The sequence below is a fragment of the Rhinichthys klamathensis genome, unplaced genomic scaffold (genome assembly GCF_029890125.1).
Source record: "Rhinichthys klamathensis goyatoka isolate OS25496 unplaced genomic scaffold, OSU_Roscu_1.1 h1tg000599l_1, whole genome shotgun sequence".
NCBI classification, from domain to species: domain Eukaryota; kingdom Metazoa; phylum Chordata; class Actinopteri; order Cypriniformes; family Leuciscidae; genus Rhinichthys; species Rhinichthys klamathensis.
In genome coordinates this window covers 1,092,116-1,160,000 of record NW_026607054.1, presented here as the reverse complement: position 1 = coordinate 1,160,000, position 67,885 = coordinate 1,092,116, and the positions used below count along the sequence as shown (strand labels likewise).

Genomic DNA, 67,885 nt, shown 5'->3' with positions numbered 1-67,885 from the left:
ATTACTATAGGAGAAGAAGAATTGTCTAAACTAGTTAAATCATCTAAATCAACAACATGCATATTAGACCCTACAGACTAAACTATTGAAAGAGATGCTTCCAGAGGTCATAGACCCTCTTCTTAATATCATTAATTCATCTTTGTCTCTTGGATATATACCAAATATAATATATATAATATATATATATATATAACCAAATATAATATATACCAAAAATATATATTCCTCTTAGGCTAGCTATGATTAAACCGCTTGTTAAAAAAGACAACTTGAGTTGATCCTACAGAATTAGTCAATTAGAGGCCGATCTCGAATCTGCCTGTTCTGTCAAAGATACTAGAAAAGGCAGTATCTTCACAACTGTGTTCCTTTCTAGAAAGAAATGATATCTGTGAGGATTTTCAGTCCGGATTTAGACTGTACCATAGTACCGAGACCGCTCTCATCAGAGTCACACATGATCTGCTCTTATCATCCGATCGTGGTTGTATCTCTCTATTAGTGTTACTTGATCTTAGTGCTGCATTTGACACCATTGACCACAACATTCTTTTGAATAGACTCAAATGATGTTGGCATTAGTGGAATTGCATTAGCATGGTTTAAATCACACTTATCTGACCGTTATCAGTTTGTAGCAGTAAATGAAGAGATGTCTTATCGATCACAAGTTCAGTATGGCGTACCACAAGGCTCAGTACTAGGACCGTTACTGTTCACTCTGTACATGCTACACACACACACACACACTCACACACACACACACACACACTCTGTACATGCTACCCTTAGGAGATATCATTAGGAAGCATGGCATTAGTTTTCACTGTTATGCTGATGATACTCAGCTGTATATTTCTTCACGCCCCGACGAAACGCATCAATTCACAAAATGAACGGAATGCATAGCCGATATAAAAAACTGGATGATTTCCTGTGACTTAATTCTGAAAAAACAGATTCTAATTATTGGACAAAAAACTTCCTCACGTAATAACCTAGAATAATGTCTAACACTTGATGGCTGCTCTGTCAAGTCTTCGTCATCAGTTAGGAACCTGTGTGTGTGTTCTTTGATAATGATAATGGTAAACCACTAAATGGTTTAGCTCTGCGGTACTTTGAGATCGCAATAGACGTGAAGGACTATAATGCGTTAAGCATTATAGTCCTTCACGTCTATTGCGATCTCAATACTCCGGCCAGTTGATAATACCTAGAATATCCAAATCGACTGCTGGCGGGAGATCCTTTTCCTATTTAGCACCAAAACTCTGGAACAGTCTTCCTACCATTGTCCGGGAAGCAGACACACTCTGTCAGTTTTTACTCCGAGTTTAAATCTAGACTAAAAACACATCTCTTTAACTTGGCATACACACAGAAAATTATACATTCCTGTTATTCAAATCAGTAAAATGATTATTAGGCTGCATAAACTAGATCAACCGGAACCGAGAACACTTCCTATAACACCTGATGTACTCGTTACATCATAAGAAGAATGGCATCTACGCTAATGTTAGTCTTTCTGCTTATTCCGAGGTTTACTGTAATCAGCCGGATCCGAGCCGGATCCAGATCAGATGGTAGACCTGCACCTAGACACGACCACAACACATGATGTAGTCAGCCGGATCCGGGCCGTATCCAGATCAGATGGAGGACCTGCGCCTAGACACGACCACAACACATGATGTAGTCAGCCGGATCCGGGCCGTATCCAGATCAGATGGAGGACCTGCGTCTAGACACGACCACAACGCATAAAGAAGTCAGCCGGATCCGGGCCGTATCCAGATCAGATGGAGGACCTGCGCCTAGATACGACCACAACGCATGATGAAGTCAGCCGGATCCGGGCCGTATCCAGATCAGATGGTGGACCTGCGCCTAGACACGACCACAACGCATAATGAAGTCAGCCGGATCCGGGCCGTATCCAGATCAGATGGAGGACCTGCGTCTAGACACGACCACAACGCATGATGAAGTCAGCCGGATCCGCCCGTATCCAGATCAGATGGAGGACCTGCGCCTAGATACGACCACAACACATGATGAAGTCAGCCGGATCCGGCCCGTATCCAGATCAGATGGAGGACCTGCGCCTAGATACGACCACAACGCATGATGAAGTCAGCCGGATCCGGGCCGTATCCAGATCAGATGGAGGACCTGCGCCTAGACACGACCACAACGCATGATGAAGTCAGCCGGATCCGGGCCGTATCCAGATCAGATGGTGGACCTGCACCTAGACACGACCACAACACATGATGTAGTCAGCCGGATCCGGGCCGTATCCAGATCAGATGGAGGACCTGCGCCTAGACACGACCACAACACATGATGAAGTCAGCCGGATCCGGCCCGTAACCAGATCAGATGGTGGACCTGCGTCTAGACACGACCACAACACATGATGTAGTCAGCCGGATCCGGGCCGCATTCAGATCAGATGGAGGACCTGCGCCTAGACACGACCACAACGCATGATGAAGTCAGCCGGATCCGGCCCGTATCCAGATCAGATGGTGGACCTGCGCCTAGACACGACCACAACGCATAAAGAAGTCAGCCGGATCCGGGCCGTATCCAGATCAGATGGAGGACCTGCGTCTAGACACGACCACAACGCATGATGAAGTCAGCCGGATCCGCCCGTATCCAGATCAGATGGTGGACCTGCGCCTAGACACGACCACAACGCATGATGAAGTCAGCCGGATCCGGCCCGTATCCAGATCAGATGGAGGACCTGCGTCTAGACACGACCACAACGCATGATGAAGTCAGCCGGATCCGCCCGTATCCAGATCAGATGGTGGACCTGCGCCTAGACACGACCACAACGCATGATGAAGTCAGCCGGATCCGCCCGTATCCAGATCAGATGGAGGACCTGCGCCTAGACACGACCACAACGCATGATGAAGTCAGCCGGATCCGGCCCGTATCCAGATCAGATGGTGGACCTGCGCCTAGACACGACCACAACGCATAAAGAAGTCAGCCGGATCCGGGCCGTATCCAGATCAGATGGAGGACCTGCGCCTAGATACGACCACAACGCATGATGAAGTCAGCCGGATCCGGGCCGTATCCAGATCAGATGGTGGACCTGCGCCTAGACACGACCACAACGCATAATGAAGTCAGCCGGATCCGGGCCGTATCCAGATCAGATGGAGGACCTGCGTCTAGACACGACCACAACGCATGATGAAGTCAGCCGGATCCGCCCGTATCCAGATCAGATGGAGGACCTGCGCCTAGATACGACCACAACACATGATGAAGTCAGCCGGATCCGGCCCGTATCCAGATCAGATGGAGGACCTGCGCCTAGATACGACCACAACGCATGATGAAGTCAGCCGGATCCGGGCCGTATCCAGATCAGATGGAGGACCTGCGCCTAGACACGACCACAACGCATGATGAAGTCAGCCGGATCCGGGCCGTATCCAGATCAGATGGTGGACCTGCACCTAGACACGACCACAACACATGATGTAGTCAGCCGGATCCGGGCCGTATCCAGATCAGATGGAGGACCTGCGCCTAGACACGACCACAACACATGATGAAGTCAGCCGGATCCGGCCCGTAACCAGATCAGATGGAGGACCTGCACCTAGACACGACCACAACACATGATGAAGTCAGCCGGATCCGGCCCGTATCCAGATCAGATGGAGGACCTGCGCCTAGATACGACCACAACGCATGATGAAGTCAGCCGGATCCGGGCCGTATCCAGATCAGATGGTGGACCTGCGCCTAGATACGACCACAACGCATGATGAAGTCAGCCGGATCCGGGCCGTATCCAGATCAGATGGTGGACCTGTGCCTAGATACGACCACAACGCATGATGAAGTCAGCCGGATCCGGGCCGTATCCAGATCAGATGGTGGACCTGCGCCTAGACACGACCACAACGCATGATGAAGTCAGCCGGATCCGGGCCGTATCCAGATCAGATGGAGGACCTGCGCCTAGACACGACCACAACACATGATGAAGTCAGCCGGATCCGGGCCGGATCCAGATCAGATGGTGGACCTGCACCTAGACACGACCACAACACATGATGAAGTCAGCCGGATCCGGCCCGTATCCAGATCAGATGGAGGACCTGCGCCTAGACACGACCACAACGCATGATGTAGTCAGCCGGATCCGGGCCGGATCCAGATCAGATGGTGGACCTGCACCTAGACACGACCACAACACATGATGTAGTCAGCCGGATCCGGGCCGTATCCAGATCAGATGGAGGACCTGCGCCTAGACACGACCACAACACATGATGAAGTCAGCCGGATCCGGCCCGTATCCAGATCAGATGGAGGACCTGCACCTAGACACGACCACAACACATGATGAAGTCAGCCGGATCCGGCCCGTATCCAGATCAGATGGAGGACCTGCACCTAGACACGACCACAACACATGATGAAGTCAGCCGGATCCGGGCCGTATCCAGATCAGATGGAGGACCTGCGCCTAGACACGACCACAACACATGATGAAGTCAGCCGGATCCGGCCCGTAACCAGATCAGATGGAGGACCTGCACCTAGACACGACCACAACACATGATGAAGTCAGCCGGATCCGGCCCGTATCCAGATCAGATGGAGGACCTGCGCCTAGACACGACCACAACACATGATGAAGTCAGCCGGATCCGGCCCGTATCCAGATCAGATGGAGGACCTGCGCCTAGACACGACCACAACGAATGATGAAGTCAGCCGGATCCGGGCCGTATCCAGATCAGATGGTGGACCTGCGCCTAGATACGACCACAACGCATGATGAAGTCAGCCGGATCCGGGCCGTATCCAGATCAGATGGAGGACCTGCGCCTAGACACGGCCACAACACATGATGAAGTCAGCCGGATCCGGGCCGGATCCAGATCAGATGGTGGACCTGCACCTAGACACGACCACAACACATGATGAAGTCAGCCGGATCCGGCCCGTATCCAGATCAGATGGAGGACCTGCGCCTAGACACGACCACAACGCATGATGTAGTCAGCCGGATCCGGGCCGGATCCAGATCAGATGGTGGACCTGCACCTAGACACGACCACAACACATGATGTAGTCAGCCGGATCCGGGCCGTATCCAGATCAGATGGAGGACCTGCGCCTAGACACGACCACAACACATGATGAAGTCAGCCGGATCCGGCCCGTATCCAGATCAGATGGAGGACCTGCACCTAGACACGACCACAACACATGATGAAGTCAGCCGGATCCGGCCCGTATCCAGATCAGATGGAGGACCTGCACCTAGACACGACCACAACACACGATGTAGTCAGCCAGATCCGGGCCGTATCCAGATCAGATGGTGGACCTGCACCTAGACACGACCACAACGCATCCCTGAAGTGTCAGCAGAGATTGTGTCCACTAGACTCTCCCCTGTGAAGGCCTCATCGACACGACAGCCATCGGCACTGATCCTCAAACTCGTCTCCATACCGCCGTGACTCCGATCTACAACCAGAGGGAACTGGATAATATTCTGATTGTTCCAAACTCTGACCTCTGACCTGTAATGCCTGAATCATAATCATACACTGTTCGTTTGTTGGCCAGAGGAGAACTGAGCGACTGAGTCTGGGTTCTCACAAGGTTTTCTTCTCTATTCTGTCACTGATGGAGTTTGGGTTTTTTGCTGTTGCCTTTTTCCACCTTTGATGCCATTGGCTTGGCTTGCTTAGTTGGGGACATTAAATTTAACATTTAATTTAATAATCAACAATAATATTGATCTGCCTGCACTGACACTATTATACAAGAACTGAACTGAGCTGGACGATGACATCACGTTTTACTCCAGAGCGGCTATATACTGTATTTAAATGAACTAAATTAATAACTTTTTTTAAACAAAAATGAAACATCATTGAACTTACTTAAGCTGGACTGTGACGCTATTCTCTTCTAGAATCAAACTTTGTTGTATTATTTCCCTGTTATCTCTGTAAAGCTGCTTTGAAACACTCTGTATTGTAAAAAGCGCTATATAAATAAATGTGACTTGATACACACACACACACACCGCTTGAGTTCATGAGGAACTGTGTGTGTTAGTGAATCTGCAGGGCTGATAGCACCACCTGCCGGAGAACACACACACACACACACACACACACACACACACACACACACACACACACACACACAGGTCTGTTTTTAGGACTGTTCAGATTTTTTGCACATTATTTCCAAGAGAATGAGGCACATTTTCGTCATATATTCCCATCATCAAGCTCTAATATAAGTCTTGTCATTTCATTTAAAATATGATCAGATATAGGCCATAGATTTAGTTTGTTTTTCATCATTTTTGAAATGTAAGAAAAGTAAGAAACTTTAAAATGAATTATGAAGTTTCTGCACACTAAAGGGTTTATTATCGTTAACTAAACCTATATGGGCCCTCGACGCTAGGGGGCCCCTTTGTATGTTTTGTGTGTGTGTGTGTGTGGTGGGTGCGTGTGTGTGTGTGAGTGTGTGGTGGGTGCGTGTGTGTGTGTGAGTGTGTGGTGGGTGCGTGTGTGTGTGTGTGTGTGTGTGTGTGTGTGTGATTTTTTTAAATACACGAACACGTTAACTAATAATATTGTAGTAAAATAAATTTAAAAACTGTGAATTATAGAAAGTAAGAAGTGAACGTGAGCACGCATCAAAATATAGCGCATTACGAGTTAACTGCACAAAAAAAGAACACGAAATGGAAAGAAGCACATGTCAGGAGTACATGTGAAAACGTAAAAAAAGAGGAAAGAAAGAGATGAAGAGGTTAAGGATGGAACTTTCCCTTAGGTCAATAATTACAAATCAGAATAAACAAAATATTGGAAATGATTGTTGATCGCAGATGTGTCGAAAGACCTATTGATGAAGTCTGCAGTGCAAGCGTTTTTTTTTTTTTTGTGGGTGCAAAACCGCAATTGAAAAACTTACAGTAACTTTTTTCTTTAGAGAGACCTTGAATCATTATTCCAGAATTTGGTTCTATGGGCAGGGTATCTATATGCTGTATATTCTATGGGCTGTATATTCTACAGGTGCTGTATATTCTACAGGGGCTGTATATTCTATAGGTGCTGTATATTCTATAGGGGCTGTATATTCTACAGGGGCTGTATATTCTATAGGTGCTATATATATTCTATAGGGGCTGTATATTCTATAGGTGCTATATATATTCTATAGGGGCTGTATATTCTACAGGTGCTGTATATTCTATAGGTGCTGTATATTCTACAGGGGCTGTATATTCTATAGGTGCTATATATATTCTATAGGGGCTGTATATTCTACAGGGGCTGTATATTCTATAGGTGCTATATATATTCTACAGGTGCTGTATATTCTATAGGTGCTGTATATTCTACAGGGGCTGTATATTCTATAGGTGCTATATATATTCTACAGGGGCTGTATATTCTATAGGTGCTGTATATTCTACAGGGGCTGTATATTCTATAGGTGCTATATATATTCTATAGGGGCTGTATATTCTACAGGGGCTGTATATTCTACAGGTGCTGTATATTCTATAGGTGCTGTATATTCTACAGGGGCTGTATATTCTATAGGGGCTAGTCACTCACCACACATCTTCGAAGGACCATGGCGGCGAAGCCAATAGACGGGCTTGGTGGTCGGAAACGACGAGATGATTTATGGACATACTTTCAGTTTCAGTATAATCCAGCGGTTCTTAAAGTGTGGGGCGCGCCCCACTGGCGGGACAGGTCTCCTCCAAAACGGGAGGAAATTTTCCGTTTTGTGCCTTTTTATCTTTATTCGTTCATGGCGTCCGCATCGTCAAATTCATCTTTGCAGCGACACCGAAAACACCAGTTTATTAATAAACAGTTAAATGTCTCCTTGCTATTTTTTTTACACATTCATAATCATAATCGTTCTTTGTGGCAAGCTTCATGCGTGCGGTCGTGCGCTTGAGTGCGGCTATAACGCTCAATATCCCGTATAGCCTATTTAAGTAGGCTAAATAAATTAATATAAAGGGGCGATTTGTCCACTAATGGCTTAATGAACAACTACTAGTCGACTAGAATAAAAACTTTAGTCGGAGGCAGCTCTTATTCCACATATTCTCGAACCAGCAGGCCATTCTGGGTTGAGCGCGTGACCCTGAGCTGAATGAGCGAGCCGAGGGATATTCAGAAATGCGCTCTCCGCTCACATGCTCTGATCGGAACAAAGGAATATTAAAGTAATTATCATTAGTTTATATCTTATACACTGCCCATACACTACCCATCATTTTAATCCCATATCAAACACAGTATGTTATGTCTATTTTATCTATTTAAAAAATATATATATATCACGTTTTTAAGTAGGCGAAAGGCAGAGAGCTGTGTGTATTCTTCTTCCCTTTGCCACATCATATCTCTGTGAGATGGGCTTTTCAGCTGTTTCAGTTTCACTGAAAACAAAGTTCAGATCTCAGCTGAACATTGAGCTTGACTTTTGAGAAATTGTGCAATTCAAAACAGGCTCATTGCAGCCACTAATGCAGGGATAAATAGACCTGTCTTGCCAAATGGATTTCTATTCTTTTCTATTTTTAACAGATTGCAAAGTGGCACTTTTATTTCTTTTCTATTTTTGAACTTGATACCAATACCTCCCCTTACCCTAGATTTCTGCCCTAACCCTTGTTTTTGCGCGTTCTCGTGTAGGGGTAGGGTGTCCCAATACTCCAAAGAGCAAGGGGGAGTGCTATTCTCCCCTTAAAATCAACCCTCAAAACATAGTGCGGTCCGATGCAGGCTTAAAACGAAGTGGAAGATGAAATTACCCAGGATACCTTGCGAACTCAGCGAGCCGGTCAAATTTTTCAACTAAGATGGCGGACACCGCTGGAAAGGAACAATTTTATTTTAAGTATATTTTCGCAAATACGCATGTTAAAATGTCGAAATATGTTGGAATATGTTAGTTTGATGCACATCCAATGGACTGTTGAGTTTGATCTGGGTAAGTTAGTTAATCTAATTTTATTTTCGATTTTGGCTTCCAAGGATTATAAAAAGAAGATATGTGAGGTAAAATTATTAAAAACTAGGCGCGTTCGTCTAGCGCATCATCTTCCCTTCACAGCGCGCTGTCATTTCTCTCTAAACCCAAACCTAACGTCAGAATCAGCACTGAGCACAATCGGTGATTGTTGTAAAGTGCAGTGTCTGCGGTTTCTAAATTGCGGGACGTTGGTGGTAAAAACAGCTACTAAAAGCACAATGATCCGCGCAAGAGACGTTGCCCCGGTTCCCATGGCGGCGCGCGCGCGTTCGGAAATGGATTGCAAGTAACGTTAGACAAGCAAACTTTGGGTTTTGTGTGGGCTTCTAAACGATCAGATACAAACAAATATATGGCAAAATTACCGGAAATGCGTCTTCTATATTCCACGTCTTCTCTGTTGATTCATCAGACGTAGATAAACGAAAACAGCCCACACAACAGGCAACACAACAACTGGAACCGGCAATTTTATGAATGAAAATAGTAGTAGAAGTAGTAGACACTTTGACGCTGCGCGTGACGTATTGAGGATTGCCGCGCTAATTTGCATATAGTGGTGTCCCATTTCATAGGGAAAGATCTTCAACTCCACTTCACTCGTTGAGGGGACTTTACTTTCGAGGGCACTCAAAACCAAGTGGAAGTTTTAAGGGGGGAGAAATGGGACAGGGCCTAAGACTAAGACTAAAACTAAAAGGGCTGCCAAAAACAACACTGTTCTATAGGTGCTGTCTATTTTATGGGCTGTATATTCTATAGGTGCTGTATATTTTATGGGCTGTATATTCTACAGGTGCTGTATATTCTGTAGGGGCTGTATATTCTGTAGGGGCTGTATATTCTATAGGGGCTGTATATTATATAGGGGCTGTATATTCTACAGGGGCTGTATATTCTGTAGGGGCTGTATATTCTACAGGGGCTGTATATTCTGTAGGGGCTGTATATTCTACAGGGGCTGTATATTCTGTAGGGGCTGTATATTCTATATGGGCTGTATATTCTATATGGGCTGTATATTCTATAGGGGCTCTATATTCTGTAGGGGCTGTATATTCTATAGGGGCTGTATATTATATAGGGGCTGTATATTCTGTAGGTGCTGTATATTCTATAGGGGCTGTATATTCTATAGGTGCTGTATATTCTGTAGGGGCTGTATATTCTATAGGGGCTGTATATTATATAGGGGCTGTATATTCTATAGGTGCTGTATATTCTATAGGGGCTGTATATTCTATAGGTGATGTATATTCTGTAGGGGCTGTATATTCTATAGGGGCTGTATATTCTATAGGTGCTGTATATTCTGTAGGGGCTGTATATTCTATAGGTGCTGTATATTCTATAGGTGCTGTATATTCTGTAGGGGCTGTATATTCTATAGGGGCTGTATATTCTATATGGGCTGTATATTCTATATGGGCTGTATATTCTATAGGTGCTGTATATTCTATAGGGGCTGTATATTCTATAGGTGATGTATATTCTGTAGGGGCTGTATATTCTATAGGGGCTGTATATTCTATAGGTGCTGTATATTCTGTAGGGGCTGTATATTCTATAGGTGCTGTATATTCTATAGGTGCTGTATATTCTGTAGGGGCTGTATATTCTATAGGGGCTGTATATTCTATATGGGCTGTATATTCTATATGGGCTGTATATTCTATAGGGGCTGTATATTCTGTAGGGGCTGTATATTCTGTAGGGGCTGTATATTCTGTAGGGGCTGTATATTCTATAGGGGCTGTATATTATATAGGGGCTGTATATTCTGTAGGTGCTGTATATTCTGCAGGGGCTGTATATTCGGTAGGTGCTGTATATTCTACAGGGGTTGTATATTCTATAGGGGTTGTATATTCTATAGGTGCTGTATATTCTACAGGGGCTGTATATTCTATAGGGCTTGTATATTCTGTAGGGGACGCATTAACTCAATTAAAATGATCTCCCTTCCCAAATTTTTATACTTATGTCAAAATCTCCCCATTTATCTCACTGCAGCCTTTTTTAAAGACCTGGACTCAATTATCTGTCCTATATTTGGAATGGCAAAAGTGCCAGAATTTCGAAGGCACACTTACAGAAGTCTAGATCAGATGGAGGGTTGAACCTCCCTGTATTTAAACACTATTACTGGGCTGCCAATATTAGTGCATTAAAGTCGGCATGAAATCAAATTTGACAAATCTTATTTTTATATGTAATATTGTAGTGTTTATTATAAATGATTTATCTGTGCACTTCATTATTTTTTAAAAATTCATGTACCCTTATAATCTTTAATCAAATACATTACCCTTCCCTCCCCCCTCGAAACGACCTCTCTTCTCTTTCGGTCACGTGCCATGGCGAAAGGGTGCGGCCAGAGCCGATGAGGGTGCGGCTATCGGTGCACCGCCTCTCAGAGAAGATACATTCAAATCTGCCTCCATTTTGTTTGCAACGCCCAACCTCCAACGATCCAATCAATTCCCGAAGGACGAAATCAAGCCCCGCCCTACATTTTTTTTTTTTTTTTAAAGCCGTTTCACTCGGATATACGTCACAACAAGGAAAAAATGACAATCTCAACCTATGTTTCATGCCGACTTTAATGTTCTGGCAGCAGGGATCCCTGGATAATCAGACGCTTACAACCCCTTTGTGGCTTAAGATGGAGGCCAACTCTGTGAATAATTCTTCATTGCCAGCTATGTTATTTTCCAAGTTTGAAAAGCCAGAGACCTATAAGAATTTATGCTTTGTGGTAAAACAGTCAGTAAGAATTTTAAACCAGGTTAGGTGCTTTCTAAAACTACCAAGTACATCAGTACAAACACCTATATGTTTTAACCATTGTTTTCTGCCTCCCTGGAATAACATATCGTACCATGACTGGAGAAAGAAGGGCTTGGTTTCAGTTAATAATCTGTACATTGACGGTAAATTTGCATCATTCAACCAACTGAAAGAAAAATATAATCTCCCTAATTCCCATTTCTTTCGGGAATTTGCAGGTTAGGCATTACAGAATTGTACGTCTATTTGATGACTGTATTGTTGCGCACACTGTGAAAACTAGGGATACTTGGAAGGAAGAGTTAGGTGTGGAACTATCTGAATCCACGTGGAACACGTGTTTGTCTAATATTCATTCCTGCTCTATAAACAGCAGACACCAATTAATTCAATTTAAGATTGTCCATCGCTTACATTATTCCAAAGCCAGATTAGATAGAATATATCCATCAGTTTCCCCAGTGTGTGACAGGTGTAGTAATATGTCAGAAGGTACACTGTCCCATGCTTTTAGGGCCTGCTCTTCATTGGCAAACGTTTGGTCTAGAATATTTGACAGGTACTCCAAAAGCAGGGGCGTAGAATTTAGTAGGGACGCTAGGGACCCTACCAATATCCAGTGACACTGATATATCCCTAGCAATAATTTCGATCAAAACTTAAAATATAGTTATATAATATATTGATGTCCCCGTCCCCACCAATTTCAAAATCAAACCTACGCCACTGCTCCAAAGCATATCAGAGACCCCTTCAGCCCGAGGCTGGACTTGCTATTTTTGGCTGCTCACAAATAACAAGGGCAATTCCAACTATAATGCGGCAACCATTGGAACTGGGATCGATAGTTGCCAAGAGACTGATATTGAAGTAATGGAAGTCTCCCACTCCTCCTTCTTTTCAGGTATGGGTCATTGATATGCTATCCATAATACAAATGGAAAAACTCCGCACTAGTCAAATGGACACATTTTTTCGTTCTTGGAACGCATTCTTAACTCATTTTGAAAAAGCTAAATTACAGTAAACTAATTGTGTTCCTGTATTAACAACCTTTCCTCCTGTACTAAATATGACTGTAAACAACTGGCAATAGCTGCATCTGAGCCCTGTTTGTTTGTTTGTTTGTTTGTTTGTTTAATTTGAAAATGTAAATATATATATATATAAAAAAGGATTAACAGGTTCATGGATACAGTATGACAGAGTTTTAATCGCAGTGTATTTTATTTCCTTTACTGGCATTATTGAAATGAAGACGAAGCAAAGCTCTTCGGTGTTGTGCAAATTATTCCATGCAAGGGTTAATCATTCAAATCAATACTCAGGAGACATATAATTTAATCATTTTATTATTTTTGATTTAAAAGACCATTTATTGTAGTGCTTTTACATGCATTTTCAATCTTTTAAACAGTGTTTTATTATATTATTTTTCTTATTCTATTTTAATCTAATAAGTGTTTCAAACCAATGATAAAAACCCAAGTGTAAAAGTCTCTTATTTGCACAGATGCTCGATTCCTGTCATTAGTGTTTAATTCACTCGTCATAATCCTGTCATGATAATGATGATGTGGAAATACATGATTTTCATTAAGATCAAGATCACATCTGGTCATAATTCACCTCAAAATCAAAAGAATGAACAGCTACTGATCAATAAACCCATTTCAGGACCATTAAGGTACTGAGCTGCACTGAAATATTAAAAAAATATTATATACCATCAAATATTTATTGTACAGGCTTTAGTTAACATTAGTGTTGTTCGTTGATATCAGATGAAACATTATTGTAAACCGTTACCCTATGTGCTTTAATCTTTTACAGTAACGAGAAGCTAATAAGACTCAACTTTGAGAATAATGAGAACTCAATAATAAGACTTTGAGAGTAAAACATCAAATCTGTATGATCCTAAAACAAGCTTCATATTCTTATTCTGAGGAGAAAAAACAATATGAAGCCAATTCAGCAACGATCCGTCTTAAAGGGATAGTTCACTTAAAAATGAAACATCTGTCATCATTTACTCGCCCTCAAGTTGTTTCAAACCTGAAAGAATTTCTTTCTTCTGCTGAACACAATTTATAATAGTCTGTAAGCAGTTGATGGACCCCATTGAGTTCTATAGCAGGAAAACAAATACCATGAATACCATGTTCAGCAGAAGAAAGAAATTCTTACAGGTTTGAAACAACTTGATGTCATGATGTCATCTCTGTGTGTGGATGTTATTGGTCTGATGATGTCATCTCTGCGCGTGGATGTTATTGGTCTGATGATGTCATCTCTGTGTGTGGATGTTATGGGTCTGATGATGTCATCTCTGCGCGTGGATGTTATTGGTCTGATGATGTCATCTCTGCGTGTGGATGTTATTGGTCTGATGATGTCATCTCTGTGTGTGGATGTTATGGGTCTGATGATGTCATCTCTGTGTGTGGATGTTATGGGTCTGATGATGTCATCTCTGCGCGTGGATGTTATGGGTCTGATGATGTCATCTCTGCGTGTGGATGTTATTGGTCTGATGATGTCATCTCTGCGCGTGGATGTTATTGGTCTGATGATGTCATCTCTGTGTGTGGATGTTATGGGTCTGATGATGTCATCTCTGCGTGTGGATGTTATTGGTCTGATGATGTCATCTCTGCGTGTGGATGTTATGGGTCTGATGATGTCATCTCTGCGTGTGGATGTTATGGGTCTGATGATGTCATCTCTGTGTGTGGATGTTATGGGTCTGATGATGTCATCTCTGCGTGTGGATGTTATGGGTCTGATGATGTCATCTCTGCGTGTGGACAAATTTCTGATGATGTCTGATATATTGATGGTCTGATGATGTCATCTCTGCGTGTGGATGTTATTGGTCTGATGATGTCATCTCTGCGTGTGGATGTTATGGGTCTGATGATGTCATCTCTGCGTGTGGACAAATTTCTGATGATGTCTGATATATTGATGGTCTGATGATGTCATCTCTGCGTGTGGATGTTATTGGTCTGATGATGTCATCTCTGCGTGTGGATGTTATGGGTCTGATGATGTCATCTCTGCGTGTGGACAAATTTCTGATGATGTCTGATATATTGATGGTCTGATGATGTCATCTCTGCGCGTGGATGTTATTGGTCTGATGATGTCATCTCTGCGCGTGGATGTTATGGGTCTGATGATGTCATCTCTGTGTGTGGATGTTATTGGTCTGATGATGTCATCTCTGTGTGTGGATGTTATGGGTCTGATGATGTCATCTCTGTGTGTGGATGTTATTGGTCTGATGATGTCATCTCTGTGTGTGGATGTTATGGGTCTGATGATGTCATCTCTGCGTGTGGATGTTATGGGTCTGATGATGTCATCTCTGTGTGTGGATGTTATGGGTCTGATGATGTCATCTCTGTGTGTGGATGTTATGGGTCTGATGATGTCATCTCTGCGCGTGGATGTTATGGGTCTGATGATGTCATCTCTGTGTGTGGATGTTATGGGTCTGATGATGTCATCTCTGCGTGTGGATGTTATTGGTCTGATGATGTCATCTCTGCGCGTGGATGTTATGGGTCTGATGATGTCATCTCTGCGCGTGGATGTTATTGGTCTGATGATGTCATCTCTGCGTGTGGATGTTATGGGTCTGATGATGTCATCTCTGCGTGTGGATGTTATGGGTCTGATGATGTCATCTCTGCGTGTGGATCTTATTGGTCTGATGATGTCATCTCTGCGTGTGGATGTTATGGGTCTGATGATGTCATCTCTGCGCGTGGATGTTATTGGTCTGATGATGTCATCTCTGCGTGTGGATGTTATTGGTCTGATGATGTCATCTCTGCGTGTGGATGTTATTGGTCTGATGATGTCATCTCTGCGCGTGGATGTTATTGGTCTGATGATGTCATCTCTGCGTGTGGATCTTATTGGTCTGATGATGTCATCTCTGCGTGTGGATGTTATTGGTCTGATGATGTCATCTCTGCGCGTGGATGTTATTGGTCTGATGATGTCATCTCTGCGTGTGGATGTTATTCGTCTGATGATGTCATCTCTGCGTGTGGATGTTATTGGTCTGATGATGTCATCTCTGCGTGTGGATGTTATTGGTCTGATGATGTCATCTCTGTGTGTGGATGTTATTGGTCTGATGATGTCATCTCTGCGCGTGGATGTTATTGGTCTGATGATGTCATCTCTGCGTGTGGATGTTATTGGTCTGATGATGTCATCTCTGCGTGTGGATGTTATGGGTCTGATGATGTCATCTCTGCGCGTGGATGTTATTGGTCTGATGATGTCATCTCTGCGTGTGGATGTTATTGGTCTGATGATGTCATCTCTGCGTGTGGATGTTATTGGTCTGATGATGTCATCTCTGCCTGTGGATGTTATGGGTCTGATGATGTCATCTCTGCGCGTGGATGTTATTGGTCTGATGATGTCATCTCTGCGTGTGGAGACTGGCGGGCCGGTACACGGGAACCCCCGGGTCGTGAAGCGAGGGAAGGCCTTTGATGGCGTCCGCCGCCTTCTCCGCGATCATGATGGTGGGGGCGTTGAGGTTCCCGCTGAGCATGCTGGGCATGACGGAGGCGTCCACCACCCGAAGGCCCTGGAGCCCGTGCACCCGCAGGTCCGGCCCCACCACCGCCCCCCCGTCCCCCGGGGCGCCCATCTTACAGGTGCAGGACGGGTGGTAGGCGCTGTCCGCTTTACGCCGCACGAACGCGTCGATCTCAGCGTCGGACTGGACCCCGGGGCCCGGCAGAACCTCAGGGCCCCGGAACGCATCGAAGGCTTTCTGAGCGAAGATTTCCCTCGTCAGCTTAACGCTTTCTCTGAACTCCCACACGTCAGCGTCTGTGGGACGGACAACCTCTATTAGTATTTGGTGATTTGTAGGAGTGTCACAATATATCGCAATACAAAAATGCAACTATATGTATTGTGGATAGTTCACCCAAAATAAAAATTACTGTGTGAGAAAATATTCAAGTTTTCAGAGTTTTAGTGTCAGTACTACATTAAACTATAATGTTGAATATAATGTATAATAATGCAATGGGGGATATGTGTGTGTCCTGATAATGCCAGATGTCTGATGTTACCAGTAAAAGTGGCCGACATTATTTTAAATATATCTAGTCAGTGGAAGAGTTCAAGCATATTCGTCTAAAATAATCCAGTATTTTCAGCTTCAGAATCATGAATATTGTTATTCTGGCGTCTCTATTGTCCTGCTTTGGTTTTCAGCAGCATGTCAAAGCCTATTCATTTACACACACAATGTAATATCAAATTTAACATTTTAATCAATAGTACACTTTTTAATAACCTTTTATTGTGTCTTGGAGTATCGCAATAATCTCGTATCGTGACATGAGGGTATCATTACGCTGCTAGTTATCTGCGTAACTTGGGAATGATCAACATTTCAGAAGCTTTTTCTCCACTAGGGGATGAAGAATGATGAGATTCCCTACTGTGTGAATCAACTCTAACCGTAGGAGGTTTAGATGAGAGCCCAGACAGCAACAGTGTTGGCCCAGATCCGGCCCACATCTGGAACACATGGATTCACACGGCCCGGATATGGGCCGGATCTGGGCCGACACTGTTGCTGTCCGGGAGTAAACGCACCGGTGGAGAGGTAGTTCGGCTGGATGATCGGGTGAGCCTTCGGGTCTTTACTCTTCAGCTTGATCCACCCGACACTCGTGCTCCTCATGGGTCCAACGTGAACCTATACACACACACACACACACACACACACACACACACACACACACACACATCAGATCACCTCTGCAGGCAACGACTGAAGCATTATAATGATCTGTCAGGAGACGACATCACTTCCTCAGCTGCGGGTGTTCACACACTACTGTTTATTTCCTTAACGAAATCTAGGACGGAAAATGTTTGTTGATGACCTAAGACGAGGCGATAAGGTCATTAAACCATAACTGTGACTATATCAACATGCAATATCGTTGACAAAAAAATAGTTAAAAAGTTAAATCCCCCAATCAGAGCTTTTCTGTTAAAAGATCATGTTTTCTACAGTGTTTTACTTATATATCTGTAATCTGGCAGCCCTGTCTCTCTCTATTTGATTAAGTTTTCATTGACTAAACAAAAACAGGACAAGGTTGACTAAATATGCTAAAAACTAAAAAGTACATTTTACATAGGACTAAGGGTCACACTTTAGATTATGGTTTAACTCTCACTAACTATTAACTACGACTTTTCCTAATAACTGCTTATCAATAGTTAGTAAGGAAGTTGTAAAGTTTAGGATTAAGGGATGTATAATATTGTCGTACTGAACAAGGCATTAATATGTGCTTTATAAGTACTAATAAACAGCCAATATCCTAGTAATATGCATGATGATAAGAAACTAGTTCATAGTGAGATTTGGACCTTAAACTAAAGTGTTAACCAGACTAAGACTAAATTAAAAAGTAGCTGAAAAAATGAACACTGTCACACATGGTCAAACCTCATTGCAAGGTGATCAAGTTCATGTTACTGCGAATCATTTATATGATTGCTCTCTGCTCTCCACCTTTGGCTTGTTTAGTCTGGGGTTAAAAGAGCCTTAATATTCAGTAATATTAGTGATTTGAGCCGAATAATGGCACTATAGTCTTCTGTAGAGCGGTATTCATAGCTGATCAGGTTTGCATCATTGGCTTTCCTGTTTATCACTGTAAAGCAGCTTTGAACGCATCTGTACTGTAGAAATAAAGCTGGCTTGACTGGAAATCCCCAGCATTGTGAGTGAGTGACTCACTAATAATACTGCTGTTGATATGATTCATAACACATTATGTACACACAGTCTGTTCTCCAGATTGTGAATGTTGGGTACACACCCATCTTCAGGCGTGAGTATCACAAACACACACACACACGGCAGAGCTGTATGAAGCTGACCTGGAAGGCCTCGACCTGGGAAGGGACGCGTCCGTGATCGATGACCTGAGAGGGGAGGAAATGGAACTGGATGTCAGGATGAGGAACGCCGGGACGACTGCGGATGAACCCGCCGCTCTCCAGATGAGCCGTCGCTCCGTAACCTGCAGCAAAACACAAGCCGTTACAGCAAGAGTTCGGCCACAGGGAAACACGTAACCTACAGCGAAACACAAGCCATTACAGCAAGAGTTCGGCCACAGGGAAACACTTAATCTACAGCGAAACACAAGCCGTTACAGCAAGAGTTCGGCCACAGGGAAACACGTAACCTACAGCGAAACACAAGCCATTATAGCAAGAGTTCGGCCACAGGGAAACACTTAATCTACAGCGAAACACAAGCCGTTACAGCAAGAGTTCGGCCACAGGGAAACACGTAACCTACAGCGAAACACAAGCCGTTACAGCAAGAGTTCGGCCACAGGGAAACACTTAATCTACAGCGAACCACAAGCCATTACAGCAAGAGTTCGGCCACAGGGAAACACGTAACCTACAGCGAAACACAAGCCATTATAGCAAGAGTTCGGCCACAGGGAAACACTTAATCTACAGCAAAACACAAGCCGTTACAGCAAGAGTTCGGCCACAGGGAAACACGTAACCTACAGCGAAACACAAGCCGTTACAGCAAGAGTTCGGCCACAGGGAAACACTTAATCTACAGCCAAACACAAGCCGTTACAGCAAGAGTTCGGCCACAGGGAAACACGTAATCTACAGCGAAACACAAGCCATTACAGCAAGAGTTCGGCCACAGGGAAACACTTAATCTACAGCGAAACACAAGCCATTACAGCAAGAGTTCGGCCACAGGGAAACACGTAACCTACAGCGAAACACAAGCCGTTACAGCAAGAGTTCGGCCACAGGGAAACACTTAATCTACAGCCAAACACAAGCCGTTACAGCAAGAGTTCGGCCACAGGGAAACACGTAACCTACAGCGAAACACAAGCCGTTACAGCAAGAGTTCGGCCACAGGGAAACATGTAACCTACAGCGAAACACAAGCCGTTACAGCAAGAGTTCGGCCACAGGGAAACACTTAATCTACAGCGAAACACAAGCCATTACAGCAAGAGTTCGGCCACAGGGAAACACGTAACCTACAGCGAAACACAAGCCGTTACAGCAAGAGTTCGGCCACAGGGAAACACGTAACCTACAGCGAACCACAAGCCGTTACAGCAAGAGTTCGGCCACAGGGAAACACGTAACCTGCAGCGAAACACAAGCCGTTACAGCAAGAGTTCGGCCACAGGGAAACACTTAATCTACAGAGAAACACAAGCCGTTACAGCAAGAGTTCGGCCACAGGGAAACACTTAATCTACAGAGAAACACAAGCCGTTACAGCAAGAGTTCGGCCACAGGGAAACACTTAATCTACAGCGAAACACAAGCCATTACAGCAAGAGTTCGGCCACAGGGAAACATGTAACCTAGAGCGAAACACAAGCCGTTACAGCAAGAGTTCGGCCACAGGGAAACACGTAACCTGCAGCGAAACACAAGCCGTTACAGCAAGAGTTCGGCCACAGGGAAACACGTAACCTACAGCGAAACACAAGCCGTTACAGCAAGAGTTCGGCCACAGGGAAACACGTAACCTACAGCGAAACACAAGCCGTTACAGCAAGAGTTCGGCCACAGGGAAACACGTAACCTACAGCGAAACAAGCCGTTACAGCAAGAGTTCGGCCACAGGGAAACACGTAACCTGCAGCGAAACACAAGCCGTTACAGCAAGAGTTCGGCCACAGGGAAACACGTAACCTACAGCGAAACACAAGCCGTTACAGCAAGAGTTCGGCCACAGGGAAACACGTAACCTACAGCGAAACACAAGCCGTTACAGCAAGAGTTCGGCCACAGGGAAACGCGTAACCTACAGCGAAACACAAGCCGTTACAGCAAGAGTTCGGCCACAGGGAAACACGTAACCTACAGCGAAACACAAGCCGTTACAGCAAGAGTTCGGCCACAGGGAAACGCGTAACCTACAGCGAAACACAAGCGGTTACAGCAAGAGTTCGGCCACAGGGAAACACGTAACCTACAGCGAAACACAAGCCGTTACAGCAAGAGTTCGGCCACAGGGAAACACGTAACCTACAGCGAAACACAAGCCGTTACAGCAAGAGTTCGGCCACAGGGAAACACGTAACCTACAGCGAAACACAAGCCGTTACAGCAAGAGTTCGGCCACAGGGAAACACGTAATCTACAGCGAAACACAAGCCGTTACAGCAAGAGTTCGGCCACAGGGAAACACGTAACCTACAGCGAAACACAAGCCGTTACAGCAAGAGTTCGGCCACAGGGAAACACGTAATCTACAGCGAAACACAAGCCGTTACAGCAAGAGTTCGGCCACAGGGAAACACGTAACCTACAGCGAAACACAAGCCGTTACAGCAAGATTTTGGCCACAGGGAAACACGTAACCTACAGCGAAACACAAGCCGTTACAGCAAGAGTTCGCCACAGGGAAACACGTAACCTACAGCGAAACACAAGCCGTTACAGCAAGAGTTCGGCCACAGGGAAACACGTAACCTACAGCGAAACACAAGCCGTTACAGCAAGAGTTCGGCCACAGGGAAACACGTAACCTACAGCGAAACAAGCCGTTACAGCAAGAGTTCGGCCACAGGGAAACACTTAATCTACAGCGAAACACAAGCCATTACAGCAAGAGTTCGGCCACAGGGAAACACGTAACCTACAGCGAAACACAAGCCGTTACAGCAAGAGTTCGGCCACAGGGAAACACGTAACCTACAGCGAAACACAAGCCGCACAGCAAGAGTTCGGCCACAGGGAAACACGTAACCTACAGCGAAACACAAGCCGTTACAGCAAGAGTTCGGCCACAGGGAAACACGTAACCTACAGCGAAACACAAGCCGTTACAGCAAGAGTTCGGCCACAGGGAAACGCGTAACCTACAGCGAAACACAAGCCGTTACAGCAAGAGTTCGGCCACAGGGAAACACGTAACCTGCAGCGAAACACAAGCCGTTACAGCAAGAGTTCGGCCACAGGGAAACACGTAACCTACAGCGAAACACAAGCCGTTACAGCAAGAGTTCGGCCACAGGGAAACACTTAATCTACACCCAAACACAAGCCGTTACAGCAAGAGTTCGGCCACAGGGAAACACGTAACCTACAGCGAAACACAAGCCGTTACAGCAAGAGTTCGGCCACAGGGAAACACTTAATCTACAGCGAAACACAAGCCATTACAGCAAGAGTTCGGCCACAGGGAAACACGTAACCTACAGCGAAACACAAGCCGTTACAGCAAGAGTTCGGCCACAGGGAAACACTTAATCTACAGCCAAACACAAGCCGTTACAGCAAGAGTTCGGCCACAGGGAAACACGTAATCTACAGCGAAACACAAGCCATTACAGCAAGAGTTCGGCCACAGGGAAACACTTAATCTACAGCGAAACACAAGCCATTACAGCAAGAGTTCGGCCACAGGGAAACACGTAACCTACAGCGAAACACAAGCCGTTACAGCAAGAGTTCGGCCACAGGGAAACACTTAATCTACAGCCAAACACAAGCCGTTACAGCAAGAGTTCGGCCACAGGGAAACACGTAACCTACAGCGAAACACAAGCCGTTACAGCAAGAGTTCGGCCACAGGGAAACATGTAACCTACAGCGAAACACAAGCCGTTACAGCAAGAGTTCGGCCACAGGGAAACACTTAATCTACAGCGAAACACAAGCCATTACAGCAAGAGTTCGGCCACAGGGAAACACGTAACCTACAGCGAAACACAAGCCGTTACAGCAAGAGTTCGGCCACAGGGAAACACGTAACCTACAGCGAAACACAAGCCGTTACAGCAAGAGTTCGGCCACAGGGAAACACGTAACCTACAGCGAAACACAAGCCGTTACAGCAAGAGTTCGGCCACAGGGAAACACGTAACCTACAGCGAACCACAAGCCGTTACAGCAAGAGTTCGGCCACAGGGAAACACGTAACCTGCAGCGAAACACAAGCCGTTACAGCAAGAGTTCGGCCACAGGGAAACACTTAATCTACAGAGAAACACAAGCCGTTACAGCAAGAGTTCGGCCACAGGGAAACACTTAATCTACAGAGAAACACAAGCCGTTACAGCAAGAGTTCGGCCACAGGGAAACACTTAATCTACAGCGAAACACAAGCCATTACAGCAAGAGTTCGGCCACAGGGAAACATGTAACCTAGAGCGAAACACAAGCCGTTACAGCAAGAGTTCGGCCACAGGGAAACACGTAACCTGCAGCGAAACACAAGCCGTTACAGCAAGAGTTCGGCCACAGGGAAACACGTAACCTACAGCGAAACACAAGCCGTTACAGCAAGAGTTCGGCCACAGGGAAACACGTAACCTACAGCGAAACACAAGCCGTTACAGCAAGAGTTCGGCCACAGGGAAACACGTAACCTACAGCGAAACAAGCCGTTACAGCAAGAGTTCGGCCACAGGGAAACACGTAACCTGCAGCGAAACACAAGCCGTTACAGCAAGAGTTCGGCCACAGGGAAACACGTAACCTACAGCGAAACACAAGCCGTTACAGCAAGAGTTCGGCCACAGGGAAACACGTAACCTACAGCGAAACACAAGCCGTTACAGCAAGAGTTCGGCCACAGGGAAACGCGTAACCTACAGCGAAACACAAGCCGTTACAGCAAGAGTTCGGCCACAGGGAAACACGTAACCTACAGCGAAACACAAGCCGTTACAGCAAGAGTTCGGCCACAGGGAAACGCGTAACCTACAGCGAAACACAAGCGGTTACAGCAAGAGTTCGGCCACAGGGAAACACGTAACCTACAGCGAAACACAAGCCGTTACAGCAAGAGTTCGGCCACAGGGAAACACGTAACCTACAGCGAAACACAAGCCGTTACAGCAAGAGTTCGGCCACAGGGAAACACGTAACCTACAGCGAAACACAAGCCGTTACAGCAAGAGTTCGGCCACAGGGAAACACGTAATCTACAGCGAAACACAAGCCGTTACAGCAAGAGTTCGGCCACAGGGAAACACGTAACCTACAGCGAAACACAAGCCGTTACAGCAAGAGTTCGGCCACAGGGAAACACGTAATCTACAGCGAAACACAAGCCGTTACAGCAAGAGTTCGGCCACAGGGAAACACGTAACCTACAGCGAAACACAAGCCGTTACAGCAAGATTTTGGCCACAGGGAAACACGTAACCTACAGCGAAACACAAGCCGTTACAGCAAGAGTTCGCCACAGGGAAACACGTAACCTACAGCGAAACACAAGCCGTTACAGCAAGAGTTCGGCCACAGGGAAACACGTAACCTACAGCGAAACACAAGCCGTTACAGCAAGAGTTCGGCCACAGGGAAACACGTAACCTACAGCGAAACAAGCCGTTACAGCAAGAGTTCGGCCACAGGGAAACACTTAATCTACAGCGAAACACAAGCCATTACAGCAAGAGTTCGGCCACAGGGAAACACGTAACCTACAGCGAAACACAAGCCGTTACAGCAAGAGTTCGGCCACAGGGAAACACGTAACCTACAGCGAAACACAAGCCGCTACAGCAAGAGTTCGGCCACAGGGAAACACGTAACCTACAGCGAAACACAAGCCGTTACAGCAAGAGTTCGGCCACAGGGAAACACGTAACCTACAGCGAAACACAAGCCGTTACAGCAAGAGTTCGGCCACAGGGAAACGCGTAACCTACAGCGAAACACAAGCCGTTACAGCAAGAGTTCGGCCACAGGGAAACACGTAACCTGCAGCGAAACACAAGCCGTTACAGCAAGAGTTCGGCCACAGGGAAACACGTAACCTACAGCGAAACACAAGCCGTTACAGCAAGAGTTCGGCCACAGGGAAACACGTAACCTACAGCGAAACACAAGCCGTTACAGCAAGAGTTCGGCCACAGGGAAACACGTAACCTACAGCGAAACAAGCCGTTACAGCAAGAGTTCGGCCACAGGGAAACACGTAACCTGCAGCGAAACACAAGCCGTTACAGCAAGAGTTCGGCCACAGGGAAACACGTAACCTACAGCAAAACACAAGCCGTTACAGCAAGAGTTCGGCCACAGGGAAACACGTAACCTACAGCGAAACACAAGCCGTTACAGCAAGAGTTCGGCCACAGGGAAACACGTAACCTACAGCGAAACACAAGCCATTACAGCAAGAGTTCGGCCACAGGGAAACGCGTAACCTACAGCGAAACACAAGCCGTTACAGCAAGAGTTCGGCCACAGGGAAACACGTAACCTACAGCGAAACACAAGCCGTTACAGCAAGAGTTCGGCCACAGGGAAACGCGTAACCTACAGCGAAACACAAGCCATTACAGCAAGAGTTCGGCCACAGGGAAACACGTAACCTACAGCGAAACACAAGCCGTTACAGCAAGAGTTCGGCCACAGGGAAACACGTAACCTACAGCGAAACACAAGCCGTTACAGCAAGAGTTCGGCCACAGGGAAACACGTAACCTGCAGCGAAACACAAGCCGTTACAGCAAGAGTTCGGCCACAGGGAAACACGTAACCTACAGCGAAACACAAGCCATTACAGCAAGAGTTCGGCCACAGGGAAACGCGTAACCTACAGCGAAACACAAGCCGTTACAGCAAGAGTTCGGCCACAGGGAAACACGTAACCTACAGCGAAACAAGCCGTTACAGCAAGAGTTCGGCCACAGGGAAACACGTAACCTGCAGCGAAACACAAGCCGTTACAGCAAGAGTTCGGCCACAGGGAAACACGTAACCTACAGCGAAACACAAGCCGTTACAGCAAGAGTTCGGCCACAGGGAAACACGTAACCTACAGCGAAACACAAGCCGTTACAGCAAGAGTTCGGCCACAGGGAAACACGTAACCTACAGCGAAACACAAGCCGTTACAGCAAGAGTTCGGCCACAGGGAAACACGTAACCTACAGCGAAACACAAGCCGTTACAGCAAGAGTTCGGCCACAGGGAACCACGTAACCTACAGCGAAACACAAGCCGTTACAGCAAGAGTTCGGCCACAGGGAAACACGTAACCTACAGCGAAACACAAGCCGTTACAGCAAGAGTTCGGCCACAGGGAAACACGTAACCTACAGCGAAACACAAGCCATTACAGCAAGAGTTCGGCCACAGGGAAACACGTAACCTACAGCGAAACACAAGCCGTTACAGCAAGAGTTCGGCCACAGGGAAACACGTAACCTACAGCGAAACACAAGCCGTTACAGCAAGAGTTCGGCCACAGGGAAACACTTAATCTACAGCGAAACACAAGCCGTTACAGCAAGAGTTCGGCCACAGGGAAACACGTAACCTACAGCGAAACACAAGCCGTTACAGCAAGAGTTCGGCCACAGGGAAACACGTAACCTACAGCGAAACACAAGCCGTTACAGCAAGAGTTCAGCCACAGGGAAACACTTCCTGGTTGTTTACTCACCAGGTCATCAGAGATGCATGACTTTCTGTCCTCTGTCCAAGACAAATTAAAGTTTTTGAGCGGCACATTTTCTAGGATTGTTCTCCATCTAATGCAAGTGGACGGTGCTCAACGTAGAGCAAATGTTGCAAATAAACCTGTTTTGCAATGGGGGTCGAATCATTATGATTACAACTGTACGTTAAGTAAAACAATAGTTAAGTACACAGTGTGCTTATGTGTTGATGTATTGTAAAACACACATGCTGATATTGAGAGTGATACAGGTCGGGTTAGGACAGGTTTGGTGGTTTAAGGGCGGATCAACAGTGTCATTATAGATGACAGAAACGCAGGTGTTTTTAAATATAAGAATGCTGTAAAAACATGCATGTACATCAGTGCTTCTCAACCTTTCTGACTTCCAGTACAACAAGACAGAAAGGCCCAATGATTTTTCTAGTTGATTGTGATTTACCGGACTAAAATGTATATTGATTATAAAAATGCCCATGGAGTCATAAGATTTGAACTTACACGACTTTTCCAGGTCAATTTTTTATTGTTTTTTTATCTTATTTTCAAGTCTTTCTTTTGAGTGTTTTGTCTAATTGTTAATCATTGAGTAAAGTCCCATTGAGGTACCAGGTTGAGATAAACACAATATGTGCATTAATTTAAATACATAGTAGTTAAAGACACCTATGTAAGGACTGGGCCAGGGTGAATCTGAATAACTAAATACCTTCGTGCTAAAATCCCAAAGCCTTTAGCTCCAAAAGGCCTGGAACTTGAAAAAACACACACACACACACACACACCTCCCCCACAGCTGACACCCACACTCAGGACAGAGCGCGGTGTCCGCTTACAAGACATTAAGACATTTTATGACATTTTTGGAAGGTCCCAAAGGAACTTCTTTTCTTTAAAAGACATTCAACCAGATATATTTGATGTGTTTTTATGTGTGTCCATTTGCCCATGTCACATTGGAATAACTGTGACTTTATCATTATGCATTTTTACATTTAACTGTCTATTCCCCAGTATTGTTATACGTCGTTCTTGGTCTTGTTTTAATTCTCATGATCCAGCGGAATTAATCAGATACAAGAAATTACAGTAAAAGTTATGATTCTATGTGCACCAGCTTTTGGGGACAGTAAGAACCAAAACTTAACATGCTGTCAGAGCCTGGGGCCTTAGATAACAGCATTTACGACCGCACCAGGAATGTCAGAGAAGTATGTCTGTCTCTCTCTCTCTCTGAATTCTAACCAAGGAGGAGAAATGAATCCTGTATTCATATATATATGCTATTATATATCCACTTGAGAATTGTATGAACGACGTATCTAAGTTCCCTATTTCATGAGTTGCCTTTCTGTGGTTTGGTCTATGTTTCTCGACAACTCTTAATTGGATAATGTTCAAACTTTGCCAACTAATGTTTAACCAAATCCATTGGTGGCAAGTTTGGTCTCGATAAACTCCAATCTTCGTTCCCCATTTGTTAATTGACATTACATTTTGCTAAACTTTGTGACACATTAGTATTATAAGAATTGTGAAGATTCTTCTCTTAAACAACCGACGAGATTAGGGTTTCAGATGTCTCTCTCTGGAGACAAAGGGCCATAAACCCAAAGTCCCGCCTGTAAACTTCCAACCCTCTAATTGGCCAAGCCAACAGGAAGAGGCTGGATTTCTCATAGTGTGATAAATGACGCTTCTCCTCTGCGCTCGCTCTCTTCCTGCCGTGTCATGATGTAACGTCTCGCCTCCGGGCGAGCTCTTCGCCTTTCTTTTATTTGTTTCTAGTTTAGTTTGTGTTTTTCAGTTGTAGATAAGTCTCTGTGTTTAATTCCAATCGACGATTGAAAAGAAAACCCTGTGACATATCTCTTCAGCAAATCCATCTACGAGGGACCTTTAAACGAGCGCGCGCTCTCTTTGAAGGAGAAACACGCGCACGTGACCACGTGACGCGCCGGACCGAGAGACACACACGCTTCTTCAAAGCCATGGAAAGATGCAACGTTAACTCCGCGTGATTTCCCCGTAGAGATCTTTATTCCCTTTTTGTTAGTCAAAGTTTTGTTTTCCGTAGCCGACTCAGTTCACTTCCACGAAGTGAAACGAACTTAGCCGAACTATTTCCCTTTGGAAATGTTACAACAAAGACTGTAAACCTCCGTTCAACACGCGCGCCACGCAACCCACGTGACGCTTCCTCACACCCAAAAGGACTCAGCTCACGCGGCCAGACAGGGCCGTACAGGAATGTTTCGGCACAGAGAGAAACCATAACATACGTTGATTGCAAGTATAAATCTCTTTATAGAGCTTCTAAGAAGTTTTAAGATGATGTTCCGTGTTGTAATCGGAGAGGTGAATGTCTTCCTGCCAATGAAATTCTCCCAATTTCTCTGTTCTCTCTCTCCCCATCCCCTTTCCTCTCTCTCTTACTCGCTCACGCGTGTACGTTATCCATTGTCCAAACTTTATGCATTTCTCGTTCATTGATGTCTTATTGTATTGTTCATTGTTGTCTATGTGTTTGTAAATACATATATCCCATGTAACCGTAGTAAATACATAAGTAGTCATGCCTTTATTAAATCCATTATATTCATTTTGATTGATGTTACTGTGTCTGCTCATACTCCAGGTCTCTGAAATGAATAGATCAAGCTACGGCTTTGCTTTATAAATTAAAAATACTTTTAAAGAGTATGTGTTTATAGGGCAGAAAACCCAGTTCTTCTGGCCAGAGAATTGCGTTTCCTGAAATCCTATGAAGTAAGATGATATGTGGGATTCCCCCAATATTAATCTGACAATTGAGCTAATTAAATTTTACCTGTCTGTAAAACGTGATCTATGCAATCAACTTGTAGTTAAAATGCAAGGATACACGTATGCATGCAGGTAAAGTGATAGATCCTCCCTTAGAGGGAGAGTAAATTCAATGTAAGATTGATCTAATCCAAACATGTATGAATAATTATTAATTACCAATTATTAATTAATTTATGCAAATTCCCCACGGATTAGATCCGCCCTGAATCCTTACAAATGGTGGAGAATGCGGGCACACTTTAAACTTGTTTCTGAGCAAAAATCAGTTTTCAATCTATGTGTATATTGTTATTTAATATTGTTTATGTAATATTTAATATTACACGTGCGCATCGGAGTGAACGCTTGCGAACTCCCGATCTGATTTAACAAGCTGCTAAATGTTCAAACATCTTAGTCACTTTTAATCGCTAAAAGTAAACTGCAGTTCATAGTATTAAATTTGTCCCACAAAAGACGAAGAAACCTCTTTTGAACGACGACATTTTTAATGTTAAACTCCCCTGTCCGAACGATGTTCTTCTGTCAGGGTGAAGACAAGATTTAGTGAATCGATGCTCTTTCACTATTCTTAAAAAGGCCTTATTTTATAATCGTTACATTAACGATAAACTCCGGGTTAAAACATTGACGTAGCTACTCAATTGTAAAAACCTAAAGCATATTTAATCATAGGTGCTATTTGATATATGTTATGGGAGTCGAAAAACAGATGAATAATTCCTGTTTTCTCTCGCACAACGCAGCGACGAATCCTGCTAGATGTGCTTGTAAAACATAGCACCGAAAAAAAAAAAAAAATCCAACACTGAAAACATTTTTAAATCATAAAATGCTATTTGATAAATGTTATTTGGATCCGAAAAACAGATGCCTAATTCCTGTTGTCCACAATTTACGTGTAGTGCAGCGAAGAAATCCTGCCACGCACTTGTGTGAAATATAGCATAGAAAAATCCAAAACTGAAAACATTTTTAATCAATGCCATTTGATAAATGTTATTTGGAGTTGAAAAACAGATGAATAATTCCTGTTTCCTTTTGCACGACGCAGCGAAGAAAACCTGCCAATGTGTTTAAAATAAGTATAGCACCGGAAAGAAATCCGTCGAGATTTAAATGAGACAGTGCATGTCCCCCGAGACAATCGAAAGCGGGCTGGTTGCCATACTACTGCCAAACGCTAGGGTGCGCCCTTGAGTGTTTTCCAGTATCAGATTGCCTCCACGCCCTCCATGAGCGCAATAGCGCCATCGTGTGGACACTAGCGGTAAAGCGTCTTTTCTTCAATTTTCTCTTCCCACAACTTCAAAGTTTACCAGTGAGATTTTGAACTCGTGTGTCTAACTTTCAATGCATGGCAATTTACAGCCTCGTTCACTAACATGATTTTCCCTGCCTTGACTGTGTGCACTTGTTTTGGATTTTGGTTCAAACCACATTTGAACTTAAAAATTCAAAACTATGTCTTAGCAGTTTCTGATGACCGCTCTGTGTTGAAATGGCTTTCTCCCAGTTGATCTTATGTTGGATACTACCACTGACACCTCACTGTGGTCGTGATCATCAAATATAAGGCCAACCCTTAATTTCCTACACTTATTCAAATTTGGTTTGAAACAAACAGATTTCAAGGTTAATTTGAATTAAGTCTCATTGCCCGTTGGGAATTGTTTTATGGCTTTTTCTATATTTCCCTTTTCAAATTATTTTTAATAATTCTGATTTGATTTTATTACAACTGTCTCCTTGCTGTTCTAGAAGTTACTTAACATCTATGTATACGCTTGATTTGAATCGTATTTAAACCAGTTTGAATGCAATTTAAATCAAGTTCTCTGTCAGCCAGCTTGACCACTAAGAGGAAGTGGCCCAAACCCCTTTGTGGCCCAAACGCGCCACTACAGCCTGCTTCCTCCTGTGCTCTTCCTGCGGCTCTAAAACTCTCCTCCGAAGGGAGACTAGGTTATTCTGATAATTAACATTGTCATAATTCCCTTTGTTTTTACCATAATTTTAGTAAAGCCGTTGCCTTTGATTTTTCTAAAAAAAAAAAAAAGACACTCAATTTGATTTAGATAAAAGAGCTTTAATTCACGTTGAGGTTCAATTGTTCTTCATCCTGTTTTGTGTTCGTAGGTAGAAATCTCTCTCGGGCTGTGGCGATTTGACAGTCAGCTCTGCTCGAGGTCCGGCGGGCTGGTTCGTCTGATCTGCGTCACCAGCACTGACTGAGCACGGGTCTCGGACTTTCCTGTATCTTTCCCTTCGTGCGGCCCGCAACACGACATTACCAATGCGGCACCGCCGGTTGTGTTCCAGGTCAAGTTGCTTGCGAGGGCGCACCTAGGTACAGATGCACCAAAAGGCCCGGGACACTGCTGTCAAGTGTTTGGGGCGACAGAAGGACCAGCCACGATACTGACTTCGAGCGGAATGACCTCATTTCACCCCAGGCAAACTAGAAAAAGGTATTAAACCCATCCACTTAGTATTGGCCACAGAATCTATGAATTCCCCCGGTCATTGAAGCGTGTGGCTCCCTTCTCCTCTCCGAGCCACAAACCGCAGGCTTAGGCCTCTTCCCTTGTAACACTTCCTGTGTACTATTGACGCCATTTCATTACAGAACTTTCCATCTTTAATGGTTGCATGTTACTTCAAACTTTGCTATCTTGCCACTGCTCTTTTCTGTTGTGCTCTGTTCCTTTCAGTTCACCTAGAAGACAGAACCTATCTGAGACCACAAGGAACGCTGAATAATAGTTTGACAAACCAAGCCGTTAGCATAGACAGGTGACCACTAAGCTACCGCCCTGTTAAATTTTATTCAGGCCCATACTGAACTACCTAAATTGTCCCACCGAATGATTTAACTGTCTGCATCAGTTAACCAAAATTTTCATACACGGCATAGCCCGTATTATAGCTCGTTAAACGTAGAACGAAATTGCACTGGTCTCTCTGCGTGTGTTGTGTTCCTCTCGCCCACAGTGAAGCCAGTTTGTTCCGGTCCCACAAAGACTGGGACAACCTCGACACATGGCTGACGGCCATGACGGCTAACTTCCTGCCCGAGGACGCTAGTGACCCAGAGCCTCGAGCCAAGAGCATCGCAGACGTGGACAAGCTGACGGCGCACAAACCAAGCCAAAGCTCCCACGACAAAGACCGGTCAGACACGTCAACCTCACTTGCCAGCTCATCACACAAGAACGTCTCCACGAAAGGAGCCGCATCGCCCTGGAGCACAAAGTTGCAACGCTAAGGATGCAAGCCGAGGATGACAACGACCCCTAGCTACAAGAAGGAAGTGGAAAGACTTCAAACCGCCCTGGCTAACCTTCATCGACACAGACCGAAGTGAATAGTCAGAGAAAAGAACCAGAGAGGAACTCGACGAGAAACTCCGACAAAGTGAAGCCTCTTGCAAAGAGCAGAGACCGAACTGAAAGAGACTCGAAAGCGCACGGCCTGCGAAAAACCCAAAAGAGGCCCGTGCGACCATCCACAAGCCCGTTCAACAGAGACAAGATCTCGAACACGAACTTGGCACCGATCACACAGAGTCGCCACACTCTGTTAGACTGCAGCATGACCTGAAAAGGGGAAACACACACCACAAGTTTCCCCTGACCGGTCCGCACATTTCAGCCAACGCACAAGAGCTGAAAAGGGGGGTGAAAAAGCCCGCCTTCCACACATCTCTGACAATCTACAGGACATTGATTTTTCACCTGCAGTCTCCAACCGGTGAACACACGTCACAGACACCCAGCAGCACAGACCTAGAAGAACCTGTGCTACCACCACCGGCTCCGAACGAGTTTGCTGTGGAACTTACAACGAACCTGTGACTGAGGACACAAGTTTCAAGAAACTTTCCCTCCAAAACCCGTCAGCCACCATAGTTCTTCTGCCCCCACGCAATGCCCACTCAACGATGCGTGAAGGTCCCCTCAGTAAGAATTCCTAAAACCCCAAATTCCTGAACTGCAAAACCAGAAGACACACTGCACGAACACCGTGCAAGACTCAGCTAAAAGGTCCTTGATCAACATCGGACATAAAACTTTTAAAAGTAGATGAAAGTGTGCTCAAAGAGTTGCAAGACTCTGCGTCTGTAAAATTAGAATTTTACTGATTTAAAGGAATCTTAGACGGACATGTAAGCCTCAACGGCCGACAGACTATGCACGACTCTTTTGAAACAAACGGTTTCTAGATGTTGAGTAAATCGGCACCGCTAAACATTAGGTTCCGTGACAGTGAAGAGTTACATAGAACACCAGCTCCAAATAGGGTATACGTTACCTTGACGCCAGAGTGTAGTAAAATCACCTGAGTTCTAAACTACCGTTAACCCACGGGCGTGCACTTGATCCTCGCGATCCAACTAAAACAAAACGTGCAATACGTGTTTCGATCGCTGGCTTGTCTAAATGCCGATAAAACAATAGCTGGAATTGACATCTCTACTTCAAGTAAAAGAGCCTTAGATTCTCAACTGGTATCAGTAACTTCAGCATTAAAGCGTAAGTCTGTGTGAAAAAGGTATCATCTCAGCAGCTTGTAATCTGTACCGATATCCATTCCGCTTTGGTTAAAAGGAAATCCAAATCGCGGTATGACTAAAACCTGTTTCTGACAAAGAAACTCAGAACAGTGTTATCTATGTAGACCCGGGTGATGCTCCCCTTTCTACGATGTAAAGGCCCTCAAAAAAAAAAAAAAAGAAAAAAAAATTGTTGCTAGATTGATGTAATTCACCTAAATTTTGGCTGCATCTACAAGCAGAAAGCTACTAAGCGATCAAACCAAGTCACGTGCTGAAAAATCAGCATTTATGCACGAGAAGAAACGTAACTACATACGCTTAGACAAGCGTTGACTTGCAGCAATTCTATTTCCTTACTTTGTAAACAAATAGAATAAGTCATGTAAAGTAAAGAGCAAAGTTCCATTAGTACAATTAGCAAATGCCAAAACACATTTGCAGTTTACTAAATGGAACATCAAGTTCTTGAAAAACAAAGTATAGGCGCCTCCTGTTAACCCGTTAAAACGTGTGTGATTCATGTAAAATGTACAGACAGTCTTCAAGTACTGTTGAATTGTTCTGACATGCTCTGGTTCCCATGACAACAACTTGCCACAGGAAGTGTTAACTCGTAATGTCACTTTTGTAAACAAACCAGCATGGGTGGCTAAGCTAAATCTAGCCTAGCATCCAGCTAACTTAGGCTAAGCTAACCTAGCTCCCGCACAGCATAGGCTAAGCGAAATAACTTCCACAGTTAGCAGCTAGCATAATTTACTTGAACCCTTAATCACCGCCTGTGTTCCACAGGGCAAAGTATTCTAGAATACTTTCCTCAACACCAGTTAGGGTTTCTAATTATCCACTTTCCGTGTTTGCAATTCTTATTAGCTAAAGTTCACCTTCACTGGTTTAGGAATACTCCTTGCTAACCGTTGAAGACTAACTTCGCAGATCCCCTGTCAATTAAACTTAAGTTTAACTACATGTAAACTGCGTAACTAACTACAGAAGAATTTGTATAACCATAGGAATTTTCATCTGCATGTTGACTTAACCTTTGGAGGGACACACACGATGTGGTTTTGAACATGCAACCGCTACAACCCACTATAAAGTGGTGATCAAAGCAAATCCAAAGTGTAGTCACTAATGCCACTGATTATTCTCGACTTCAGATCATTCCTGTGTTTGATCATTTTATTCCATTTTGCTTTAATTTTTTTTATTTTTATTTTCCTCATTAATTATTTCATTCCTTTGACCTTGATAATAATAGCAAGCAGCTATTCCCTGGTCTATTAGGTCATCTATATGATTTAAATTTTTTTTTTGGCCTCTCTTGTCCGAGTGTGGTTCCATCTCCTATAGGGCCCAGAAAGGAAACAGACCCCCTTATTTGTTATTTTGGCTTAATTTCAACCAGTGCACTCGTTTTGTGACCCTTCAACACCACTACTAGAGTCCTGAGGATTGACAATAAGCAGAATTTAAATAAGAAAGCACCATCGGAACCACACAAAACTTAGCCTAACAGTCACAGCTAAGATAAGGACACAAGAGACACTTAGCTTTATGTTAAATGCTTAACGAACCTATTAAGCAGTAGTTCTGAACTTTTAGGGCCACGCATTAATCACTCACAACAAGTGTGCCAGAATGCCACAGAGCCCCTGCCTAACCGCTCATCAGTCACGACACCAGCCCAGACGCCAAGACTTCTGTAAAGCCTAATCAAAAAGGGGGTGGCACGAAAACTCTACCTAACCACCACCAGAGACATTGATTTGAGCCTTGAAGGCCTGCTAGACACTAGCTCGAACACCACGCTAATGTCAGCCCAACTCTCTGAAAGACTCAGTGCTACAGCTGAGCATCAAAACGAACTCTCAAGTCCCAAACATGTGAGCTGAACGTGCAATCCTACAGCCAAAACAACATTTGGCTCAAAACAGGTAGCTTCCGTTCACCCAGTGTACCGATCACGTACCCACTTCCGATTGGCCAAGTTCTGTTAAATCGCTTTGAGCCTTTAATAGACCCTAAACAACTGAATGTCTGAGCTCAAGTTCAAAAACCCCTCCCCCTCCAGTCACACAGGTCAAGAGAACCTAACTGGCAGGTCACAGAGGTCACAAGAACTCCCTCAGCCAGCCATAAAGGCACAGCCTCAGCACCAAATGGAGATGTGAACTTGCTACCCTGCACCTTTTAGCTCACCAAAGACTGTGACTAACCAAATGAACTTTGAGACAACCACCTCTCTACCCCTCCAACCACCCACGACCGCCGTCTGCACCCACCGACAACCGGTGCCTTCAGCCAACCTGCGTCGACAAGCACATGCTGCGTGCACTAAACAACATTCAGCGTTCTGCACCTGATGCCATCACCGCGCCACAGCTTGTGATGCCACAGTGCAAAAGGGGGGTAATGCCAATGTATGCCGCTGCACGCCGCAGCACCAGAGACACTTGCAAGACACTTTTTCCTCCCTTTCTCTCTTTCTCTCTCCCTTTCACTTTTACCAGGATGCTGCTGTGCCTCCAGCCAACCAGAGGGCAACCGCACTCGGACATCTCACCAGGTCTGGCACCAGGACTCCTTTTCTGCCGGACCCGCACTCAGAAAGTGAATGTGCCACCTGATCCTTACAACGCCTACAGAACACACTACCCCAGCGTAACAACACAATACAGCTGGGTAGGTGCCGATGGACAAAGGACTCCCGCACTCACGCTGAGACCGTGGTTGAACACATGCTCAAGCAACTTGAGAAAATGACTGTCACGAGCACTCACAACAGAGTGCATCCCTGCAGACCATCGACAAGACACTAAAGGGAACTGTGGTAACTTTAAACACTCACAGCGTTGAACCCCATGCACTCCAACACTCACTCCATGAAACAGCTGTTTACTGTCTTCCAGAATGACTTTGCCCAAACTCAGCTGGTAACAGCCCTGATGACAAACCTGCTGCAGGGGGTGAACTCCTCCATCGACAGCCTCGCCAGGGGTAGAATTCCACCGCACCTGATACCCTTAAGCCTCGTGAAAACCGTGCTGGCGTCCGCCATCACCACGCCAACTGACTCTTTACAAATACACCTTTCCTACTCTCTGGGTAGTGCCATCCCTCTCTGCGCCGACTACAAGCAGAGAAGTTGGGGGGCTTTCTCTCGAACTTGCCCATCATAGAGTCAAGCCGAATCTACCGGCTCAAGAACATTGTCAAGGTCAGATTTTGAAAAATAACATTCACATCAAGATCCACACGCCGGACGGGGTTGACTGCAACGACAGCAACACAAAGCCGCCCTAAGCTCCGAACCCGTACGTGTGCACATTGACCAAAGAAATTCACTATCTCTGCCCTAACAAGCCTTTCCTCAGAGACAACACTGACGGAATCTGCGGGCTGCAGATCAGCGACACCCGCTGCCCTGCCGAAGCCAAGCTACGCACTCAAGGCATCAAGACCCAAGCAGAGAGTGTAAGTGACAGGCGGCTCGCTAACACTCCTGTGCGCACAGCTGCACTCACTTACGACCAGAATGACACTGACACCTGTGTCACCTCGCTCCACTAGAGCCTGTGAATCCAAGCACCGGAAAGTGCCATCCTTCACCTTGACGACCTGGCATGATACCATCTTCCATGCAAAGAGTACAAATTAAAACTGGAAATCCCATCCTTCTCCAGGTACCACACTTTCACCCTAACTCCAGAACGGGAGTTGTGGTTTGCGAAAGGGGGGGTGATCCCAGCTAATTGACATTGCTCCTATCGACACAGCTCTCCAAGCTGTGTCTCTACTACCCATTCTGACTACCTCACCTGTTGTCCAAGCCTGGACCGCAGCCGACACTGCACGGTGTACCTCTATGGTAGTCAGACACACCCTGACACTGGGCTTGACCTTCACCCTATACAGGAGACTCAACGAGATACAAACATCTTCAGCCAAGCTCACGAAAGGTTTCGGACGAAACCCGCAAAAAGGGGGTGCCAAGTCAGAGACCAGGCCAGAGGCAGCTTCGAACCTCATAGAGCTGAATCCTCAGCCCTAATAATCACCTGCTGCATGAGTCATGATTCACCTGCCATCCGTCCATTGTGATGATTGTTGTCCGATTAAGTCCACACAGGGACTTCATCAGACAAAAAGGGGGACTGTAAGGACTGGGCCAGGGTGAATCTGAATAACTAAATACCTTCGTGCTAAAATCCCAAAGCCTTTAGCTCCAAAAGGCCTGGAACTTGAAAAAACACACACACACACACACACACACCTCCCCCACAGCTGACACCCACACTCAGGACAGAGCGCGGTGTCCGCTTACAAGACATTAAGACATTTTATGACATTTTTGGAAGGTCCCAAAGGAACTTCTTTTCTTTAAAAGACATTCAACCAGATATATTTGATGTGTTTTTATGTGTGTCCATTTGCCCATGTCACATTGGAATAACTGTGACTTTATCATTATGCATTTTTACATTTAACTGTCTATTCCCCAGTATTGTTATACGTCGTTCTTGGTCTTGTTTTAATTCTCATGATCCAGCGGAATTAATCAGATACAAGAAATTACAGTAAAAGTTATGATTCTATGTGCACCAGCTTTTGGGGACAGTAAGAACCAAAACTTAACATGCTGTCAGAGCCTGGGGCCTTAGATAACAGCATTTACGACCGCACCAGGAATGTCAGAGAAGTATGTCTGTCTCTCTCTCTCTCTGAATTCTAACCAAGGAGGAGAAATGAATCCTGTATTCATATATATATGCTATTATATATCCACTTGAGAATTGTATGAACGACGTATCTAAGTTCCCTATTTCATGAGTTGCCTTTCTGTGGTTTGGTCTATGTTTCTCGACAACTCTTAATTGGATAATGTTCAAACTTTGCCAACTAATGTTTAACCAAATCCATTGGTGGCAAGTTTGGTCTCGATAAACTCCAATCTTCGTTCCCCATTTGTTAATTGACATTACATTTTGCTAAACTTTGTGACACATTAGTATTATAAGAATTGTGAAGATTCTTCTCTTAAACAACCGACGAGATTAGGGTTTCAGATGTCTCTCTCTGGAGACAAAGGGCCATAAACCCAAAGTCCCGCCTGTAAACTTCCAACCCTCTAATTGGCCAAGCCAACAGGAAGAGGCTGGATTTCTCATAGTGTGATAAATGACGCTTCTCCTCTGCGCTCGCTCTCTTCCTGCCGTGTCATGATGTAACGTCTCGCCTCCGGGCGAGCTCTTCGCCTTTCTTTTATTTGTTTCTAGTTTAGTTTGTGTTTTTCAGTTGTAGATAAGTCTCTGTGTTTAATTCCAATCGACGATTGAAAAGAAAACCCTGTGACATATCTCTTCAGCAAATCCATCTACGAGGGACCTTTAAACGAGCGCGCGCTCTCTTTGAAGGAGAAACACGCGCACGTGACCACGTGACGCGCCGGACCGAGAGACACACACGCTTCTTCAAAGCCATGGAAAGATGCAACGTTAACTCCGCGTGATTTCCCCGTAGAGATCTTTATTCCCTTTTTGTTAGTCAAAGTTTTGTTTTCCGTAGCCGACTCAGTTCACTTCCACGAAGTGAAACGAACTTAGCCGAACTATTTCCCTTTGGAAATGTTACAACAAAGACTGTAAACCTCCGTTCAACACGCGCGCCACGCAACCCACGTGACGCTTCCTCACACCCAAAAGGACTCAGCTCACGCGGCCAGACAGGGCCGTACAGGAATGTTTCGGCACAGAGAGAAACCATAACATACGTTGATTGCAAGTATAAATCTCTTTATAGAGCTTCTAAGAAGTTTTAAGATGATGTTCCGTGTTGTAATCGGAGAGGTGAATGTCTTCCTGCCAATGAAATTCTCCCAATTTCTCTGTTCTCTCTCTCCCCATCCCCTTTCCTCTCTCTCTTACTCGCTCACGCGTGTACGTTATCCATTGTCCAAACTTTATGCATTTCTCGTTCATTGATGTCTTATTGTATTGTTCATTGTTGTCTATGTGTTTGTAAATACATATATCCCATGTAACCGTAGTAAATACATAAGTAGTCATGCCTTTATTAAATCCATTATATTCATTTTGATTGATGTTACTGTGTCTGCTCATACTCCAGGTCTCTGAAATGAATAGATCAAGCTACGGCTTTGCTTTATAAATTAAAAATACTTTTAAAGAGTATGTGTTTATAGGGCAGAAAACCCAGTTCTTCTGGCCAGAGAATTGCGTTTCCTGAAATCCTATGAAGTAAGATGATATGTGGGATTCCCCCAATATTAATCTGACAATTGAGCTAATTAAATTTTACCTGTCTGTAAAACGTGATCTATGCAATCAACTTGTAGTTAAAATGCAAGGATACACGTATGCATGCAGGTAAAGTGATAGATCCTCCCTTAGAGGGAGAGTAAATTCAATGTAAGATTGATCTAATCCAAACATGTATGAATAATTATTAATTACCAATTATTAATTAATTTATGCAAATTCCCCACGGATTAGATCCGCCCTGAATCCTTACACCTAATATAAAGTGACCCATTTATAAAAGCTTTCAGAAATAAACTCAATTTAATCTCAGTAATGGGAAGATTGTATTATGGTAATAGAATGTCTCTTTTGTTAGGGTGAGTGTTGGGGTAAATCATTACAAGTAACTGGAGTTATGTAATCAGATTACTTGTTCAAGTAACTAACTAGTAAAGTAAGCATTACTTTTAAAATTTACAACAAAATATCCGAGTTACTTTTTCTAATAAGAAACGCAAGTTACCGTTTCACATGTATTGACTGACAGCTCTCCTGTCCACATGTTGAGACCATTCGAAGTGTGTGTGTGTGTGTGTGATGGTTATTGTAGTTCTGGACTAAATGTGAGCATTTACTCATCTCACTTGCACAAAAAAAAGATTCAATATTCCTCGAAATCAGAATCAGAATACTATCCAAACTTCCAATAACTAAATATGTTAAATAAAACATACATTTTTATGCATTTAATCTCACTTTATTGACCAATGAACTTGCTTCTGACCTTCGATGATTCAGTTAAACCAAGCAAAAATGACTATAGATTTTTTTGTTTTTATTGATAAAGTATTAAACTTTCTTCTCCTGCATCCTATTGTTCTTTAATCCAGAACAGCAGCTGAAAGATTTGTTTGAGCTGTTCCTCTACTGTACTCTACTGTACTCCACTGTACCTCTACTGTACTCTACTGTACACTACTGTACTGCACTCTACTGTACACTACTGTACTGCACTCTACTGTACACTACTGTTCCTCTACTGTGCTCCACTGTTCCTCTACTGTACACTACTGTTCCTCTACTGTACACTGCTGTACACTACTGTTCCTCTACTGTACACTACTCTACTGTACTCTACCGTACACTACTGTACCCTACTCTACTGTACACCACTGTTCCTCAACTGTACACTACTGTTCCTCTACTGTACACTACTGTCTTCTACTGTTCCTCTACTGTACACTACTCTACTGTACTCTACCGTACACTACTGTACCTCTACTGTCCTCTACTGTACACTACTGTTCCTCTACTGTACACTATTGTTCCTCTACTGTACACTACTGTACACTACTGTTCCTCTACTGTACACTACTCTACTGTACTCTACCGTACACTACTGTACCCTACTCTACTGTACACCACTGTTCCTCAACTGTACACTACTGTTCCTCTACTGTACATCACTGTTCCTCTACTGCACACTACTGTTCCTCTACTGTACACTACTGTACACTACTGTTATCTACTGTTCCTCTACTGTACACTACTCTACTGTACTCTACCGTACACTACTGTACCCTACTCTACTGTACATCACTGTTCCTCAACTGTACACTACTGTTCCTCTACTGTACATCACTGTTCCTCTACTGTACACTACTGTTCCTCTACTGTACTCTACTGTTCCTCTACTGTACACTACTCTGCCGTACACTACTGTTCCTCTACTGTACACTACTGTTCCTCTACTGTACACTACTGTTCCTCTACTGTACACTACTGTACAGGAGTGAATCTGCATTTCCTTCAGCCTGAGGATTATTATCTCACTTTTAGGTGTGAAAGGGTCTTTACATTTCCCAAAAATATAACTTTTTTGTTATAAAAAAAACAACAATCCCAGCCCAGGTGGAAAAGAAACGCAAAAGTAACAATGCATTACTTTTCTAAAAAGTAACTAAGGGTGTATTCACACCAGGAAAGTCCGATAGTTCACTTGCTTTGGTCCGGACCAAATATATATATATATATTTTTGGTACGGTTCGCTTTCACACTGCTCTTTTTGCAAGTGAAACAAAATTTGTCAACAAAACCACACGTGTGCTAAGGTCAAGGATTCTCAAGTAGGGAAATCAGGAAGTGCAAAAAAGGCTCAGCATGGAGATATTTCGTACTGCAATATTTGTTATTTTACTAATTTTGTGTTATTCTGTACAAACGCAATATGAAGAAACTGCGCAGAAGACGGATAAGGTATAAAGTTTTCATTCATAGAGAGGGGCTATGTTCACACATTCAAATAATGAGATTCTTATTGTATATACTGCTAACAAGTGCTGTCAATGTTAACGCTTGCGATTTAAGTTTGTCCAGTTTAACGCAGCATCATCCTTGTATTGTAACTATCGTTACATTATATGAACTGCAAAAGCTTTTTTTGCATCTATGCACGATTAGACTAAAGAGAACGCGCTGTATGTGAATGTCCTGATGCACACACTCATTTATTCATTCCATTCCAATGATGCACACACACGACGCGCAGAAAGACGCGCAACAGTAGCGTGTGGCCAGACAGCGCGCCGGAATGGAATTCTCTTTCGCACTTGAACAACAACACAAACCATTATGCCAAAATCTCCGACTACGGAAGCCTGTTAACTCAAAGGCGCAGTGCTCTCTTGCAATTGGGTCGGTTCATGTTCACACCGTAAACAAACCGTACCAGAGTTCCTTTGGAACCGTACCAAGACCACCTCTTCAGCTGGGTCTCGGTTCGGTTGTTTGGTCCGCACCCGAGTTCGATTGCTGTATTCACACCTACCCAAAATGTCCGCACCAAGGGGGGAAACGAACTAGAGTTCGATTCAATCGAACCAAACAAGGCAGGTGTGAATACACCCTAAGTAAAACAATTAGTTACTTTTAAAGTGAGTAATGCAATATTGTAATGCATTACTTTTCAAAGTAACTTTTCCCAACACTTGATATGACACAAATATGGGATGTTCAGATTTACCTGTGAATTTGAGCAGCCACTCCAGGCCGATCTTCAGCATGTGGAGGGGCTTCTGGGCTCTGTAGAGCGTGATGGGTTGAGTACAGCGATGCTGCACGTACAGCTCCAGATGGTCCTGAAGATTACAGCCCACACCTGGACACACACCACAAGGCCATAAACTCATCTACAATCCCAACATCAGTGGAGGTCACGCCCAAAAACTCCCCCAAAGCCAGCATGGACTCACATTTGGAGCATAAAGTGTGATCTGTGGAGAGGGGAGATTAGAGGAGGGAATGAGGTCACCTGGGAGATGCTGTGTCACCGGAATATCGTGTTTGCGAAGCTCATCTGCGTTTCCCACTCCAGACAGCAGGAGGAGCTGTGGAGAGTTTATGGCTCCGCCGCTGAGAATGACCTCCTTATCAGCAAACACCTGAAGCAAACATGAGAAACGCTCACGCCTCAACCATAGACTGTAAAAGCGTATGAGCGTAGTGTCCGTGAGTCACCCCTGAGTGTTTCTGAGAAGCGTTTTTGAAGCCCAAAGTGGGCGGAGCCGGCCGTCGCCATCTTGGCAGCATCACTCCCGGATAAACGAAGATGTGCGAGGCGGATTAGCTGAGGTGACGTGACGCTAACAGACAGACGGCTAGCAGTGACATCAGCGGCAATCCACCTGTCACTCAAGTGGCCACGCCCTTAATAATACAGAACTTTAAAGCTTAATAGCCACTTTTAGCACCAGGCTGTAAACATGTTTTTTTCTGCTGTAAAGTTGAGCATTTTAACATGGGGGTTTATGGGATTGAGTCTCTTCTGCAGCCGGTCTCTAGTGGCCAGTGGATGAACTGCAGTTTTAGTCACTTCAGTGTTGGATTCAAGAGAGAGAGGAAGGTTGCCGCTCACACCTCAACAAACCACTCACTTGACTTTAATGAGCGAGAGTGAAATGTCAATGTCAATGTCACCTTTATTTATATGGCACTATTAAAACAACACAAGTTGACCAATGTGCTTTACATTCTCACTGAAGAATAGAAAGAGAAACATACACTACTGCAAAAGCCCGATCCCCTTTCTGTCTTAACTTAGTCCGTGCAATTTTCAGCAACTTTTGAGTTGATGATCTCAAGGTTCTTCCTGATTGATACTCCATTAACAGAGCTGATAAATAAGTCGGTGTAAGGTCATGGAGTGATTTATACACCAATAAAAGAAGTTTAAAATCAATTCTATATTGTACCGGAAGCCAATGTAGAGCGATCAAAGATGGAGTGATGTGTTCTCGTTTCTTAATATTCAATAATAATCTCGCAGCCGCATTATGGACCTTTTGCAGCCGTAGAATAGAAGCTTGACTAATACCCTTATATAAAGAGTTACAATAATCAAGTCTTACAATCAAGTTCCAATAATCAAGTGAAAGAGTGATGACTGAAGATAAGCCACAGGAAGAGGAACCGACGTCAACACAATCGCTTATCAGCAGTCAGTCATTTCCAGAGCGGATGGGAAAAAAGACCCAAAACCGCAACGGTGACTTATGTAGGTTGATCAGATTAATCACATCACAGATTAACAACCGGCGGAAGTGTTCTCTCAGTCACGAGATAAGTCTGATTCTGCAGGTGCTAAAAGTGAACTGAATTATCCAAGAAAATGCTGCGTTCACAGCCAGAACACCAGTGGTGGACAGTAACAAAGCAGTTACTGTACTAAAGTACATTTTTCAAATATCTATACTTTATCTGAATGTTTTTCTTTTGGGAAACTTTTACATCACTACATTACAAAGCATAATATCGTACTTTTTACTCCAATACATTTAACTGAAACTTAAACTGAACGAGTCATTGATGAATCGCACTGATCGGATTGCAGCTGGCCTGGAGTCAGCGACTCACTGATTCAATGATCCGGTCAAAACCAACCGGGATATTGTCGGATCTTAAATGGGGTGAAAAGTAAGTTATCAATGCCAAATATTAGCATTGATTATAGTAAATGAAACTCATAATTACATCAGTTATTTGTGAACTAAATCTGCTGTAAAATTAAAAAGTATAATGTACAACAAGTTTTGGTTAAGAATAAAAGGTTTGCTTATCTGCACTAATCATATAACTGCTGATAATGAAAGTTCATTAAAAATCAATCAAAAAATACTTTTACTCAAGTAATGTTGGCTGGAGTAATATTTGAATAGGGTGTCTGTACTTTTACTCAAGTGTTTGATTAGTGTACTTCGTCCAGCACTGCAGTGTGCAGATCAAACATGCCGTCTACTGAGGGTCCTTCATTACAGATGCCTTGACTATCCACAGCCTCGTTTGAGGGCTTTCTGGAGGCTCGATGGAGTAGAAACAGCAAACAAAATCATGGCAAGACTGGGCAGCGGAAAGAACACCTGTTTGGAATATTTAAACAAGTTTAAATTCACCATTAAATCAAATTGTACAGTTCTTTTTTTGGGAATATTGCATATCGTAAATGATTTAAGGGTGCACATCATCATTATAGTTTTAATAATCTTGAATCAGAATAACTCCCTCTTACAGCATCTCTTCTCTTCTCTGATGATGAGGGCGGGGCAACCTGTCACTCACATGAGATCAGCCAATAGCAAACCACAACCATCCAATCAATTCCCCACAGACACAATCAAGCCCCGCCCACATTTGTTCTTGTTCCTGAAGCGTTTCACTCGATATACGACACAATAGAGGAGAAAAGACCAGCTCAACTTCACTTTCATGATGATTTTAAAGGTAACAAGTGATACAGCTCAACACTTCAAACACAAGACTTTACTACTTAAAACCAAACCCATCCATATCAACCTTCTACAATACCTGTAAATCACTCACATATGCAACTAAAGTGCGCTAAATAATGTCTACTAAAACTGAGTTGTACAAACATTAAACTGCACATAAGGCACTTTTTAATATCAGAATACACAAACACATTTACTGACTGATTCAGATGCAGAATTTGAAAGTGTTTGTTTCATATCTGAAGTAACAAAGCACAAAGATAACTAGGATTTATTGAATGGGAGGCAACGCTACAAAGTAATGAACAAAACTTTGTAGCGTTTAACTGAAAACAGCACAGACTATAAGAACGATTCTTGGGACTTAAGAATGTATACGGGATCGTAAAATGAGAATCGATTAAAAAAAAGAATCAAGAAATCGATATTCTTTACCCAGCTCTACTAAGCGACACACAGACTGAAGCCGGACAGGAACATGAGTGCAGTGTGAAAAGATAATTGGACATGTTTCTCACCTGTTTGGTGTGTCCGTTCTGCTGGTACTCGACCCCTCGCGCGCGGGTCCCGTCGAACAGGACTCGGGTCACCATGCAGCGCACCTCTGTGCTCAGGTTGGGTCTGGCCAGCGCGGGCCGCAGATAAGCGCTAGCTGTGCTCCATCGCTTACCTGTGCCAGGACAACAGAGGAGGTTCATCAGACTAGCACAAAGCAAGCGCTCATACTCATGCCAAGTATTAACCCTTAAACTCATTCACTACCCTCGTCCTCATTCAAGTTTACACTTAAACAATGACCTTCTTAATATTGCTCAATTTATTCACTATAAACAATAAAAGAATGTCTGTTATGTAATTAATTTTTTTGTAAAAAGTGTATAGGGTCGCTAGTGACCCGAGGAATGTAATAGTGTAAGTATATTTTTTCTGCGCCACAATAATTAATTCTGGCGATCAAGGTTGCGATGTCTGATACATTATGATGATGTGATATTCAACCCTTCCAAGTTCCAAAAAGAAACGAAACATGTTTTTTTTTGTTCTTTTGTAATTGTTATTAAAATATCAGGATAGTTTTATACAATTGCGGCAGTTAGAGATCCAATCGTGTCAGATATAGATCCGGGTCTCTAAAGACCAGAAAATGTAATAATGATTGGCGAATCATTCATACATTAAAGGGGTTAAACTACTACAGACAAGAGTTATTCCTCAGGTCATGAGTCATGAGTTATTCCTCAGATCATGAGTCATTCCTCAGGTCATGAGTTATTCCTCAGGTCATGAGTTATTCCTCAGGTCATGAGTTATTCCTCAGATCATGAGTCATGAGTTATTCCTCAGGTCATGAGTTATTCCTCAGGTCATGAGTTATTCCTCAGATCATGAGTTATTCCTCAGATCATGAGTTATTCCTCAGATCATGAGTTATTCCTCAGATCATGAGTTATTCCTCAGATCATGAGTCATGAGTTATTCCTCAGGTCATGAGTTATTCCTCAGATCATGAGTCATGAGTTATTCCTCAGATCATGAGTCATGAGTTATTCCTCAGGTCATGAGTTATTCCTCAGATCATGAGTCATGAGTTATTCCTCAGATCATGAGTCATGAGTTATTCCTCAGGTCATGAGTTATTCCTCAGATCATGAGTTATGAGTTATTCCTCAGATCATGAGTCATGAGTTATTCCTCAGATCATGAGTCATGAGTTATTCCTCAGATCATGAGTCATGAGTTATTCCTCAGATCATGAGTTATTCCTCAGGTCATGAGTTATTCCTCAGATCATGAGTTATTCCTCAGGTCATGAGTTATTCCTCAGATGAGTTATTCCTCAGATCATGAGTTATTCCTCAGGTCATGAGTTATTCCTCAGGTCATGAGTTATTCCTCAGATCATGAGTTATTCCTCAGATCATGAGTTATTCCTCAGGTCATGAGTTATTCCTTATTCCTCAGGTCATGAGTTATTCCTCAGGTCATGAGTTATTCCTCAGATCATGAGTCATGAGTTATTCCTTATTCCTCAGGTCATGAGTTATTCCTCAGGTCATGAGTTATTCCTCAGATCATGAGTTATTCCTCAGGTCATGAGTTATTCCTTATTCCTCAGGTCATGAGTTATTCCTCAGGTCATGAGTTATTCCTTATTCCTCAGGTCATGAGTTATTCCTCAGGTCATGAGTTATTCCTCAGGTCATGAGTCATGAGTTATTCCTCAGATCATGAGTCATGAGTTATTCCTCAGATCATGAGTCATGAGTTATTCCTCAGGTCATGAGTTATTCCTTATTCCTCAGGTCATGAGTTATTCCTTATTCCTCAGGTCATGAGTTATTCCTCAGATCATGAGTTATTCCTCAGGTCATGAGTCATGAGTTATTCCTCAGGTCATGAGTTATTCCTTATTCCTCAGATCATGAGTTATTCCTCAGGTCATGAGTTATTCCTTATTCCTCAGGTCATGAGTTATTCCTCAGGTCATGAGTTATTCCTCAGGTCATGAGTCATGAGTTATTCCTCAGATCATGAGTCATGAGTTATTCCTCAGATCATGAGTTATTCCTCAGGTCATGAGTTATTCCACAGGTCATGAGTTATTCCTCAGATCATGAGTCATTCCTCAGGTCATGAGTTGTTCCTCAGGTCATGAGTTATTCCTCAGGTCATGAGTCATTCCTCAGGTCATGAGTTATTCCTCAGATCATGAGTCATGAGTTATTCCTCAGATCATGAGTCATGAGTTATTCCTCAGATCATGAGTCATGAGTTATTCCTCAGATCATGAGTCATGAGTTATTCCTCAGATCATGAGTCATGAGTTATTCCTCAGATCATGAGTCATGAGTTATTCCTCAGGTCATGAGTCATGAGTTATTCCTCAGATCATGAGTCATGAGTTATTCCTCAGATCATGAGTCATGAGTTATTCCTCAGATCATGAGTCATGAGTTATTCCTCAGATCATGAGTCATGAGTTATTCCTCAGATCATGAGTCATGAGTTATTCCTCAGATCATGAGTCATGAGTTATTCCTCAGATCATGAGTCATGAGTTATTCCTCAGATCATGAGTTATTCCTCAGGTCATGAGTTATTCCTCAGGTCATGAGTTATTCCTCAGGTCATGAGTTATTCCTCAGGTCATGAGTCATTTTTGCGACGAGAATTTTGTGCGTAAAAAACAAACAAAAATAACGACTTTATTCAACTCTTCATGTTCTTCTCTTTGGGCCTCGAGATAGTTCACGTAGTGTAACAGCGCAGCGCTTCTAGGTTGTACATTACACGCATCACACACATGACCAGCGTCGGCAAATAGTGAGCCTACGTGTGACGTACAACACAAAAGCGCTGCGCTGTTACACTACGTGAACTATCTCGAGGCCCAAAGAGAAGAACATGAAGAGTTGAATAAAGTCGTTTTTTTTGTTTGTTTTTTGCGCACAAAATTCTCGTCGCTTGATAAACTTAAAGATAGAGCCACTGTAGTCACTCCGACTATTTTAACGATGTCTTTAACTTTTCTGGGCCGGCAGGTTTCAATCCCTTAGAAGCCTATGGAGGAGTGATCCAGCTCTCAGATTTAATCAAAAATATCTTAATTTGTGTCCCGATGATTAACTAAAGTCTTGCGGGGTTGGCACAACATGAGGGTGAGTAATTACTGACAGAATTTTCATTTTGGCGTGAACTATCCCTTTAAGCACAATAAGGCATGAAAAACGAATTCAACGATTGACTCGTGCGCTGACTGACAGACACCCGATCCGCACAGCATGCAATCAAGAAATCAGTTCTCGATCGCGGCTTATTGCACCTGAATGGTCAAATATACACACAATCATAAAGTCTTTGTGTTTGGGAAGGTTTGGAACACGTGAGGGTGAGTAAATGACTTTTTTTGGGTGAACTAATTCCCAGGTCCTGAAGTTTACCTCTGTGTATGGTCATGTCCATCCAGCCCACTCCCTCCTGCTGGAAGCCGTTCATGTCCTCGGTGAAGGGGTATCCGGCCTGCTGGCCCGCTGAGATGAACGCGTGGTGTAGAGGGTGATCCGTCTTCCCTCGGGTCACATGCAGTGGGCCGTCTCCTCCCCGGTACCGGTCCGGCCCGAGCTCGTGAGTCTGAGCCTTCCGGAAGTACGGCAGGCAGTGGTCGTAGTCCCAGCCCTCGGCGCCCTCGCGCTGCCAGCGGTTATAGTCCTCGGCGTTGCCCCGGATGTACACCATGGCATTGAGCGAGGACGAGCCGCCCCAAACCCGACCCCGGGGCCAGTACATCACCCTGTCCTCCATGTGTGCCTGAGGCAGTGTGTGGTAAAACCAGTTGTAGCTGTCGTCACAGAGGTTATAGGTCAGAGCGGCGGGCATGTGGATCTTCCAGGACAGGCGAGTGCTTCCCAGATGCTTGTCTTTGGGTCCGGCTTCCAGAAGCAGCACCGACTCCGACGGGTTCTCCGACAGACGGTTGGCCAGAACACAGCCGGCAGACCCAGCTCCGACGATCACATAACTGTAGGACTCGGTGCTCTTCTCCACTGTCGTACTGCTGGACCTGTGCTGACGGACGGGGGTTTGTTTGAGCGCTGCACATGTGTGTGGGATGCCGATGCTCCTGCGAAGAGACGAGAGCCTCGTAGATGACGAGAAACACCACATACTGATGGAGATCACAGATCACTGATGCTCATCTGAAGGAGATCACAGATCACTGAAGCTCATCTGAAGGAGATCACAGATCACTGAAGCTCATCTGACGGAGATCACAGATCACTGATGCTCATCTGACGGAGATCACTGATGCTCATCTGAAGGAGATCACAGATCACTGATGCTCATCTGAAGGAGATCACAGATCACTGATGCTCATCTGAAGGAGATCACAGATCACTGAAGCTCATCTGACGGAGATCACAGATCACTGATGCTCATCTGAAGGAGATCACAGATCACTGATGCTCATCTGACGGAGATCACAGATCACTGATGCTCATCTGACGGAGATCACAGATCACTGATGCTCATCTGACGGAGATCACAGATCACTGATGCTCATCTGAAGGAGATCACAGATCACTGATGCTCATCTGAAGGAGATCACAGATCACTGAAGCTCATCTGACGGAGATCACAGATCACTGATGCTCATCTGACGGAGATCACAGATCACTGATGCTCATCTGACGGAGATCACAGATCACTGATGCTCATCTGAAGGAGATCACAGATCACTGATGCTCATCTGCGGGCTTGAGGAGCAAAGGCAGAGAACACTGCGTTAAACACATCACAGGATACAGTTGCGGTTGGGTTCCCACACTTTACAGTCATTACAGAATAAGGATTTATTAAAAAACACGTAAAACATGTATGTCCACGAAATACACCCGATTTCTTCTAGTCGGTAACAAATCAATATCCAAGTTATTCTGCAGAACTGTCACTTTCTGCCCACGAAATACATCATCGCTGTTTACAATCACACAAACCGTCTATTGCTATTGATTTTTCTTTATAACTGATTGATCCAAAAGCTACCATCAGTAAACCGATAATGGCAGATGTAATAGTATAACTCTGCTTGTCTATGTTTGTTAGAGGTGGGTTGTTATTAAAGTCCCCCTGTATTCAATAATTTCATCCCTTAAAACTCATCTATCGGCTCATTTAGTATGCGTGGTTCTAAGAATATGCAAATGAGCCCCGCCTCCACTCACTCACTCAGCTCAGAGATCCACTGGTTGACGATCACACGTTGATCTGATTGGTTACAAGGTCGTTTGTGACGTCAGAAACACCAGCGATTTCAAACCGTGTTTTTGAGACTGTCTTTGGTTCACTGCAGTTTTAAGCATAAAATACTCAGCAATGCTGTCGACTTATGAACTTACACATGGTGTGTCTTAAAGCGTATTAAACACCACATAGACACATAAACAACATTAAACGCTGGATTTACACCACAGGGACTTTAATGACTCTTTCTGCAGACTACATTCTTATGGCAAACAGTGTCTTTATAGGCCAACGCTGACAGTCACCAAATTCAATCGGTGAAAACAAGTTCCGACAGGGATATTCGGCAAAACACAGCGCCGTGTCTGTGGCTGTCTGTCCGTGCGGTGGGAACTGGGTCATTCATTCAGCCATTCAGTTCAGAAACAAATGATTTATGAGCGGTGATTGAATCATTCATTCAGCTGATTCATTCAAATGCAGTGATTTATTCAGGATCTTTATAAGTGAGCCATTGAGTAATTCACTCAACCAATTCAATTCAGAATGAAGCAGCACTGCTGTGTTTCTCAGACACGCGTAACGGAGAATTACATTGGCAGAACAAAAACACACAAATTAACAGGTTAACTGGCAATATCTCATTCACTAAGCATGCGTGAAATGTGAGTACGGACGATTTTAAGAACAAATCACGATTCGCCAAAAATTTCATAATAAAATTAATTCTAAATTTACGAAAAATTATAGGAACAACTGAAACCACACGCACGCAAAAAGCACTTTGTACGGCCTTATAATCGTGTTAAGAAGTTATATTTCACCCTAACACGACTACCATTATATTGATGTTGCAATAATTGTATTATAATCCATATATAAAATTATATAATAAAATAATAATAAAATTTACTTTCATCTTAAATACCTTCCATCATAGGCCTATACCACAGTTAAAGAGTAAGAAAGGCTGCTAATAGGTTCAGCCGTGAGGTTTCTCTGAACAACGCAGATTAACGTGTGTGTGTACAGCGGCTAACGACTGTTACACAGAATTTACACGGGTCAGTGTAGAGATGTGTATTGTGAGCACTGGAGAGAATGGCACACTTGTCTTTACTCGAGGACGTCAGGCTTGAGGAGTGAGCGGAAAGCCCTTATACTCCAGTCATTTTAAGCCAAAATGGGGGTCAACCTTGAACAAATTGCAACAGAAGCAAACTCAACTGATTTTGTATCCTCAATATGTCCTGAAAAAAGCCCAGAAGAATCCCATTAGGGGAAAGTTTAGAAAAAGACCCAAATATATCCCATTCATACGCCTATTCATTCTCTTTCTCACATGAAAAGAGTAAAAGGTTTAACCTTTAGATATCATCATGAAAATCACTGAGTTGATTACTTACATCAAGACAAATAACAAAATGTATTACAAGTTTTTTGCAATTGTTTGTTAACATGGACAAATGGTGCATAATATAATTACATATGTGCTAATTTGCATAAATACCCAAACAGATCTAAACATTGGGTATAGCAGGTGAAAATGTCTTGTTGAATTTTGTTGACATATAACAGTAAACTATTTAATATTAAGGTCTGAATGGAACCCATTTAGGCTACCCATGAACATTAATGCAGGAAGAGGTACTTTAGAAACCAGCCTTTATTAATTATTATGGCAGAGATGGGGTTTGGGGCTGGGTCAGTGGGGCTGGGTCAGTGGGGCTGGGTCTGTGGGGCTGGGTCAGTGGGGCTGGGTCTGTGGGGCTGGGTCTGTGGGGCTGGGTCTGTGGGGCTGGGTCTGTGGGGCTTGGTCTGTGGGGCTGGGTCAGTGGGGCTGGGTCAGTGGGGCTGGGTCTGTGGGGCTGGGTCTGTGGGGCTGGGTCTGTGGGGCTTGGTCTGTGGGGCTGGGTCAGTGGGGCTGGGTCTGTGGGGCTGGGTCTGTGGGGCTGGGTCAGTGGGGCTGGGTCAGTGGGGCTGGGTCTGTGGGGCTGGGTCTGTGGGGCTGGGTCTGTGGGGCTGGGTCAGTGGGGCTGGGTCAGTGGGGCTCGGTCAGTGGGGCTGGGTCTGTGGGGCTGGGTCAGTGGGGCTGGGTCAGTGGGGCTCGGTCAGTGGGGCTCGGTCAGTGGGGCTCGGTCAGTGGGGCTCGGTCAGTGGGGCTCGGTCAGTGGGGCTGGGTCAGTGGGGCTGGGTCAGTGGGGCTGGGTCAGTGGGTCCGGGTCAGTGGGTCCGGGTCAGTGGGGCTGGGTCAGTGGGGCTGGGTCAGTGGGGCTCGGTCTGTGGGGCTGGGTCTGTGGGGCTGGGTCAGTGGGGCTGGGTCAGTGGGGCTGGGTCAGTGGGGCTGGGTCTGTGGGGCTGGGTCTGTGGGTCTGGGTCAGTGGGGCTGGGTCAGTGGGGCTGGGTCAGTGGGGCTGGGTCAGTGGGGCTGGGTCAGTGGGGCTTGGTCTGTGGGGCTGGGTCAGTGGGGCTGGGTCAGTGGGGCTGGGTCTGTGGGGCTGGGTCAGTGGGGCTGGGTCAGTGGGGCTGGGTCTGTGGGGCTGGGTCAGTGGGGCTGGGTCAGTGGGGCTTGGTCTGTGGGGCTGGGTCTGTGGGGCTGGGTCTGTGGGGCTGGGTCAGTGGGGCTGGGTCTGTGGGGCTGGGTCTGTGGGGCTGGGTCAGTGGGGCTGGGTCAGTGGGGCTGGGTCAGTGGGGCTGGGTCAGTGGGTCCGGGTCAGTGGGGCTGGGTCAGTGGGGCTCGGTCAGTGGGGCTCGGTCAGTGGGGCTGGGTCAGTGGGGCTGGGTCAGTGGGGCTCGGTCAGTGGGGCTCGGTCAGTGAGGCTGGGTCAGTGGGGCTGGGTCAGTGGGGCTGGGTCAGTGGGTCCGGGTCAGTGGGGCTGGGTCAGTGGGGCTGGATCAGTGGGTCCGGGTCAGTGGGGCTGGGTCAGTGGGGCTCGGTCAGTGGGGCTGGGTCAGTGGCTGGGTCAGTTGCTGGGTCTGGGTCAGTTACCCCTTTTCCACCAACGCATTTTGAGAGCCGGTTCGGAGCCGGTGCCTGCGCGCGAACCAGTTCTTTGTGTTTCGACAGCCAAAGAACCGGTTCTCGGCCAGGAAAACTGGTTCCAAAGCGGCACCAACTCTTTGCTGGACTAGAACCATTCTTTTACCACGTCATGCTTACGTCGGGGGCTGGGGGCGGGTTTAGATAACATATTTTCTGACATATAGGATCGCAAAGCCAGGAGAAACATTTGCAGAAACACGATGTAGTCCGCCATTGTAATTGTTATGCTTGAAGTTGGCGCAAGCGTTTCTAGTTTTTTTTTTTGTTTTTTTTTTATTGAAAACGTTATGTAAACAAAGGAGAAAACAGTCACAATATAGAACAAATAAATGGGGGGAAAAAAGACAAGACTACATATAACAAGATTACATATCAAGATTACATATCAAAGGAAAAGATTAAAAGACTTACATATTTCAATTGTTTTTAAAGCCTTCTTGGTTCACGAGTTAGAGATAATCCCAAAGTAATGTTGTACTTGCAAGCGTTTCTAGCTAAGATGTATGGCGACGTACACAGTGACGTAACGACGTCGTTCGCTGGGCGCTCTAGTCAGTGGAAAAACAAACAGGTTCTGAGAAGGTTCGCAAGTTGAACCAACTCCGAACCAACTTTGAACCAGCACCAGTTCCGAACCAGTTCGTTTTTGGTGGAAAAGGGGTAAGTGGGTCCGGGTCAGTGGGGCTGGGTCAGTGGGGCTGGGTCAGTGGGTCCGGGTCAGTGGGTCCGGGTCAGTGGGTCCGGGTCAGTGGGGCTGGGTCAGTGGGGCTGGGTCAGTGGGTCCGGGTCAGTGGGTCCGGGTCAGTGGGGCTGGGTCAGTGGGGCTCGGTCAGTGGGGCTCGGTCAGTGGGGCTGGGTCAGTGGGGCTGGGTCAGTGGGGCTCGGTCAGTGGGGCTCGGTCAGTGGGGCTGGGTCAGTGGGTCCGGGTCAGTGGGGCTGGGTCAGTGGGGCTCGGTCAGTGGGGCTCGGTCAGTGGGGCTGGGTCAGTGGGGCTGGGTCAGTGGGGCTCGGTCAGTGGGGCTCGGTCAGTGAGGCTGGGTCAGTGGGGCTGGGTCAGTGGGGCTGGGTCAGTGGGTCCGGGTCAGTGGGGCTGGGTCAGTGGGGCTGGATCAGTGGGTCCGGGTCAGTGGGGCTGGGTCAGTGGGGCTCGGTCAGTGGGGCTGGGTCAGTGGCTGGGTCAGTTGCTGGGTCTGGGTCAGTTACCCCTTTTCCACCAACGCATTTTGAGAGCCGGTTCGGAGCCGGTGCCTGCGCGCGAACCAGTTCTTTGTGTTTCGACAGCCAAAGAACCGGTTCTCGGCCAGGAAAACTGGTTCCAAAGCGGCACCAACTCTTTGCTGGACTAGAACCATTCTTTTACCACGTCATGCTTACGTCGGGGGCTGGGGGCGGGTTTAGATAACATATTTTCTGACATATAGGATCGCAAAGCCAGGAGAAACATTTGCAGAAACACGATGTAGTCCGCCATTGTAATTGTTATGCTTGAAGTTGGCGCAAGCGTTTCTAGTTTTTTTTTTAGGTTTTTTTTTATTGAAAACGTTATGTAAACAAAGGAGAAAACAGTCACAATATAGAACAAATAAATGGGGGGAAAAAAGACAAGACTACATATAACAAGATTACATATCAAGATTACATATCAAAGGAAAAGATTAAAAGACTTACATATTTCAATTGTTTTTAAAGCCTTCTTGGTTCACGAGTTAGAGATAATCCCAAAGTAATGTTGTACTTGCAAGCGTTTCTAGCTAAGATGTATGGCGACGTACACAGTGACGTAACGACGTCGTTCGCTGGGCGCTCTAGTCAGTGGAAAAACAAACAGGTTCTGAGAAGGTTCGCAAGTTGAACCAACTCCGAACCAACTTTGAACCAGCACCAGTTCCGAACCAGTTCGTTTTTGGTGGAAAAGGGGTAAGTGGGTCCGGGTCAGTGGGGCTGGGTCAGTGGGGCTGGGTCAGTGGGTCCGGGTCAGTGGGGCTGGGTCAGTGGGGCTGGGTCAGTGGGTCCGGGTCAGTGGGTCCGGGTCAGTGGGTCCGGGTCAGTGGGTCCGGGTCAGTGGGGCTGGGTCAGTGGGGCTGGGTCAGTGGGGCTGGGTCAGTGGGTCCGGGTCAGTGGGGCTGGGTCAGTGGGGCTGGGTCAGTGGGTCCGGGTCAGTGGGTCCGGGTCAGTGGGTCCGGGTCAGTGGGGCTGGGTCAGTGGGGCTGGGTCAGTGGGGCTGGGTCAGTGGGGCTGGGTCAGTGGGGCTGGGTCAGTGGGGCTGTTTCTGGGGGATGAGTCTGAGGGAAGAACAGGAGACATGGGTAAGGAGAATGCAGAAGACAAAAGGTAGGTGAAAAAAGTGTCTGGATCAAAAAATCTAGTTACATACACAATGCACTCAATGCCCAAACCCAATCTCTGCAATAATAATTAATAAAGGCTGGTTTCTAAAGTACTTCTTCCTGTATTAATGTTCATGGGTAGCCTAAATGGGTTCCATTCAGACCTTAACATTAAGTCTTTTACTATTATATGTCAACAAGATAAAAAAAAAAAACATTTTCACCTGCTATACCCAATGTTTAGATCTGTTTGGGTAATTATGCAAATGAGCACATATGTAATTATATTATGCACCGCTTGTCCATGTTAACAAACAATTTAAAAAAAACTTGTAATACATTTTGTTGTTTGTCTTGATGTAAGTAATCAACTCAGTGATTTTCATGATGATATCTAAAGGTTAAAATTTTTACCCTTTTCATGTGAGAAAGAGAATGAATAGGCGTATGAATGGGATATATTTGGGTCTTCCCCTAATGGGATTCTTTGGGGCTTTTTTTTCCTTACTCAGGACATATTGAGGATACAAAATCAGTTGAGTTTGCTTCTGTTGCAATTTGTTCAACCTTTTTTCATAAAATGACTGTACTATTATATGGAGATGTTTGAGCGTGTTTTATGCAAATGGCTAACCTTGTACACGTGTCCGCTCATTTACAACACTCATTCACTAACATCAGAACGAGGTTTACAAATTCATGTGCGTACGAAAGGCGTAGGATTGTCGTGAGAAGTTCTCCTGTGCGTACAAATACACGCAATTATTAATGCATGAGACCCATTGTTTCTAAAATGTCAGTTTCTTAATATTACCTCCATTGAACTGTTGTATTAAAGTAATATAACACTCACACAGTCTTGTTGTTCTGAATGTCAGAACAGTTGCATTACGATCCATTCAGTGCTAATATTCAGGACAGCAAGATTGTGTGATTTTGATTAATTATGAAACGCATAGTTGTGGTTTCTGATGCCAACATCACTACACAGCTTCCGTAGTGTTTCTGTTTATGTGCTGCTACATTATATATTCGATATTATACTGATTATTATAATAAGGATCAATAATAGTTGATTTAGGCAAGGCTAACGCAAGCAAACTTTTAGTATTTGAATAAGAACCACAACACTAGAACTGAAGAATAGTGTAGCCTGTTAATGATTTATTCTGAATGGTTTAATGTGCGAGTAATGTGACTGTCCTGATAGTGTTGAGTAGCTGTCAAACAAGCTTCAGTTTCACCCGAAACATCATTGAAGAACAAGATTGCACCAGATAAACTAGAATTCTTCAAATTAAAGTTCACAAGTTCACAAACTTCCATTAGATGTTGTAATGTTCATCAGAACTCGTTACTCGTAGGCCTACAAACACACAAACACACAAACCCAGGCTTTGTGTTAGACTCGATCCTTCAGGACTCGATGAGACTCCGGCGATCTTGTGCAAATTCCTGCAGGATTGTTTGACTTGTTGAAATCTCATCAATGATTCACAAGACAAGTCCAGGCATTCACTCTTACAGTTTTTATTGATAAATGTTCTGCTTTGTCGACGGTTTTGAGTTGTTTAACGAGAGAACACTCAAAACACAAGAGATTCCAGGCGTGAGTGTGAAACATTAGTTTCAATAGGCGTTGATGCGCAACTTTCCCTTTAAAACATCAGACTTTGAGCTGATAATCCCGCGAGACTGCTTTGTAAGCGAGGCATGCACAGTTAAAACCATGAAGTTAAGTAACTAGACAAAATAACAGCTTACCGTGCAGTCAGTGCTCTCTCTCCCCACACACACACACACACACACACACAGCTGACCTGCAGCGAAGTGAAGGACTCCGACTGAAGCCCCGCCCACAGACTGGCGCCGCTCGCGCTATGGGCGTGGTATGAGAGTGATGGGCGTGGCGTGTAGCCCCTCCCACACTCGGCTGTTCTCCTCAGTGCGCTCATGCATCAACAGAAACAAGCTGGTCTGGACATATGATTGTTTATTTTGTTTTACCCACTGTTGTCCAAGAATTACAGTCTTATAATACGAAAATGTATCCTAAAAATTAAACTTAAAAATTATGAGAAGTATTAAGAATGAAAATTGAAACACATTCACCAGTGGAACTATTTCAGATGCAGACGCCGCAATTTACTGCAGCAAAGCCATTTTAAAAATAATTATAATGAAAAAAACTAAATATGAACTAAATTTGTGTTTAGCCTATGTCATAAAATCTGACAAATGTCTTCTAAAATACTCAAGAGCTAAAACAGGCAAAAGTGCAATAAATTATAGGCCAATTAAAGCAGAATCAGGACTTGTGGGTGTTCAACAGCATTTGACATCACAATAATCAAATAAACATATGGCGAATACAATGGCGGAATAAGTCTGAATAAATAAAAGAGCCCATCGCTGATTTGGTAGGTTAAACCAGTATGGTTGAAATGGTGTCACGACTCGACTTTGGCTCGGTTTGCTTCACTGCAGTTTAGTACCAAGGTTACTTTCATAAACAAAAACTGAAACTGAAACTAAGACTATTATTCAAAAAATATTTTCGTAAACTGAAATAAATTGGACGTTTCAACATAAATGGAAAACTAAAACTAAATGAAACTACCAACAGTTACTGAAAAAATAACCAAAATAAAATAATAAAATAAATAATCGTTTTTGTAATTAATCATTCTCGCTCTCATCCTGTAGCGGAAAATCACGCTTTATTTGTCAATGTACAAGTCTCGCGTCTTTTGCAGCGTCTCGCGCGACACGACGTTCTAAATACGCGGCAGCGGCGGCACTCAAGTTAAAATAAGTTCAACTTTTAAAAGACGCGTCTCGAGACCTTCGTTCCCCCATCCCACTGCACGCGCCTTTACCGTTTTTCTGTGTGAACTACTAAGACGCAGAAATTGCCAAATACGTATTTCCATCATGTCTAGACCGTGAGCAAATACAGCTGTACCTGAATTCCAGGTAAGATAACCATCTCTGTGAAACTAAACAAGACACCACACTGAGCAGAAAACGGAAAACACAGAGAGCCTATCATGTCTAGCCCACGAATAGACGTACATTTGTCAGAGTAGAAGTAAACTAAATGTCTGGACTGAATAGAACACATGAATATGAGTATGACTATGAGTATATGATATTAAAAGATACAATAGACAAAAAGCATAAATGGATCAATTCAAGAATAATATGTTTGAAAGGATTAATCATACAAAAAAACATACAAGAATAATCAAAATAATCATACCCATATTTTTTCTTTTTCTTATACACCACATGTTTAAAGTAACACTAGTTTTCAACCTTCATAATATATTTCCAAGACCCTTGTGATGGTACATCGACTTACAATAGGTTAAATGACACGTCTGCCATAGCTTGGCGTGGTCTGTATTGCTTTTACTTGCACTATGTAACTTCGGGTTTCGGGTAGTAACCCGAGCACAAAAAGAACTACAAAACTCGACTGCTTTACGGCATACGTCACTTCCCCCACCACTTCCTCAAATTGTCTGTGGCCTGGGAGTCTCCTGCATATTGATAGCGTCTCCCTGATGCCCGCAAATTAGTTCAAATCTCCCGGAATCTAGAGCGCGCATGCGGGACAGAACACACTGCGCGAGCACGGCAGAGAGGGAGAGAGCGAGAGACCTTGCCAGTGTGCCTCACGAAAGCTAGTCAACCCGCCCCCCCCCCCCGTCAACAATCCAGTCACCAAGATATACCTCCCTGAAATGACTTCTTGCAGGTTGGGATGTCTGCCATTGTTGATTCCAAAGCCGGCGCTGGATAAACAGCGAGCGTGCGCGTGCGACCGTAGGCTGCGGTAGGCTAAATTATTTACGACAGCAGTAAAGGCCATTGCACACTGAGTCCGAAATTTGCATCCGGAATTTTCGCACGTTAAAAAAAAAATTCAACCTCAAGTTATGTCAATCACGCTTGCACACCGCCTCCGAAACTTTTTTTTTTGCGTTTTTCGCATCCACAGCCAGCATTTTGAGAGGTTTTTTGACAATTCAGGGCTGGGGGAGCTCGTTCCGCACATCATTGCACATGCGCAGTCCTTTCAGTTTCGGTTTTCAATTCGATCAAGTGTTTACATGTTCTCTCGATCGGATTAGAAAAGGAATAAACCTCCCCTTTCAATCAGATCGAAATTTCGGATCGATTAAGGTGTGATTGAGCAGCCAATTCGATAACTAATGTATTATTTGGGTACAATATAGGCATATAACCTGTAGCCTATACAGCTGTTCTGTCTGCTTCCACCGGGCCGCGCGTGTGCCCGTGTGCCCGTGTGTGTGTGTGTGTGTGTCCATCTGCTTAGACATACTGCCAGTCTCTGTTCAGGATCGATTGGTTCACAGAAATTGGTGGTCTTCTTTTTAATATGTGGCAAAGCATCAAACTGTTCCACTGACATTCTGAAGTAAATTTTGAATCGCTCGGCTCGGGATAAATTCGCAACTCCTTGATAAGGAAGCGGAACTCTCCTTCCTCTCGGCGCAATTTCAGGATTGGATGGACCCAAAATTATCTCTCTATTCTCATTTCAATAAGAGAGAGGGTAACAAAATCATCCTTACTGCTTGACGAATCCATTTTGTATTTTTGTGCGTTTTTTCCCGCAAAGGTTTAATAAATACGCATCGGACTCAGTGTGCAATGGCCTTAATGGACAATTCTGCTTCCAACCTGTAGGGCGACCGCTGAGGAAAAGTTACTTGGTGTTGCTTTAACAAGATTTAATTTTTAATATGAATGAGTATGAATGAATAATTTTTACTAAAAAAGCATTGTGATTTTAACGGTGAAAGACTAGGTTAGGGTTAGGAGCTACGGTGGAAAACTACACGGAGAATAACTGTAATAGATCTAACCATACATTTAATGTAATTTTACAATACCGTTAAATTTACAGTTTTTGGATGTGAAAAGAACAAGTCATTGTATAATTTACAGTGAAAAAACGAAAATTGACATTTCCACTGAGATTGATAAAATCATTTATTTCTAAGTCTAATGCATAAGCCACTTTAGCCCGAGGACGAGGGTTTCGTGACACTCGGCTTTGAGATGTGCTGTGAGAGGAGGAGTGGGAGGAGTGCAGCAAGCCGGATAGCTACCCATGTCCTCGCTCATAACTCCTCTGGAAGCTCCACAGTCCTCCCTCATAACTCCTCTGGAAGCTCCTCAGTCCTCCCTCATAACTCCTCTGGAAGCTCCTCAGTCCTCCCTCATAACTCCTCTGGAAGCTCCTCAGTCCTCCCTCATAACTCCTCTGGAAGCTCCTCACTCCTCCCTCATAACTCCTCTGGAAGCTCCTCAGTCCTCCCTCATAACTCCTCTGGAAGCTCCTCAGTCCTCCCTCATAACTCCTCTGGAAGCTCCTCAGTCCTCCCTCATAACTCCTCTGGAAGCTCCTCACTCCTCCCTCATAACTCCTCTGGAAGCTCCTCAGTCCTCCCTCATAACTCCTCTGGAAGCTCCTCAGTCCTCCCTCATAACTCCTCTGGAAGCTCCTCAGTCCTCCCTCATAACTCCTCTGGAAGCTCCTCGCTCATAACTCCTCTGGAAGCTCCCCACTCCTCCCTCATAACTCCTCTAAAAGCTCCCCACTCCTCCCTCATAACTCCTCTGGAAGCTCCCCACTCCTCCCTCATAACTCCTCTAAAAGCTCCCCACTCCTCCCTCATAACTCCTCTAAAAGCTCCCCATTCCTCCCTCATAACTCCTCTAAAAGCTCCCCACTCCTCCCTCATAACTCCTCTAAAAGCTCCCCACTCCTCCCTCATAACTCCTCTGGAAGCTTCTCACTCCTCCCTCATAACTCCTCTGGAAGCTCCCCACTCCTCCCTCATAACTCCTCTAAAAGCTCCCCACTCCTCCCTCATAACTCCTCTGGAAGCTCCCCACTCCTCCCTCATAACTCCTCTAAAAGCTCCCCACTCCTCCCTCATAACTCCTCTAAAAGCTCCCCACTCCTCCCTCATAACTCCTCTGGAAGCTTCTCACTCCTCCCTCATAACTCCTCTGGAAGCTCCCCACTCCTCCCTCATAACTCCTCTAAAAGCTCCCCACTCCTCCCTCATAACTCCTCTGGAAGCTCCCCACTCCTCCCTCATAACTCCTCTAAAAGCTCCCCACTCCTCCCTCATAACTCCTCTAAAAGCTCCCCATTCCTCCCTCATAACTCCTCTAAAAGCTCCCCACTCCTCCCTCATAACTCCTCTAAAAGCTCCCCACTCCTCCCTCATAACTCCTCTGGAAGCTTCTCACTCCTCCCTCATAACTCCTCTGGAAGCTCCCCACTCCTCCCTCATAACTCCTCTAAAAGCTCCCCACTCCTCCCTCATAACTCCTCTGGAAGCTCCCCACTCCTCCCTCATAACTCCTCTAAAAGCTCCCCACTCCTCCCTCATAACTCCTCTAAAAGCTCCCCACTCCTCCCTCATAACTCCTCTGGAAGCTTCTCACTCCTCCCTCATAACTCCTCTGGAAGCTCCCCACTCCTCCCTCATAACTCCTCTAAAAGCTCCCCACTCCTCCCTCATAACTCCTCTGGAAGCTCCCCACTCCTCCCTCATAACTCCTCTGGAAGCTCCCCACTCCTCCCTCATAACTCCTCTGGAAGCTTCTCACTCCTCCCTCATAACTCCTCTAAAAGCTCCTCAGTCCTCCCTCATAACTCCTCTGGAAGCTTCTCACTCCTCCCTCATAACTCCTCTGGAAGCTCCTCACTCCTCCCTCATAACTCCTCTGCAAGCTCCTCACTCCTCCCTCATAACTCCTCTGGAAGCTCCCGACTCCTCCCTCATAACTCCTCTAAAAGCTCCCCACTCCTCCCTCATAACTCCTCTAAAAGCTCCCCACTCCTCCCTCATAACTCCTCTGGAAGCTCCTCACTCCTCCCTCATAACTCCTCTGGAAGCTCCTCACTCCTCCCTCATAACTCCTCTGGAAGCTCCCCATTCCTCCCTCATAACTCCTCTGGAAGCTCCTCAGTCCTCCCTCATAACTCCTCTGGAAGCTCCTCACTCCTCGCTCATAACTCCTCTGGAAGCTCCTCAGTCCTCCCTCATAACTCCTCTGGAAGCTCCTCAGTCCTCCCTCATAACTCCTCTGGAAGCTCCTCAGTCCTCCCTCATAACTCCTCTGGAAGCTCCTCAGTCCTCGCTCATAACTCCCCTGGAAGCTCCTCAGTCCTCCCTCATAACTCCTCTGGAAGCTCCTCAGTCCTCCCTCATAACTCCTCTGGAAGCTCCTCGCTCATAACTCCTCTGGAAGCTCCCCACACCTCCCTCATAACTCCTCTGGAAGCTTCTCACTCCTCCCTCATAACTCCTCTAAAAGCTCCCCACTCCTCCCTCATAACTCCTCTGGAAGCTCCCCACTCCTCCCTCATAACTCCTCTAAAAGCTCCCCACTCCTCCCTCATAACTCCTCTAAAAGCTCCCCATTCCTCCCTCATAACTCCTCTAAAAGCTCCTCAGTCCTCCCTCATAACTCCTCTGGAAGCTCCTCACTCCTCCCTCATAACTCCTCTGGAAGCTCCCCATTCCTCCCTCATAACTCCTCTAAAAGCTCCCCACTCCTCCCTCATAACTCCTCTGGAAGCTCCCCACTCCTCCCTCATAACTCCTCTGGAAGCTCCCCACTCCTCCCTCATAACTCCTCTAAAAGCTCCCCACTCCTCCCTCATAACTCCTCTGGAAGCTCCCCACTCCTCCCTCATAACTCCTCTGGAAGCTCCCCACTCCTCCCTCATAACTCCTCTGGAAGCTTCTCACTCCTCCCTCATAACTCCTCTAAAAGCTCCTCAGTCCTCCCTCATAACTCCTCTGGAAGCTTCTCACTCCTCCCTCATAACTCCTCTGCAAGCTCCTCACTCCTCCCTCATAACTCCTCTGGAAGCTCCCCACTCCTCCCTCATAACTCCTCTGGAAGCTTCTCACTCCTCCCTCATGACTCCTCTGCAAGCTCCTCACTCCTCCCTCATAACTCCTCTGGAAGCTCCTCACTCCTCCCTCATAACTCCTCTGCAAGCTCCTCACTCCTCCCTCATAACTCCTCTGGAAGCTCCTCACTCCTCCCTCATAACTCCTCTGGAAGCTCCCCACTCCTCCCTCATAACTCCTCTGGAAGCTTCTCACTCCTCCCTCATAACTCCTCTAAAAGCTCCCGGCTCCTCCCTCAAAACTCCTCTGGAAGCTCCCCACTCCTCCCTCATAACTCCTCTGGAGGCTTCTCACTCCTCCCTCATAACTCCTCTAAAAGCTCCCCACTCCTCCCTCATAACTCCTCTGGAAGCTCCTCACTCCTCCCTCATAACTCCTCTGGAAGCTCCTCAGTCCTCCCTCATAACTCCTCTGGAAGCTTCTCACTCCTCCCTCATAACTCCTCTAAAAGCTCCCCACTCCTCCCTCATAACTCCTCTGGAAGCTCCTCACTCCTCCCTCATAACTCCTCTGCAAGCTCCCCACTCCTCCCTCATAACTCCTCTGGAAGCTCCCCACTCCTCCCTCATAACTCCTCTGGAAGCTCCTCACTCCTCCCTCATAACTCCTCTGCAAGCTCCCCACTCCTCCCTCATAACTCCTCTGGAAGCTCCTCGCTCATAACTCCTCTGGAAGCTCCTCAGTCCTCGCTCATAACTCCTCTGGAAGCTCCCCACTCCTCCCTCATAACTCCTCTGGAAGCTCCTCAGTCCTCCCTCATAATTCCTCTGGAAGCTCCTCAGTCCTCCCTCATAACTCCTCTGGAAGCTCCTCAGTCCTCGCTCATAACTCCTCTGGAAGCTCCCCACTCTTCCCTCATAACTCCTCTGGAAGCTCCTCAGTCCTCCCTCATAACTCCTCTGGAAGCTCCTCAGTCCTCCCTCATAACTCCTCTGGAAGCTCCCCACTCCTCCCTCATAACTCCTCTGGAAGCTCCCCACTCCTCCCTCATAACTCCTCTGGAAGCTTCTCACTCCTCCCTCATAACTCCTCTAAAAGCTCCCCACTCCTCCCTCATAACTCCTCTGGAAGCTCCTCACTCCTCCCTCATAACTCCTCTGGAAGCTCCCCACTCTTCCCTCATAACTCCTCTGGAAGCTCCTCAGTCCTCCCTCATAACTCCTCTGGAAGCTCCTCACTCCTCGCTCATAACTCCTCTGGAAGCTCCTCACTCTTCCCTCATAACTCCTCTGGAAGCTCCTCAGTCCTCCCTCATAACTCCTCTGGAAGCTCCTCAGTCCTCCCTCATAACTCCTCTGGAAGCTCCTCACTCCTCCCTCATAACTCCTCTGGAAGCTCCTCAGTCCTCCCTCATAACTCCTCTGGAAGCTCCTCAGTCCTCGCTCATAACTCCTCTGGAAGCTCCCCACTCTTCCCTCATAACTCCTCTGGAAGCTCCTCAGTCCTCCCTCATAACTCTTCTGGAAGCTCCTCAGTCCTCCCTCATAACTCCTCTGGAAGCTCCTCAGTCCTCCCTCATAACTCCTCTGGAAGCTCCTCACTCCTCCCTCATAACTCCTCTGGAAGCTCCTCAGTCCTCCCTCATAACTCCTCTGGAAGCTCCTCAGTCCTCCCTCATAACTCCTCTGGAAGCTCCTCAGTCCTCCCTCATAACTCCTCTGGAAGCTCCTCACTCCTCCCTCATAACTCCTCTGGAAGCTCCTCAGTCCTCGCTCATAACTCCTCTGGAAGCTCCTCACTCCTCCCTCATAACTCCTCTGGAAGCTCCTCACTCCTCGCTCATAACTCCTCTGCAAGCTCCTCAGTCCTCGCTCATAACTCCTCTGGAAGCTCCTCAGTCCTCCCTCATAACTCCTCTGGAAGCTCCTCACTCCTCCCTCATAACTCCTCTGGAAGCTCCTCACTCCTCGCTCATAACTCCTCTGGAAGCTCCTCAGTCCTCCCTCATAACTCCTCTGGAAGCTTCTCAGTCCTCCCTTATAACTCCTCTGGAAGCTCCTCAGTCCTCCCTCATAACTCCTCTGGAAGCTCCTCAGTCCTCCCTCATAACTCCTCTGGAAGCTCCCTACTCCTCCCTCATAACTCCTCTGGAAGCTCCTCAGTCCTCCCTCATAACTCCTCTGGAAGGTCCTCAGTCCTCCCTCATAACTCCTCTGGAAGCTCCCCACTCCTCCCTCATAACTCCTCTGCAAGCTCCTCAGTCCTCCCTCATAACTCCTCTGCAAGCTCCTCAGTCCTCCCTCATAACTCCTCTGGAAGCTCCTCAGTCCTCCCTCATAACTCCTCTGGAAAGCTCCTCACTCCTCCCTCATAACTCCCCTGGAAGCTCCTCAGTCCTCCCTCATAACTCCTCTGGAAGCTCCTCACTCCTCCCTCATAACTCCTCTAGAAGCTCCTCAGTCCTCCCTCATAACTCCTCTGGAAGCTCCTCACTCCTCCCTCATAACTCCTCTGGAAGCTCCTCAGTCCTCCCTCATAACTCCTCTGGAAGCTCCTCAGTCCTCCCTCATAACTCCTCTGGAAGCTCCTCAGTCCTCCCTCATAACTCCTCTGGAAGCTCCCCACTCCTCCCTCATAACTCCTCTGGAAGCTCCTCAGTCCTCCCTCATAACTCCTCTGGAAGCTCCTCAGTCCTCGCTCATAACTCCTCTGCAAGCTCCCCACTCCTCCCTCATAACTCCTCTGCAAGCTCCCCACTCCTCCCTCATAACTCCTCTGGAAGCTCCTTAGTCCTCCCTCATAACTCCTCTGGAAGCTCCCCACTCCTCCCTCATAACTCCTCTGGAAGCTCCTCACTCCTCCCTCATAACTCCTCTGGAAGCTCCTCAGTCCTCCCTCATAACTCCTCTGGAAGCTCCTCAGTCCTCCCTCATAACTCCTCTGCAAGCTCCCCACTCCTCCCTCATAACTCCTCTGCAAGCTCCCCACTCCTCCCTCATAACTCCTCTGGAAGCTCCTCAGTCCTCCCTCA

General features: G+C 45.3%; 1 protein-coding gene across 1 annotated transcript; it reads right to left on the bottom strand.

The window, feature by feature from the left end:
- Positions 1-16,213: 16,213 nt before the first annotated feature.
- chdh (choline dehydrogenase) lies at positions 16,214-58,727 on the bottom strand. The gene is made up of 8 exons (XM_056240448.1): positions 58,703-58,727; positions 49,768-51,081; positions 46,345-46,496; positions 43,354-43,483; positions 43,066-43,200; positions 18,844-18,986; positions 17,539-17,641; positions 16,214-16,758 (listed from the first exon to the last, which is right to left on the bottom strand). Exons 2-8 carry the CDS (start codon positions 50,489-50,491, stop codon positions 16,340-16,342), a joined length of 1,806 nt encoding a protein of 601 aa, XP_056096423.1. The 5' UTR covers positions 50,492-51,081; positions 58,703-58,727; the 3' UTR covers positions 16,214-16,339.
- Positions 58,728-67,885: the final 9,158 nt, after the last annotated feature.

Bases quoted from the DNA above. Each gene is read 5' to 3' on its own strand.
- chdh (XM_056240448.1), bottom strand. From the start codon at position 50,491: ATGTGGTGTTTCTCGTCATCTACGAGGCTCTCGTCTCTTCGCAGGAGC. The intron at 43,201-43,353 runs GTGACCTCATTC...GTGTGTGTCCAG, and splicing joins GGTGACACAGCATCTCCCAG to GTGTGGGCTGTAATCTTCAG. The intron at 18,987-43,065 runs GTAAATCTGAAC...GTTTTGCTGCAG, and splicing joins GTGGCTGCTCAAATTCACAG to GTTACGGAGCGACGGCTCAT.